At 33.3% G+C, this 70,321-nt stretch overlaps 6 protein-coding genes across 7 annotated transcripts; 3 read left to right on the top strand and 3 right to left on the bottom strand.

Annotated features, from left to right (window-relative positions):
• Positions 1 to 12,380: 12,380 nt before the first annotated feature.
• Positions 12,381 to 16,524, bottom strand: LOC118042247 (transcription factor UNE10). Its single transcript, XM_035049862.2, has 6 exons — positions 16,184 to 16,524; positions 15,397 to 16,093; positions 15,203 to 15,304; positions 14,784 to 14,849; positions 13,024 to 13,404; positions 12,381 to 12,828 (listed from the first exon to the last, which is right to left on the bottom strand). The coding sequence occupies exons 1-6, from the start codon at positions 16,294 to 16,296 to the stop codon at positions 12,742 to 12,744; spliced, it is 1,446 nt and encodes a 481-aa protein (XP_034905753.1). The 5' UTR covers positions 16,297 to 16,524; the 3' UTR covers positions 12,381 to 12,741.
• Positions 16,525 to 23,541: 7,017 nt separating this feature from the next.
• On the top strand, positions 23,542 to 26,281 carry LOC118042274 (F-box protein At5g51370). The gene is made up of 2 exons (XM_035049899.2): positions 23,542 to 24,961; positions 25,492 to 26,281. Exons 1-2 carry the CDS (start codon positions 23,715 to 23,717, stop codon positions 25,763 to 25,765), a joined length of 1,521 nt encoding a protein of 506 aa, XP_034905790.1. The 5' UTR covers positions 23,542 to 23,714; the 3' UTR covers positions 25,766 to 26,281.
• Positions 26,282 to 31,285: 5,004 nt separating this feature from the next.
• On the top strand, positions 31,286 to 32,248 carry LOC118042312 (protein transport protein Sec61 subunit beta). The gene is made up of 2 exons (XM_035049953.2): positions 31,286 to 31,443; positions 31,874 to 32,248. The coding sequence occupies exon 2, from the start codon at positions 31,876 to 31,878 to the stop codon at positions 32,128 to 32,130; it is 255 nt and encodes an 84-aa protein (XP_034905844.1). The 5' UTR covers positions 31,286 to 31,443; positions 31,874 to 31,875; the 3' UTR covers positions 32,131 to 32,248.
• Positions 32,249 to 32,994: 746 nt separating this feature from the next.
• LOC118042137 (uncharacterized) lies at positions 32,995 to 53,464 on the bottom strand. Of its 2 annotated transcripts, none has more exons than XM_035049714.2 (51): positions 53,193 to 53,464; positions 52,656 to 52,944; positions 52,337 to 52,565; positions 51,906 to 52,245; positions 51,691 to 51,804; positions 50,518 to 50,646; positions 50,239 to 50,430; positions 49,960 to 50,154; positions 49,612 to 49,749; positions 49,320 to 49,442; positions 48,984 to 49,237; positions 48,164 to 48,267; positions 47,379 to 47,473; positions 47,040 to 47,279; positions 46,009 to 46,236; positions 45,850 to 45,919; positions 45,678 to 45,745; positions 44,564 to 44,709; positions 44,309 to 44,417; positions 44,027 to 44,173; positions 43,850 to 43,897; positions 43,647 to 43,775; positions 43,290 to 43,529; positions 43,068 to 43,208; positions 42,900 to 42,985; positions 42,702 to 42,807; positions 42,342 to 42,437; positions 42,064 to 42,216; positions 40,582 to 40,761; positions 40,304 to 40,467; positions 40,086 to 40,218; positions 39,872 to 39,997; positions 39,482 to 39,526; positions 39,196 to 39,273; positions 38,904 to 39,020; positions 38,547 to 38,673; positions 38,365 to 38,465; positions 38,151 to 38,285; positions 37,978 to 38,055; positions 37,386 to 37,532; positions 37,174 to 37,305; positions 37,032 to 37,070; positions 36,746 to 36,892; positions 36,600 to 36,661; positions 35,420 to 35,573; positions 35,147 to 35,338; positions 34,931 to 35,035; positions 34,526 to 34,660; positions 33,832 to 34,068; positions 33,303 to 33,404; positions 32,995 to 33,220 (listed from the first exon to the last, which is right to left on the bottom strand). In XM_035049714.2, the coding sequence occupies exons 1-51, from the start codon at positions 53,289 to 53,291 to the stop codon at positions 33,071 to 33,073; spliced, it is 7,194 nt and encodes a 2,397-aa protein (XP_034905605.1). In that variant the 5' UTR covers positions 53,292 to 53,464; the 3' UTR covers positions 32,995 to 33,070. The 2 variants fall into 2 exon arrangements, with proteins under 2 accessions (XP_034905605.1, XP_073263693.1); XM_073407592.1 differs by having other exon boundaries at positions 40,086 to 40,200.
• Positions 53,465 to 58,568: 5,104 nt separating this feature from the next.
• LOC118042268 (RGS1-HXK1-interacting protein 1) lies at positions 58,569 to 62,895 on the top strand. Its single transcript, XM_035049884.2, has 9 exons — positions 58,569 to 58,933; positions 59,045 to 59,111; positions 59,205 to 59,282; positions 59,588 to 59,640; positions 60,307 to 60,390; positions 61,295 to 61,347; positions 61,459 to 61,523; positions 61,617 to 61,675; positions 62,308 to 62,895. Exons 1-9 carry the CDS (start codon positions 58,670 to 58,672, stop codon positions 62,395 to 62,397), a joined length of 813 nt encoding a protein of 270 aa, XP_034905775.1. The 5' UTR covers positions 58,569 to 58,669; the 3' UTR covers positions 62,398 to 62,895.
• Positions 62,896 to 67,198: 4,303 nt separating this feature from the next.
• Positions 67,199 to 68,747, bottom strand: LOC118042281 (GATA transcription factor 4). The gene is made up of 2 exons (XM_035049907.2): positions 68,015 to 68,747; positions 67,199 to 67,860 (listed from the first exon to the last, which is right to left on the bottom strand). The coding sequence occupies exons 1-2, from the start codon at positions 68,252 to 68,254 to the stop codon at positions 67,351 to 67,353; spliced, it is 750 nt and encodes a 249-aa protein (XP_034905798.1). The 5' UTR covers positions 68,255 to 68,747; the 3' UTR covers positions 67,199 to 67,350.
• Between the last annotated feature and the right edge of the window lie 1,574 nt (positions 68,748 to 70,321).

Raw genomic sequence — 70,321 nt, 5'->3', positions numbered from 1 at the left:
TTAATGAAATCAGGGGCTTAATTGAAGAAACATCAAAGTTTAGAGCAATTAAGGACTGAATTGCATAATTCAGAAAAACAAGAACTGTATTGTAAATGGTGCTAAAATTCAGGGGTCCAATTACAATTTATCCAGGGCCTTGATTACAGAATTGCGAAACTCCAATGACCAAATCGAAAATAACCATTTGAATTGGAAAACGGAGCCGTTTCAGAAAACTATTCATTGCCTTCTTCCTCGGAAACTGTTTCAGCTATAAAGGCAGTGGAAACGTTTCAGCAGTAAAAGCACTAAATTGTTTCAGTTATGGGGCACTTCTCATGGCTACTATCCCTCCCCCCACGATGCATGCCGTCACCACCGCATGTCATTCTCTGGCCTTATAAAAGCCAGAGAAACGCCACGAACCGGGGCAGTGACGAAAAAAAAAGGACAGGAACGAAGAGGAAAAAAAAGAAACAGAGGGGACGACTGGAGAAGCAAACGAGACAGAAACAGGGGAAGAGAACAAAAAGCCAGCGTACCCCAGCTTCGCCTTCGTTTTCAGAACAAACACAGTAGGCAAACGAAAACAGAGAGACTAGAACACAAAAACAAAAGACCAGGGGCAGAGGACGGACGAGCAGAAAAACCAGACGAGAAAACACGAAAAAAAAACCAGTAGAGAGAGAGGAAAACCCAGGAAATACACACACAGAGAGAACAAGAGAACAACACAAGAGGACGAACCAGAATAGCAGGACTGTTATTCCCCTGTTTCTTCTCAAAGAAACAGGGGAACGCGTGAGAACCAGAAGACAGGGACGAAAGAGAAGGAACAAACACGGGGGAGGAGGACTAGGGAGCACAGAACAGAGGAAGCCAGAGGAGAAAGCAAATAGAAAACAGAAAGAAAGAGAAGAGAATCGTCCAAAGCCAGAGTTATTCCCAGTCTTTCGCCTCCAGCAACGCCTGCAGATTAGGTAAGTTGTTCGTCCCCTCCTCTTCCATTTTGTTACATGGTCACCGTACAGCTTAAATTTAACTAACCCTTCACTGTGCACGCACGCGTTGTGCGTGCCTCCTGCTGGCCAGCCGGTCTAGCCCAGGCAATACAGGTTGAACCGCTAGATCTAACCCAGGCAATACGTGCTGAGCTAGACCCAGCATAAAAAAAATAAAAAGAAAAGAAAAGGCTGGGCTGGGTCTCATGCCTAGCTGACTCAATTCCCTTTATTTTACTCTTTTTTGTTTTGATATTTCACCAAATAAACTACTTTTTTATATCAAAAAATTCCAAAATATTTATAGATCCTTTTGAATTTATATGCATCTCTCTTGTGTTTTTTATTTTTATAATGTATTTCACTGTATATTTAATTTGTAGATTTTTATTGTAAAATGCAAATTCGGTATTAAATATATTTTATTTTTTTTCTTTTAAAAAAAAGATAAAAAATATGTATGTTTTGTTTTAAATTTATTTTATTAGTTTATTCACGAGCATTAGAATCAGGAATACCAAATGTTTTTTTAGATACGTAATATTTACCAATACCAAAATTAAAAATATTTGTATATAAATATTTACTATGCCAAGTCAGGAATATTTTAAGCAGACTATTGGTAGCTTAGTATGACAAACACTTAGCAATTTAAAACGAAATTAGCAATGCATCCGATCTCAGGTAGGACGTTTAAGGGGTGATAATATCTTTCATTTTGCATAACTAGTATCATACCATATAATCTATATTGACCAGTTAAGGTTCCTAGTGATCATAATAATAAGTGACGACTTCTTAAACAAGATATTTTCTCATTAAAAAATAAGATGCCAGAAATTTATTCTTTAAAAAAAATTCTATAGCTTTTTAGTAACAAAGGAAGTGTTTTACAATACCTCAACGATCAAAAGAAGGTTAATGCATAAATTGACATAGTGATTTTTTTAAAATAATATTTTAAACAAATAATTGAAAAAGTAAAATAGATCATTTTTAAAAAAATCATATTTAATGAGTTGTATTGTTAAAACAATGCAATAAAGTAAATTGTATTATTAATCATAACAGATTTTAAAAAAAAATTAGCACATTAAAAAAAGAAGGGAAAATAACACATTCTAAAAAAATATTTACATAAAAAAACAAAATTAAACAAGTCCCATGCCTCATTTACGATTGTAAATGGATTAATATATAGCCCCTATTTTCTTCCCTTCCCTTTCCTTATCCCCCTCACCCCCCAAACAACCACCACCCATGACACGTTATTGCCCACACCATTCTCTTTCTCTCCCCACCATGAAACTCTTACACTACCACTGTGACACCACCCCTATTTTCTTCATTGTAACATACAAGTCTCTATATCTCAACTTACGAGTGATCCTTGCAATCTCAACCACCACCACTTAAATTCAACACTTAAAAGGTATTCTACACATTTTTTCTCGATCAATTTAATAGAATTTGTGCTAATTATTGATTTTGAATATTTTAGGGTTTAAAATTAGGGTTTTTTAGGAAACAAATATGGATTTTTATGAATTAGATTTAAATTATATTAATTAGTTATAAAATACATTAATTGGAGCTATTCATTTCATTATTTGTGAAGAAAATTGATGATTTTAGATTGTTTTCGATTGTGAATTAGGGTTAGGGTTAAGGATTTTAGGTTAAATTAAAGATTATGTTAAATTAGCTATAAAATATATTAATTAGAAGTGAAATACATCTATTGAGTTTATAATTAGGTTATTTATTAAGAAAATTGATAAATTTAGATTTTCACCGATTATGTTATCATTATTTATGGTTTAGATGATATATTAGATTTGTTGCAAGAACAACATTGCTCCGAAGTTATTTGAAATAGAGAGGCCAATTGACTTGACTTGTATTAGAAAAAAACTAAAATTTATTCACACTTCTATTGCAAATTGCATGATTTTTAAGGCGGTAATCCTATGACACCTTGTTAGTATGCCGTTATGGATTTGCACAAGCATGTTCGCTTATGTTTTATTTATATTTCTTTTATGAGTTTAGCCAACTACAAGCCATACATCTTGACCAAAAATTAATTGTGGTGTTGGTTAAGCAATGGAGGGCGAGACCCACATATGTCCACCTCCATGTTGGTGAGATTGTACCCATATTGTAGGATGTCACCATATTAACTAGCCTTTGAATAAACAAAACTTTAATAACAAGATGTGAAGGGTTGGTTGATATAGATGATTTATGTGAATGTCTACTAGGATGCGTGCCTTGAACACTACTTGTAAAGGTGATAACATCAAACTAGCGTGGTTGGACACTAATTTGAATTAAAACCCCTCAAGGATGTGATAAAGGATTGGTTGGTTATGTATACTCGAGCATGTATTATTCATGTGTTTAAGGGCCTTATATTCACGAGTACTACAACCGATATAGTGTCGATGCTCTTCCTTACACTACTTGGGGACTTTTAGGTCATTCCTAACTATAAATGGAGGGCTATGCTCATTTATTTCTACCATTAACTATGTATATCATGTATGAAGAAGAGGACACAAATAGATGGGTGTCAACTATTTCTCCATGTATAATTATTTTAAGTATTTTCCAACAAAGAATGTACTTTGTTTGGTAGAATTAGTTCCATTTTGAAACTTAAACCGTAAATGTAAATTAATATAGCTCTAGTCATGGAAGCATCTCCATATCAAACATCTAGAGAGTTGGGGTACTAATATATTTAACGCTAATACCTAGAGATAACTCTTTATAAAATCTAAGTAATAATAACATTTAATAAATTATGAATTACACATAATTTATATAAATTAATCCACCCTTCTAGGTTTTGTTTTAAAGGCTTTGTCTATAGGAAGGGTAACTAGCATGAGAACATTCTGTAGCATGGGTGCCATCTTTCCAACACTTAGCTGGAATGTGCCGGTCTCAGCCTTCATTTCTTCACTAATGCTCTAATTAATCCATAATCAAGATAGATGTCTCAAAGCATGTTGATCTCATAAAAACTAGTCTCTATAATATATGAATAAACATGCTCATTCAAATCCATCATAATATGATAGTAAGGTGTCATTGGATCATTGTTCTAGAAATAAATCAATTTATACATAATTTTTAAAATAATTATGAGTTTAAATATGAGTCAATTATATTTTTATACAAGCTAACTCTTTTATATCTATTTCAAATTTCCATGGAACGATGCTAGTAGTAAAACCAATATATCATCGGAACCTAGATGTATGGTCAAGTGGTCCTGTCGTTGGCCACCAATACCCGATGCATCTTTTCTAGCTTGCACTGTGTATGTCCTATGAATATGTCAAAACAAGTTGTTAATATTGCAACAAAAAGGAACATAAATTTATGTATTAAGTAGAAATAAATGTAAATGTTCACATATGTTGTATAGTTTGACATGTTTTCATGTTATGATCCCTTTCACTGTAAGTACCATATTAATTTTGTTTATCCTTCTTTAGCATCCATCTTATTATATAGATAATAGGTCTTCTTGGACCCTTTTTTCATTATTTATTTAGTTCGACATCTATGTATTATTGACCTAGTATATTCAAGTAATGATAGTGTGTTAAGTGAGGGTAAAAAAATAGGAGTGAATGTATTTTTATATTTTTTGTTAGAAAAGAAAAGATTCATAAATTGTTATTGGTCAACATTTCATGGGGTATAACATGTAATGAGGTGTAAACAAAATCAATGATATAATTATTATTTATCATAATTATAACTTATTTGATTCATTTTAGTTTATAACTTGAATTATAATTTTTTAAAAAAAATATTTTATATTATTAAAAAAAAGAAAAAGAAAAATAGTTTGGTACCGCGTCTTCATATCACGGATCCACAAGCGGTAAATAACTACTAAAGATGAGATTCAAATCTCAACTATCGTACTTGTGCAAGAGTAGCTGCAAGCTATCAGTCACTACACCGATCAATATTTAAAGTTCTTCTGAAACACATATCGGGTTCAAGTAAAACATTCTCAAAGAAATAAATGTACCGAGATGCTATAGCATTTAATCTTAGTTGTCGATAAAATTTAGTTGTTGGGAATTAAAGGGGAAAAAAGAAAGATAAAAAAGGGTCCCACTCCAAGACTAGAAGGTATCTCTCCCTATCCCCTACATGAATTATGACACGGACTCGAACGATCTCTACCTTCTAGTGATCATGTGTATGTGGAGATCAATTGACATGGTTCAACATCTGGTCCAAGAAGTTTTAACCTCTTGTCCATGTATAAAGCTGGCCTTCCATGATAATGGCAAGTTGACATATATCATGCCACTCACTTCAGGTTAATATTTCAGTTCTGGTCACTGTTTCGAATATTTTGCTTTTGACTCGAGACCATCTTAAAGGGGCTGGAAACAGATTCAGAATCATTGCTGACCACATTTTGAAGGAGTGGAGCTGCAGACATTGATCCAGACTCTGGAAATGAGATTTTTTGATGACCTCAAGCAAATCAAGTGTGCCCAGGAGCTTTCTCAGAAGGGAAAAAAAAAAACCAGGAGAATTGAACTAGCATGAGATTGATCTTAATGCACACGTGGCTGCCTGTTTTGATGCTTCCACATGCCTGAAACTGGTTTTGGAAGAGCTAGTATATAGTACTAGGGTTAGCAATAATTTAAAAGGAGAAGCAGGTATATGATCATAAACGTAGCATAGTGTCGTGAAAATGAAATTAGCCTAAAGGACAAGATCTCCTTGGTGCGTAAACCAAAAGGGCTAGATTTTCAACATAAAGCAAGTGGTGATCTCTCAGTCCAAGCGTCCCTTGCACAATCATTTGTTCCTCTCATATCTAATTATTGCTATACAAAATCACACAAGTGGATGGCCATCACATTCACATCCAAACACCGAAATACTTAGAGAGATTAGCCTCTTGCCTACTGGGGACCCATATTACGTTTCTTACAGCTTCATAAAGGAAAAAGGCAAGTCCATTGCATCCACCTAGAAGCATCCATTGGATCGAGGATACTTCATATGGTACTTCATCTGTTAGCTGCTTATAAAGAGAAGCAATTGTGGTGCTTCTTGCACGCAAGTCCTTTCACAACAGACAACGATTTGATGCTAGATCAGACCATCTTTGGTCCCGTTCTATGTTGTTATGTACAGATAGCTGTATTAATCACAATGAAAATTAATGTATTATACATCTCTTGTCATGGTTAATTTGGACAATTACCCAACAAGAATTTGAGCTTTAGAAAATAAGAGCTTTCTTGGTTATACCAAACTCTAGTTTTCTATGGGTTGATGTACTTAAAAGGTTACAAGAGAACTTTTTGACTTACATTTTTTCTCAACATTCAATCATTCATTGATGGGCGTAGCATATTACTAAAATCAAATATGCTATAAGGTTTTAATTGTAACTTGTGATTTATGAATTTTGATATAAAATAAAATACAAAATTATATGTAGTATTAATTTAAAAACATGACATGGCATATGGATCATTTAAAAGAATATCTTTTATATTCTCTCAATTGGACCATATGCCACTACTTGAAAAGTAGTCATTCCTTTATATAGTCCAAAACAACTAGGAAGTGCACTCTTAGATGAAGAATACACCATAACTAATTCTACCATTTTTCCCCGTATTTTTGTATCAATTCGGCAAAGCATTTGAATATATATATATATCATCATCATCATCATCATCATCATCATCATCTGGACTCATTACTATTACTCTACAAACTACTAAAAAAATAAATTATAACTTTAAATTTTTTTTCTTTCAAATATATCATTTAATATTTTATTGATTTTGAATTGGTTATCTTAATTTATTTTTATTTATTTTCTTTAAGATTATTATAATCTTAAACAAGTTTTAAAACTCACTAGAGTACATAATTCGAGTAGTGAGTTTTATGAGTTAAGCTGTGAAATCTGAGTTGATCAAATATGTTACCATAATAATAATAATAAAATTTTATCTTGAATTTTAAAATAAAAAAATCAAACCACTCTGTTATCGGTCATTTTAGTTGTCTTTGAACAAGCCAAGTCACCTGGGTCACCTAAAGTCAGCTTCCATACGATTTAATTTTAAACCTGGATTAGGTAAAAAGTCGGATTGAAAGGTTTCAAGATTAACTTGTTGGCTTAGGTTTAATAAAAATATCAAATAGTTTTCCTTTTTAAAAAGAATTACATCTTCTCCTTTTTTTTATTCAATTGAATCTTTTTTGGCTTTTTTTCATCAATATTATCTTTCAATATTTGATTGATTTTGAATTGGTATTTATAATTTGTTTTGGTTTGCTTTCTATGAGGTTATCAGTGTCTGAAATAAGCATTCCAAACATTGAATTATGATAAAATTTTGCTATAAAATTGTAGAGGTCTTATTTCTTATAGAGTTAAATATTTGTAGCAATAGGATATTGAAAAGGTCTTCCAATATTTTCAGTTCAAGATTTGTTATATTTTTCTAGTTGGTTTAGAATTCTTTTTCTTATTTGGTTTAAAACTCTTTTATTATTTTTCTAGATTTATTCAAGATGGTTTTTCCTAGTTCTTTTAGGACTTTTATTACTTTTCCTTTTTTTTTAGGTTTTTATATTGGTTTAAGTAACTTTTTAAGTTTATTTAATGAATTGTAAACTTCATATAGAGACAGATTACTTGAACAAAAAACATTTAGCAATAAAATTTTGAAAAAGAGTTTTTGTAGGATCTCTTTTTTAGCATAATTTTGTGTTTTTATGATTGTTGTCTTTCTTATATTGCTTGTTGTTTGTATTAGTTCTCCTCAGTAATGTGCAAGTCCTATATTATTCTTATATTTTTTAATGCACCTGTGTCAAAATAATAAAAATGTGGCTTTAAAAAAAAAATATTGAAACTAGGTTTGAAAATTATGATAAGATTTTATCCAAAAAAACAAAGATCCTAGTAAAAAATTCCCAAACAAATATGAGCATGTAATGACATGAAGGTGTTTAATTAGAGATGTACATTTTTTTATACTTATTTTAAATTATCTAAAAGTTTTTGGTATGTTTTCTGAATGCTTTTGATTTTATAGCAAAAGGTTAAGGTTTTTTATTGGGATTTAAAATATTAATAAGAAAAAGAAGAATTGTATTGCAAATTAACAAAATTTAAAGAATTATTTTTCTTATAAAAAAAGTGTTTGTCATGTTATTAAATAACTGAAAGTGAAATGATCACCATATCACGAGATCATATATCTTAATCTACATCAGTTTCTCTATTTCACTACTTAGTGCCCGTTGATATCTTACTAGTAGTTGATTTTTTTTAAAAAAAAAATTTACTTGAAAATATATCAAAATAATATATATTTTTTTAAAAAAAATTATTTTTAACATCAGCATTTTAAAATAATTTAAAAATACAAAAAAATAATTTAAAACAAAAAAAAATATTTTTTTAGAAATGCTTTTAAATCGTAAAAATAAACAATATCTTGATTTTTAATTAGCATTGACAATTTTTTTTACAATTTATCAGTATATATAATTCCGAATCTATTATGTATGCATAGAATTTTGTGTTCTGAGTTAAAAAAAATTTCTTTTTGAAGAACACATTATCATTACAAGCACCTGCATTTTCAAAAAACATTTGTCCCGGCTCGCACCCGACGCATCATCTGGGTATAACACTACAAGAATAAGCCTCAAAGCTGACAGAAGGATACAATTCAAAATTATGTGAAATTAGCCTTTAAACTAGCTTTAAACAAGAATAAGCCTTTAAACTTGTTCGTAAGTTTAAAACTAGCAAGATTTGACCTTTCTTTGTCACTTTAAACCTAGATGACCAGTTTCTCAAGTTAGAAAACAACAAAACTATCAATCTAGCGGAATGACGGAGCCACAATGGAATTAAGGGGGCAATTTACAATTGCCCCCTTAATCTTTATATATATATATATATATATATATATATAATTTTAATATAATAACTTAACAAGTTTAATTTTATTTATTAATTACTAATTGATCTAATTTTTTTTTTTTGAATTATTGTTCCTCCCTCTTTTCCTTTTATAAAATTTTTCTTCCAATCCTAAACTATTAATTAGTTAAGTTATGTTTTAGGTGAGTTTTTTTTTTTTCATTGTATAATTTTAGTTTTATTTCTTAATAATTAGTTATTAAAAATATTAGAGTTTATTATAATTTATAGATTTGTTAAATTAATATGTATATGAATAAATATTATATGTATATGAATATGAATTGAAATGAATTTTGATGAATTAATATATATTTTGTTATGAATTTCACATGAAAAATGATGGTGATCAACTTACTAATAATTAAAAATGAAGTACTCAACAACTCAAAAAATTAGAGATACAATAAAAAAATTAAAAAAATATATTAATATTTATATTTAATCCACTTGTATAAAACAACAAGTCAACAAAGAATTGTTGCCAATAATTTTACTAGTCCCTGGAAGATTTATAAATAGATAAATGAAAGTTTAATTGTATATATTTATAAAGAATATCTTTAATAAAATTAAGAATAAAGTCATTATGAAACAGTTTTAAAATATAAAAACTCGAAAAAATAATTATAATATAAGTTTTTTTTTTAAAAAAATATTCTTAACATGAGTTAGTACATGTATTTCAAATTAATTTCTCTATATATAACACATGTTTATATAATATATAATATTAAGTATTTATTAGTAATTCATTCCCTCATTTAAAATTTTCTAGCTATGCCACTGTTCTAGCGATGAGTACAGGTTAAGATCTTACAATAAATATTAAAAATGCATAGAAGAGAAATACAGAGGTAATTTTAATCAAGATCGAACAGCACGGTGACCTGGAAATTGCCTTGATTCCATGCATGGGTGATCTGGAAGAGCAAGAAGGATTCATAAATATCGTTAAACATGATTGCTTGTGTTCTAGACAAACGAGTGGTGAGATCTTAATATGAGGTTGACAAACGAGCATCCAATCATTTATGTGTTCGTCTTTTAGCAGACAATTCATGTTATGTGTCTCTCTGTAGCAATTTCCCCTCCCTTACACCGTCAAATATCCCCCGATAATCATAATGAACAATCCTTCGCCAATAAACTGAGAGGATATGACCCCTGAGCCCACGTCAATACCTCAAGAAAGAGGTCAAATGGTAAAGGTTGGAGCTTGGATTCTTGAAGTTGTTAATTCAATCCTTAAATGTATTTTAAAATTAAGTTAGAAATCAAGTACTTTATGAAATTTTAATTAATAATGTCTTCTTGGAATTAAATTTCAAATTATTAAAACAAAATCATGTTTAGTTTTGAATCAGTTTCTTATTATATATTTAAAAATACATTTTAAATAAAAAAAATTAACACTGGTATTTTTTTTTTTAATTACGTCTCATTGCTCAATTACTTGAGAAATATTTTTAGAATAGAAACTCTTAACAAAATCTTCAAATAATTATGTAGCTAAAAAACTCACATGCTTTATAAACCACATGTTATAAAACTTATTAAAAGAGCATATAACAAAACTTTTTATAAAAGTCTTGTGAACAACTTGATGTGGGTTTATACTACACCACGAGGTTGAATTATATATTTTTTATAAAAAAAATAATATTTGAGTACAACAAGAGTGTTTTAAAGAAGGAAGAAAATTTTGCGATTCAAGTTATAAACAATTAAATATGGAAGGATGAAATTAGATAAAAAATAACAAAAATTTATTCCAAGTCAATCTAAGTTAGTATGACAAACTTGTAATCTGAGTAATAAGAGATGATCCAACTCGGGGTTAATTCACAAACCTCACGGCCCAAGTTATCAAATTAGAATAACCTGATAGAAAAGAAAACGAAAGAAACCACAAAGCCCTTTGATTTTATTTTTTAATAAGAAAAACATATTTTAAGAGATGAATTGTAAAAAATAAGTCTTTTTTTTTAACAAAAATATGTCAACCATGTCAACTTTTCAAACACATGATCTACATCATTAAACTGGATGTATCATATCTGAAAAAATTCAACCAATCAAATGTTAAAGGATGAAATGAAATGAAAAAAAAAAACATATATATATATATAAGGATAAAAAACCAAAAATAAAAATTAAAAGAAGATTATAATTTTTTTATATTAAAAGTTGAAATTAAAAAAATTCAATTTAACAAAAGGACAATAAAAAAAGGTGAGGATCAAATTGGGAACATAATAAATCACTAATTGGGATTGAAGTATGAAATTAAAAACAAAATAAAAAAATAGGAAAAAATTACAAATTTAAAGAATAAAAATCAAATTTTTAAAAAAATATAAATCACAAATTGAGATTGAAGATTGAAATTTAAAACAAAAAAAAATCTTACAAAAGAGCCAAGAACAATTAAAAACCAAAAGAATAAAAATCAAAGTTGAAATATAAATAATTAAAAAGACCAATCTGAATTGGAATGGTCAAAGTAAATTTCAAGTGGATGGAAAAGAAAAAAAAAAAAAGGTGTTATCAACAACAAACCATGTCACCTTTGCAACCATATGCTGCCTTAACACAAGGATGTCAAGTGCGCCTCCCTTCTGCAATGACTTTTTCATTAAAATATTATTTTATATTAATTAAAAGACTAATTTTTCATCAATCAAGTTCATAATAACAAAAAAAACATAAAAAAAGATTAAAAAAAAAAACCCTTAAGCACAAACTTTAAAAATTTTAAGTTTAAAGATAATTGAATGATTTTATTGTGCATAAAAAAGTGCAATAATTAAAAAGCTTGACAGTTCTAAAATTTTTTTCTTAAGAAAAAAGGGGTCATTCCACTATATTTTAAAAAAATTAAAAAGTCTATACCCTTACTCAATTTAATAATAACCAATAAACCTCTTACAAATATCACAATACTCGTGACACTGAGGCCATTGATTTTTTTAAAAAGGACAAAATAGCAATCACATTGTCATGACAAATAGTAATGTGTACATCGATTTTCCCTTCCTCTTCAGTTTTTTTTTTTTTCTTATGTCAAACCTATCAAGATCATGTGTCAAGCAACCATAACTCTAAACGTACTACTCTATAATGACACTTCTCAATCATATAAACCCCACTCAACCATTTTCAATGTATATAATAAATTATTTTCCCTCCTCCATATCAAAATATAGCTTAAATTGTATTCCACAAATCATGATAATCTTTCTTTTTTGGTGATGAGAAAAACTCTGATTTGTTTTACGGCCTGGAGTAGCCTGCACCAATGGAATTTGGAAATATATGATCCACGCACGATGGTTTCTAACATATATAAATCCCCGCGCGCATAAGACTGATCAAAGTAAAACAAATCCCCAAAATAATATGCCCGGAGTTGTAAATCATTACACCTTGTCCTTGTAAGGGAGCTCAAAAATATAAACGTATTACAAAATTTAAGATGGAAATTGATAAATGAAAACTTTAGAAAAAAGGGAAATAATTAACTGAAGTGATCCTAGACTGCGTCAAGAGCATCAGCCTTGCTTCCTTATTGATCTGTGCAGCTTGAATAAATCAAACAAAATAGTGTATGTTTCAGACATATATAACCATTGCAAGCAAACATATAATCACATTCATTATAAGTGCAGCTTTTTGCCTTTTGTCTGTGGCCTGCCAAGATTTTGTCTTAAAAGGACACCTGCATGCATAGCATAAAACTTAGCTCTTGGAATTAGAAGCTGGAGATTGTTGATGTAGCTGCTGGTACATTGAGGCCATCCTGCTGTAAGCATCCATGGTCATTGGCTGCAACAAAAATGTGTGGTTAATACATTAATATCGCAATTGTGATATTATGCAGGCAATCTATCAGAAGATTTTATTTGCTACGTCCTAATTCCACACAGATGAAAGAATGCCATATTATTTTCTAGAACCCTTCAACATGAGATTGAAAAACCACCATAACTTAAGATTTTAAAGCAGATTGAACGTGATTACCTGTGATTGGCACGCAAGGAATGCAGACAGTGGGTCTGGCATTACCGTTGCTGAAGGAGCTGCAGATGGTAAGCGTTCATGGCCATTAGAACCATCCCATGTGGTCATGGGCATGAAAGCAGTGGGGTGAAGAACTGGAGAAACCCCTGCAATGTTGGAACGAGCTGCAAGCGTGTTCATGTCCACAACACCCATCCCCATCCCCATTCCCATACCAGCCATCCCCATGCTGATTGGGGCCATCATTGACATCTGAAGTTGCTGTTGCAAAGCCATTGGTAACATCATTGGCTGCATATTCATTCTGCTCACCATTTGTACTTGTGCTTGCAGTTGTTTCAAATATTCAATCACTTCATCAAGCATCGAGGCTTTGTCCGTCTAATACAAACCAAGAAAACATGTGTCAATAAATCATACATGGTTAATAATACAAATTAATAATGTTTTAAGCGCTCAGGTAAATAAATCATCATGTGTCAGAATTTGATTAATTGCCAAGATAAATGAGGCAATGACAACGAAAGTAAATTGAAATAATGCATCAACACCAGGGCATTAGGGCCTACATAAGTAGAAGGATTTATGCGGTAGCTGGCAGTTGTCTTCATACCAAACAACCTTCTGTCATGTTGTCCCCACAATTTGGGTTTGTGGACTAGGATCACTTGATCAGTCCCAAGATATTCCAAGCCATTTGAAAGCAAAAGGATGTGTTGGACTGCATTTATACCATCGTGGTCTGTTTTGTCCATTTTGAGTATTTATAATTGAAGCTATCTCTGCAGCCGCCTCATACGACATGAATCTAAGCGTAGAAAGACCATATGTATATATTGATCAGTGATTCAGTACTTTTTTTTTTTTTTGAAGAAAAAAAATATATATTACTCCCCAGATGTATATATTGACAAAGGCGAGACCCTAATCTTAGAACTTCCTACCAGCATATTTTTTATACGGTTGAACCTAAGGTTCTCAGTTTACAAAAAAACCTCAGAAACAAGCTCGCTTTACTGAGCAGCAAGTTGGGCATACTTTTGTGACCATGGCGTCCCCTAGTGGGAATAAAAGAGAGCCAAAAAGTTTGGAAATGCGATGCAGATGCTGACGCTCTAGCTATGTGACTATGATTCTTATAAATGATGATGATATTTTCACACTAAAACCAGGATTAGAAAGGTAGGTGTGGCTATGCTTAGGACAAGGCAGGTATGCTCATGCTTTAGAATAAATAACAGCTAGCGATGTGGGAACGGCTTTTGTGATAGTAGTTATTTTTATGTCGGTTTTCTCTTCTTTCCCTTCTGCTCATCACACTTGGAACTAGTTGGAACTAGTTGGGTCGGTCATTTTCACCGACTACCTTGAGATGAGCCTTTTTTTCTTGTTGATATATTCTCATGGAATAAACATTCTTCACATGGAAATACCTAGCATGATCACGATGAAAAAGAAAAAACAATTTGGAAAGAATAAACTCACCAAAAATAAGGCGCAGATCACTAGTTTGCTTAGTTAAATGATGAGAAATACTGTATGTTAATGATTGGTTTATTTTTGCAATATAAAGATGAAGACCATGCTCCAATTTTCAAGGAGGATCGAGTTCACAATTCCAAGAAAAGAAAGCACAGCAAAAGAACAGCAATATCTAATATTACCAAAAATATTGTGGAACTCATCAGTCAAATTTAAGAGCTTCTTTGTAATACAAACAGATTGATATGCTGAGAAGCTACTGAAGAAACTTTTCTTACCTTGCTGGAATTGGGGACCAGTTTCTGCAGTGTCTTCATCCTCTGGTTTATCTTATCTCTCCTTTTCTGCCAATAAAATCGAAGGCAACAATATTAAAAGAAAAAGGATTCTGTACCAGCAATCATGATACGAAGATACGTGAAATTATATATATACATATGTAGAGAGTTAAAAACCTTAGATGTAATTAAACAATTAGTTAAAAAGAATTTGTTGCAAGTGAATATAGAACATGAGATCACCCATGTTAATCCAGTCTGTATTTGCTCAATCAAATCTTATAATACCATGTAATTTCGCTAATTATGAAACCAATCATTATTATTATGAAATTAAAGCGAACAGGTCATCTTTTATTAACTATCCTTTTGATTTTACTTCGAGCTGTAAAAACATTTTTCCATGAGAGAGGACATACACGTTCAGATTGGTTATGAACAGCTGCAGCCCTGCTTCGTCTATTAGAAACTGAGGATTTCCCATTTCCTTTCTTCTTGTCATCTTCGTCACCTGCCTCCCTCTTTAAAAAACCAAAACAAACCCCAAGAAACAATCAATAAATTAAAAAATAAAAAATAAACCAACTTTATATCCAAAACAAAATTAACTTGCCTGTGGTCTACTGTGACAAACAGAGTCATTCTCATCTGCTGTGATGGTTTTAGTACATGGCTTGGTGCCAGAACTGGTGTTTTCTTGCGACCCGAAAGAAGTGGAAGTAAACCCAACACCTAACTCTCTCTCGCAACTGTCCACCGTCACTTGCTGGCTGTCCTTCTTGCTAAACGTGGCACTACGATTGACGCTTTGGTCTCTGCTCCACTCAGCCGGGACTGGGACACGCGCCACCTTCTCACGTTTCCTGGTGAGGAGACCCACCTCGTTTTGCGTGGCAGTTGGGGCACTGCAAGACCCCACGCGAGTGGAGCATCCCACCACGCAATCAGTGCCTAGTCCGGCGGGGCTGGAGTCTATCACTCGTGTGGTCCGTTCTTGATCAGACCGCTTCGAGCAAGGGACCAAAGCGTCCATAGTCATTGTGGCGGAGGCTGAAGCTCTATGGTGGTTAAACCATGGCACAAGGTCATGGTCTGAACCACTATTGTCAAAAGTTTGCTTATTGCACTGAGGGATACATGTGGCTAGATTGACTATGGATTCAAGGGTGCCGCTGGCGCGTGGCTTGTCCCATGTGTACTTGGAGGGTGAAGTGGAGGCTATTGGTTTGGCTGGCAAGCGCGGTTGTCCTAGGCCGTGCATGGCTAGCTGGCCGTTCTCCCATGTTAGCTCTGCTACTTCGTAGTTTAACCTGCACCAAAAAGCATCCTCCATCACTATGCATCCATCAACAAATGAAAACAATCTAATATATCAGCGCGCATGGATTTTGAGAGACTACATGGGCATGTATGGTGCGCCTGAATTGGAGTGGGAGCGAAGTGAGACCTTCGGATCAGCTGCGGTGGGATTATGATCATCAAGTTCCCAGCTGGGAACACACTGGTGACTCATTTTGACAGAGTTTTCCTGGTAGTACCAACAAGGATGAAATTGAAAAGGAGTGGTATCTTCTTCTTTGGATAAATTCTGCAAATAACTTTCGTGCGTTCGAAGAGTGATTCTACTTTTTCAATATTTCTTATTATGAGAGAATGGAGTTGTTGTCATGGCTTATGTGGAAATCTTCACCCTTTAATTGTTGTGATGGATGAGAAGATTTTGGAGGAGAGAGAGGGAGTTATTCTCGTCCATATGCATTAAAATTGAGGGGAAAAAAACAAATTAAAGAAAAATATGTGAGAATTTTTTTCTTTTCTATTTTTTCAATTAGAAATCATAAATCAAGTATTAAATAATTGATAGCGCCATGTCTATCGAAACCACTACCAAGAGAATTTCTCCGATGTTAAAGTTTACAGTGGTGATTGGTTGACAACACGTTGTCAAACAGTAGATTTGATAACATCTCATGTGGCGCATGGCATAGCAATTTAATATTTGAATTTGATGAATATCTGTTCAATCCAACCTGAATAGATAGATAATTTTCTAGTTAATAAATGATGAATAGAGTATTAATATTTTTAAATATAGCTCAAAACTCGCTTAATCTAACCCCGAAATATATATATTATTTTTTTATTTTTTTATTTTATATTAAATAATAAATATTTATATAAATACGGAAACTTAATAAATAATTCATAAATATCTAAATCTTTAAACAAATAAGTATTCTATAAGGTATAAATATTAAAAAATCTGACCGGCCGGCGAGTATTAATTGCGATTCCTATATGACATCCTAAGGGTACAAGTTAGTTAAAACTATTAAATTGTGCACGTGAAGAAGATAGATGTAAACGGTAAAGAATTAGAAAAAATAAAAGAAATATGTAAGAGAGAGAAAAGAGTACGGAGGACTTGGTAAATTTCCGCAGTTCAAGCACCGCACGAAAGATTTATTAGAGTATGACTAGTGTTGCTTTTTGTATTTTTTATTTAATAATATTTTTTATTTTTTTAAAAAATTATTTTTTATATTAATGTATAAAAATAATTTACAAATAATAAAAATATATATTAATTTGAAAAAAATAAAAATTTAAATTTAAATTTTATCAAAAATAAAATATAAAAACAAACATGATATTAGTTGCCAGGAGATGATGATACTGAATTTAGAGCCGAGCATAGTTGTATTTTAATTATTTTTTCAACGACAAGATTTTACATCTTAAATTTTATTTAAATTTAAATTTCAAAATACTTTTTTAATGTCCTATATATTATCATGTGGAGGGTTAAAATCATAGTTTGGAAATCCGGTCTAGTTCGGGAGTCGACCTGGTCAATCCGAGACTGGAACGGGACCGGGTTGAAGAAAAAACAAAGAAAAAAAAAACTCGGCATGACCCGGCAAGACTCAGCTGCAAACTCATTGATTTTTAATTTTTTGTTTTTTGTTTTTACTAAAACAACAACGTTTTGATTTTAAAAAAAAAATTGACCCGTCGACTTGGTAACCCAATCAAAACCTGAAACCCAGATCTAGAACCGGCCGGTTTTTAAAACTATTATTAAAATGATTGTTTGATGATCATTGGAGATGATTGGTTAGCAAGAGAGGTACTGTCCTGGCGTTAAATGGAGGGGAGGAGGTTAGCAAAAGTTATGTTACGGTCCTTGTAGTTTTAATATAGTTCAACTCGTAAGTTTTAGTTTCACTAATTTCATTTGTATCCCTTTCATAAATCTTATAAATCATTTTCCTTGTCACAAAATTAAAACAAAACAAAATAAAAATAATTTAAAATATCAAAGAATAAAAATAATTCCTCGTAACTTGTTTTTAATCACAATAAACTTATTGGATAGATAACTAGAAATATTCTTACAAGTAGGGACTGCTTTGATACAACTCAATGGTTTAAAGGTGTTTTTGAAGTTTTCACGTTCAACTTTAACACATTATACAAACTCGCTCACCTTTCTTTCCTTGTCAACGTGTTAAAAGCACGTGTGTTCATATAGAATCAAGTATTGAGTATAACTCTAAAAAGCTTGGTTTTTTCACTATACAATGTTTTATTATTCATCCTTTCATGTGTTAGTATAGATTGTGCAATTTTTTTTAATTTGATCCTTAAATTTTATTTTATTTTGTGATTTAGTCCTAATTAAAAACTAATTGATTTTGATTTATTATAAAAGAGTAAAATTGAAAAAAAAAAAGACTGAAATGAAAAGGACTACTGGATTATATGCCTTAACCCTAGTAATTTTGTCAAGCCTTTCTTATAAATTGAAGTATGCTTCTTCTATTCCAATAAGAGCTTCAAATTGTTATGATCAGATTTAATATTAAACTGGTCATTCAAGGTAGTGTCTTCATCTCTTAATTGCCATCAAAATGGTCATTTACTACTACTTTATAAATGAATAAACCAAGATGCCTTGAGCTAGAGCTTTGTTGAAATAAGCTAGAGGCTATTTTTCTTGGCTAAGTACAACTATTAATAAGTTTAATATCTAAAACATCATTTCTTACTAATATACAACTATTCTCACAGTGCAATTATGAGAGATTAATAATAATAAAAACTTCATCTTAATATTTAAAAAATTGAAACTTTATTATTTTGGGTAAAAAGTCAAACGCTTTGAAATGTCTCTCCTTTAACTTTATTTCTTGCTTGATCTCCAAGGTACAGGGACAAGGCTTATATACAAGAATTAATCAAATATTGACTTTTCTAACTGCTCAACTAACTTCTATCACATGTTTACAGTGAATTAATCTCAGACTTCACTTTTTACTTATAATAGAAACTTGTTTTTCTCCATGTCTTATATTGTATTTCTATCTTCTTTATATATATATATATAATGTCTTTAAATCATATTAAAAATCTTATATATTATTCTCCATTGATATAAAGTTTTAGTTTACATGGATTTCAATCGATCATGGTGTAAGAAGTTTTTTTCAATTTTTTTTTTACTTTTTCAAAAATAAAACCAAAGGATATGCTAGCTGAATTGGGATTTTTTTATATAGCTAATTTGGGAGTTGAGTTATATGAATAACCAAAGAAACTATACAGGCCTGAATACGCTAGCAAAAAAGGAGGAGGATGCTATTAATTATTAGGGAGAATCGATAGCAAATAAATGATGCTTGGGCTATCCAAAACAGTTGCGGTGCTAAGGATAAGAAGGAACACTGTTGCTCGTGGAATTAAGAGCGGAAATTTATTTTTTTTGTGGCAGCCAGCTGATGAAAAAACAAAGCCAGATACAGTGCCACTGGCATGAGGAACCAAGCAATCTCTAGCAACAAAACTGCGGGACAGATGTTATCGTTAAATAATTACCGACACGTGTGTTTTTGGACACATTTTTAATATTATAATTTGATCAAAAGCCCATGTATGCTAGCTCATGGCATTAACCAAGCAACTAAATGATAAAGGTAGGTTTAACTATTCATGTTAATAAGTTATTTTTTTTTAATTATTTTATAACATCTTTGTATGTGTTTTATTAAAAGTTGTGGGAATAATATTGTGTTTCATATCATAGATTATATATTCTCTACGTATTTATTTTTTCTTAAAAAGGAAGAAGAAAGGGACGGATTAAAAACATATTGGCCTAGATATGCAGGCCTTCCTCATCGCCACAAGCTTGAGCTTTGTTGTAACAAGTCTGGTCATAATGGTCACTAAGACTTGGGTGTCTAAGTTTTTCTTTTATTGGTTTTTTTGAGTGTTTTATTTTTTAATTTTATTATTTAATATACTATTTTTTTTATTAAATTTTATCTCTTGATAATCAATTTATAGTAAATTAGATTTTATATTTTTTATCATATAATAAAATTTTTAAAAAATAATTTAACCCGTTAAAATTTATAACCTAGATCACGAGATTAGCGGGTTAATCAAGGTTAACTTGGCTTTTTTTTTTTTTATTTGATTCCTTTTTTAATCTATTCAGGTAAGTGGGTTACTGCGGACCCACATGCTTGGGATTTTTTTATTTTTTTTATTTGTATTTATTTTTCTTATTAATTTTTTTAATTTTATCATTTAATATTTTTATTTATTTTGAATTGGATTGTATAATTTATTTTAGTTTTGTATTTATGATTTTATCACAATTTAAAATAAGTCGGTACTCAAATTTGTAAATTTTTTTTTTTTTATTATATAATCAATACAAAAAGTTTCAAGAAGAACTTAGAATTTAGGGTTTTTTTTTTTAGTTCAGAGAAAATTTAATACAGGTAGAATTTTTTTTCTATTAGTTTTTTTTAAGAGTTAAATCATAAAATTCAAGTGGGACTTTTTTTAATTCAAAAAAAAATTTTATACGGACCGGAACCTATTTAGTAGTTTACTATACATGAAACATTAATCAATTAATATTAACATTAAATTTAAGAAAACTAAAACAAGACGGTGTTTTACTATATTCGTCTTGTTCATCATCTCTCAATTTTTTATTTATAAGCATTGTGCTCTCGGTGAACTTCTATGAAGTTTTTTCTTTTTCCTTTCGAACTTCAAGTTGCAGTTTTCTTTAATTTGATGTTCAAAAGTTTTCTTTTTTTCATTCTCTTTCAATTTCATTTTTACAACAACTTGTTGTCTTCTCTCTCAATATCCAATGATTGAAATATAAAACAATTTAAATTTAGAAATAAAATAAAAATATATATAAAATAAAAGGGGCCAAATGAAAAAGAAAGTGAAGAATTGAGGGATTAAAGTGTAAATTTACGTGTCAAATGAACAGTGAGAATGGAAAAACAATGCCAATTATTGTCTATATTAAATTTGATTTTTATTTTTTTAATAATATTCTTTACAAAATTTTAAATCTTCCCTTGCAAAATCAAGATGTTATTAAATCTCGAAATAATTTTCAACACCTTAAATATTCCCTAAGATGAAATTTAAAGAGAATGAAAAAAAGGCAATACTAGCAAAACCCTTCAAGGATTGAATTAAAAAAAACTACAGCTTGAAGTTCAAAATGAAAAAATAAAAACTTAATGGACTAGGAAGGAAATTCACCGAGAGCATAATGCTTATAAATAAAAAAAAAACTTAGACATGATGAACAAAATGATTATAGTAAAACATTGTCTTCTTTTAGTTTTTTTTAGTTAAATGATAAATGTTAATATTAATTAATTAATGTTTCGTGTATATAGAAAACTGTTAAATAAGTGTCTGCGATATACCATGGGCCTCATAAAAAATATTTTGAACTAAAAAAAAAATTCACCTGAGTTTCGTAGTCTGACTCGTAAAAACAAATCTGAACAAAAATAAAAAGGACTACCTTGCATTAAATTTTCCTTAAACTGAAAAAAGAAATCAAAATTCTAAGTTTTTATTGAAACTACTCGAGCCGTCAAAAATTGTTTTAGGATTTAATGATATGTTGATTTTGCAAGGAAGAATTTAAAATTGTTGTAAAGAACATTATTAAAAAAACAAAGGTTAAATTCAACACTGGCAATAATTGGAATCCTTTAATTTTTCCTGTCTATTATGTTTTTAAACTCTATTTGTTTTATATTTCAATATTTAGATCTTTCGCTACAAAAATTTGATGGAAAAGAAAACTCTGAAGTGAATGGATTTTGATCAAATACTTTATTGTGGTGTCACTTAATATAGGTTGTTTTTACCTTTATAATGCTTTTCAATTTTTTTTTTTGAGTATTTGGAGTTGGAATGTTAGAAACATAACAAAAAAGGTTATGGGTTTCTTAAAAGTTTTTTTTCGGTGAAAAATGGTTTGTAATATGGGATTTTAGAATTCAAAAATCTGAATCTTAATTTTTTTATCATCAAAACCACCTCTAATGACAAAAAATAAAAATAAAAAATGATACATGGATGGCTCATTGTTTGCCAATATAGGTGACATGTAATCCTTAAAAATTAAAAAATATATATATAAATAAGATAAAACAAATCACTTCAGATAAATGACAAGTCATCCTCTCTTTAAGAAAAGAAAAAGACGTGCAGACTTGGGTTTACATGTGGGCCAAACATACCTATTCAACCCATATTTGTAAGGCTTGTTAATTCTTTTATATATTTATTTTCAATTTAGCATTTTATAATTGGATTATTTTTAAATAAATTTAGTTAAATGATGTTTTAATGATTGCTTAATTATGTTATTGTTTTTAAATAGTATCATCTTTTTTCATGGTAATACTATCTTAATTATGTTCTAGATATGAATAAAATATCTATTTTAAAGATTTTTATTATAAGTTCTTTATATAATTTCCTCAAGAAATATTTTTTGAATACATTCCTATTAAAATTATCAAAAAAATTTTTTTTTATCAAAACTTGTTTTTAAAGATTATGATAAGTTAAGTTTTTGTTTAAAAAACAAAACTTTTGATAAAAAAATAATATGATAAAAGAATGAATTAATAAGGAAAAGAGGTTTTGATAGATAGATATTCTTTATACTTATTTCAAATCATTTGAATTCTCATAGACACTGTTTTTAATTATTTACAATTTATATTCAATTAACAACATGGCTAGAGAAATATATAAATCCAGCTTAAAAATTACATCAAGAAAAAAAAAAGAAGTTATAATAACAATTATTTTTTATATATAATTTAAATTATTACATTTATGATGATCTTTATTTTCATATAATTAAATAAATTAAAAATTCTAAATAGTACCATGCCTTACATTATCAAATATCTCTGCTTCCTGCTTTAATATTCTATCAACGTTAACAACTACTTTTTGTGACTTATATAATTTTTATTTTATTTCATTAAACGCACATCGATTTATATTAAAATCTTTCATGGTTAAAGAAATTCCATGCATTCTTCCCTCATGGTAAAAATCAAATTGAAATTCGCACTGTTCATCTTTTCATACATTCATGTTCTATGGAGGTGGGGAGGGTTTTCTATCTTCCGTGAGGGCCTTTCAAGCAGAAGCCAGATACTTTATACTTATTTACATAAACATTTATTACTCATCTCAAATGGGACAGATTTTAAATGCTCGCAATTATTATACTGCAAGAAAAAAAATTCAAAGCACTTATTATTCATCTGCATCAATCCAATAATATTACAGCATAGCATCAACAGGGCCCATTACACAAACATGATCCAACCAAAAGGGTACAGCGAGCGAGACATGGACATCTGCCTGCTGAATCACAACTAACCTTGTGAAATCATGACCAAATGAATGGAGGGAAAAAAAGAAGAAGACACCCCCACACAATCCAACAAATCCAAACAAGATTAATGTTCTCTCTTTAAAGAATCGAAGGGAGAGTGAAGAATTTAAAGCAAAAGACCCTCTAATTACAGAGAGAGAAGAAAATTTTTTACCCCAGAAGAAAAAATGTCACAATCACCGGAGGAAAAAACAAGAAGCCCTAACCCTAAGAGCAATCAAAAGCCACCACCAATACCAATCCCAACACCAACATCCTTAAACAGCAAAACAAGAACCTTAAGCTTGCCAGAGTTGTGGTTCAAAGAACAAGCGCTAAAGCATGTAACTTTGAAAATGAAATCTCTCTCAAATAGCCCACTAGCATCACCTCCATCTGACCCAGATAAAATCTTTGGCCTCCCATCGAATGACCCGACCCGACCTGATTACACTTCCCTTCTCTCTGATGAGCTCCTCCTCCAAGTCTTCAATAACGTCCCGATTTCACAGTATGTTTCTAACTCTCTTGTTTGCAAAAGATGGTTATTCCTTCATGGACGTTTGGTGCATTCAATAAAGGTTATAGATTTTGGTTTTGTTAATTCGGGTCGGGTTTTTACCCGGTTCCCAAATTTGGAAAACATTGATATTGTTCATGCTTGTATTAAAATGCCTAGGAATTCCGGGATTTTGATCACCAGGAATAATTTGTCTGTTTATGTTGGTACTAAGCTGTTGTCTGGTGGGTTTATTGAGGAGAATGATATATTGTCGTCGGATTTGATTGATAATGGGCTTCAATTGATTAGTAAATCGTATCCCAATTTGAGGAGAATTGTTGTATTTGGCACGAGCGAAAACGGGTTGTTGAGTGTCTCGAGCAAGTGTGAAATGTTGCAAGAATTGGAGTTGCATTGTTGCGGGGATATGTCTTTGAAGGGGATTTCCGGGTGTAGGAATTTGCAAGTTTTGAAATTGATTGGTTGCGTTGATGGTTTTTATAATTCGGTGGTTAGTGATATTGGATTGACGATTTTAGCCCAAGGTTGTAGGAGGTTAGTGAAGCTTGAGTTATGTGGATGCGAAGGGAGCTATGATGGGATTAAGGCAATTGGGCAGTGTTGTCAAATGCTTGAAGAATTGACTATTTGTGATCATAGAATGGATGGTGGCTGGCTGGCTGCATTATCATTTTGTGAAAATCTGAAGACTTTGAGGTTGCAATCATGTAAGAGTGTTGATTCAAGTCCTGGTCTGCTTGAGCATTTGGGGTCTTGTCCTACACTTGAAGAGTTGCATGTCCAGCGGTGTCAGATGAGGGATAAGCAAGCGGTGAAGGCTTTATTTTTAGTATGCAAGAATGTTAGGGAAATCGTTTTGCAGAACTGTTGGCGATTGGAAGATGAAGTGTTTGCAGCTGCAAGCATTTGTAGGTATGAGTTTTTGTCGTTCTGGTTTTTGCTATTATCTCCTCGATTGTTTATTAGTTTCGAACTATACCTATGATTTTAATAAGAGTTGGCAGATGACTTAAATTCGGCCTCCAAAAGGTGAACTTAAACCACGGAATTTCAATGTATATGTCATGCATGATATCCACGAATAGCTTTATTTATTTCATCATGTACGATCATGGTTATCCTTTCCAATCTCGTAACTCGCTACCTTTCTTCATTTGGAACTGTGGATTAAAGCCTATTTAAATTTGCAGGAAAATTGACTGTTGTATATTATAATCGCCTGGATTTTTGGGTAGTTATCCTTTGTTTGCCAAATTTAGTGTAAGAATGAGCAAGCAAGCTCGCACGTTTCGATACCATGGTTCTGTACCTATTCCCAATTTCCCATAACAATTATTTTTATAAAATGTCAAGGATGGAAACAATTTGAAATTTGGCATGTTACTTAATGCGGTGCTTTCAACCAATCTTTTGATGGGTCATTTTGTTTCCTTTCTTTATAGGAGGGTAAGGCTTTTGTCTCTGGAGGGATGCTCTCTGCTGACGACAGGAGGTTTGGAGTCTGTTATTCTGAATTGGAAGGAACTTCAAAGATTAACCGTAATTTCCAGTAACAATATAAAGGACAGTGAAATAACTCCTGATCTTGCAACTCTGTTTTCTGTTCTGAAAGAGTTGAAATGGAGACCAGATTCCAGATCTCTCCTGTCATCAGGTCTTGCAGGAACTGGAGTGGGAAATAAGGGTGGCAGATTTTTCAAGGGATTGAAAGGTTGAGCAGACCATTTGATGCTCTGGGAATCGTGGCTTCAATATGGAGAACAAAATGATTTTCTTGGCAGCTGCAAACTATTTTGGCACTAAGCATACACTCCATAGACAGTAATCACTATCATATCTAATTTAGATGATTTAGCATAGAGGTAACAGAGGAGGAATCGCTGGTGAACTTCATAAAGAGCCTGCTAAAGGGAGCTTATGTCAATGTCCTATCACCTTCTTTGATTTATGGGGGTGAAATGTATGTCAAGTTGAATTTCTTTATTAGCTTTACTGGGGAAGTTTTCTCCAACATTCAAATAGGTTAGATATTCTAATCCAGCTAGTGAATAGTTAGCTGAGTTGCTAGAATTAGAATAAGCGCAATAGTGGTTTCAGATTGTGGATACTTCACCTTCCTCAGGAAGTTGATCACCACATGTAATATCACATTTTAATTTGTTGAACTTGCAGGTTAATGGTGCCCTGATACACGCTAATACAACAACAATCACTAGATTGATTCATCCTTTATTTTTGTGGATCACGTATGTTTTGAGAACTATGCATGATTCACGACTTTGCTGAGGATTTCTTTGCCTTCTTAATCTTGCAAAAATGACCCACATAATTAAAAGCAATGATAAGAGGTATCCGTTGGATGTCTTCCCTATCCTCAGGAAAACTTGCAGAAGTCTCAGGCCTGCAGCGACGAGCAAATCATTTTCGCTTGCCTGCAGAGGACAAGGATGCAGTGAGAAGTAAAATTACAGGCTGAATGAAGGAAGTGATGTTGTTCAGGCAGCAATATGGAAGAAAAAAGAGATCAAATGGCAATGTATACCGTATGAAACATGGATGATGAAACATTGAAGAAAGTGATTAGGTAGAGGGCAAAAGCTGAGAAGTCTTGATTACTGGGATGGGATTATCCTCCTCCTCTCCTCCCCCCTCCTCCTCTTTTTAGTAATGGAATTGCTGTTTGGTTCAATGCTCATAATTTCTTTTCAAAGTAAAATAATTATCCACACGCAAAATTACTCAACTACCTAGCAATAATTTAGACTCAAATCAATGGCTTGAATTGGTATATGTTCACAAGTCCAAAAAATTCGAGTAACATAAGAAGTTAGATAATTAGTTAATTAATTGTTTCTAAAAATCTTGTGTATTTCCCCTATTATATATGGTTGATAGTTTCTATTTGGTAAGTTAAAACAATTTATAGTTAATACCTATAAAAAATTTATTTTGATGAATATTAGAAACTTAGATTCTTAGTTAATCAATTAGTTCTAAAAACCTTGTCTATTCTTTTCTTTTTCTTTTTTTTATTTACGTGGGTGTCCGGGCTAGCTTTCACGCTCCATGACTAATCTCATGCTCACTAAACATCCTGCAAACCCAGTGAACATGTAAGGCACCGCAGGAGTGACAGGCGTGCATAATGAGATTTGAACCCAGGATGCAGAGGAAGGGAACAAGTCCCTTCAACCGTTGGGCCAAGACCTCAAGTGCAACCTTGTCTATTCTTCTTATTATAGGTGGTTGATAGCTTGTACTTGGTAAACTAAGGTAGCTTGTGACTAACACCTGTAAAAGATTTATTTTGATGAATATATGGATTTTCATATGTTTAAATAAGTATATTGTTTAGAGAGGTAAATTATAATAATATTTTAAAAAGAGATGCTTTTAAATTTGTATGTTATAAAGAATAAAGATTGTGAATTTTTATTTTGAAAGATTCATAGTGTATTTATAACTCATGAGTTTTGTCTTTTATAGAGAGAAAGGGCAAGAGCGTAACTTTACCTTTATGATATCTTAAGTTGAATTGTGAAGTGTATTTTACTCATTTTATATGGCTAAAAAAATGAAGACATAACGGGCTATGATAGACTTTAATACATCTATTGATGTTGGTGGAATATAAATTTGTTTAATTAAGCTTATTATTGACAAATAATTCCTCTATAATTTTATGTAAAAATCTATAGAATTAATAGTGTTAGAATCAATTATCTCTTGAGATTGGCCAGTGTTAAACCTACGTGTTTGGGTCTAGTGCACTACCAAGCCCTATTTTGGAGGGGTCTGGCGTTGGCCAAACCCAATCATCTCCTGGGTTTGGCTAGCGTCGACCTAACACATCTGGGTCTGGCACAATGCCAAGCCCAGTCGTGACTAGGTTTGGCGAGCGCTAGATCCAATCATCTTTTAGGTTTGATTTTGGCTACAATCAACACGTCTCTACCGGATTATGAATGTTTCAATTGGATCGTGTTTGGTGCTAGCTCGTGCCAATCAATTGCACCCATAAATTCAAGAAAATTATATCTATATATTTTTTTATTCAACATTTTTTTAATAAAAATATATAAATATACTAATAAAATATTGGCTCATCAACCAAAACATTGAGGATAATTAAATTGTGTGTGCGATTTACGACTGTGATTGTTGAATTCACAGTTGGTCTTTTGTATTTTGGGACTTGTGGCCGGCGCTTATCTTGCAACCTAAAGCAGAAGAGAGATAAAAGGAAAAGAACATATATATATATATATATATATATATAGCAGACCTCGGTATTAGACCGCCAACTATCTAATCCTTCTCAATTTGTAACCTAAACTATCAATTTTTTCTATTAGATTCCAAGCTAGGAGACATTCCTCTACAAGTCCATTAACAACCCTATCAATAATATTTTACAAAAATAAATGCATATATGTTTGAAATACATCATTCTCAATTTTTGTCAATGTTATTAAAAACAACTAATCGATATTTCCAAAACACACTTTAGTTGCCGAGGCATTTATATTATTCACTGAACAATGAAATATTATTTTTTTTAATTTTTCTATCCAAAAAACCATTATCACTTGTTTTCAAGAGCATTTTTTTCATGGTTTATTTTTTATTTTAAAATTAATTAGAAACAAATAAGTCTTTTACATATTGAGTAAATAGTAGAATGAGCAAAACTACCATTGAAAGTAAAAGATTTAAACCTAGCATAAATGAGTATTTTTGTATTTTTATAATGGTTTTTTTTTTTTATTATTATAATTTAAGTTGAGGGGGAATTTGGTATTTTTTTCAAATATAACAATAATAAACAATTAAAATGCACACTAAAATAATGAAAATACCCTTAAATTAAAAACAAAATTGGTGTCAAGGAGCGTTTTTAGTTTTTCACCATGGTTTTTTTTTTTTTTAATTATAAGGTTATATCAAATGCAATTTTGTATTTAACTAAAAAAAGGTGGCCATGCATATAAAGCACTTGGGGGTTTATGGGAGGTGCCCACACCATTCAAGTAATGCGTGCAATGCCTCCTGACATTCAAAAATACTCTTCATGCGTGTTATTAAAAGTGTCACCGTGTTCTCTTTTTATTAGTGCAGATAACATCACCGATGATGGTCTGGTTTGATGCCGATGGACTTTTGTTTTTCCTTCTTCTCTTTCTCCTCCCCTAAAAATAATAGCTTGACCCTCTTGGTTATTGTTATTTCAATTTCATTCCTTATTAATTTGATTTTTAATTTTTAGTTTTGGTCATTTTATAGAAGTTTTATTTGTTTTCAATTTCATCATTCAATCCTAATGTATCAAATATTATACTCTCTAATGTGGTCCTCATTCTTTGAATTTCTAATCTTTTTTCCTTGACTTTTTTGTAAAAGTTTTAGTGGTTTTCAATTACATCTTTCAAATTGATAGTTTTATGTTTTTCATTTTGGTTCTTATTGTTTTAATTTTTATTTTTTTCTGGACTCTCTTATAAAAGTTATTATTCTTTTCAATCTCACCATTTAATTACAATATTTTTTTTTATTTTTATGTCAGTTTTGATCCTTATTATTATTTTTTTAAAAATTGTCATTTACTAAATTAAATTTTTTTTTCAATTACACCCTTCAATTAAATATAAAATTTATTTTTTTATTTTAATTTTAATCCTCATTCTTTTAATTACTTTTTTTTAAAATCCTTTTATATTCCCTTTTCAATTATATCCTTTAATATTTCACTTCATGGTTTTTCCAAGTTGAATGTTTCGGGTCTAATGACTTAATTCACAAGTTTGAAAAGTTAGCATGATTTTTTTTTTTACAAAAAAGACTTTATAATTCCTTGTATTTTCTTATCGGGTTGTTCCAATTACATAATCTAGACCACAAGTTTGACTTGATATCTCGGGTTTTCTTAACCCTAATTAGCATGGTTAAAAGTATGTCATGATTGGTTTATCATATCTTTTTTTTTACCCCATTTGACATTAAAACATTATTTTTTACAAAAAAAAAAATAAATTGACCCGCGATAAAGCACAGGACCAAGGCTAGTTTAGACTATATCATTGTGCTTCTTTTTTTTTTTTTCAATACAAAGAACATTTGTAAAAAAATATGGAGTGCAAATGTTTTCATTGAAATTGAATCGAATCCGTTTAAATATTTTCTGTCTAAATTTCTTATATTTTAGTCTAAATATCAAAATCACGGGAAGATTCTAAACATATGATCCGATTCCTGTTTGGGAATGCTTTTCAAAAATGCTTCCGAAAAAAATTTGAAATTTTTTTTTTGCTTTAAATTAATATGTTTTTGATGTTTTCAAATCATTTTGATGTGCTGATTTCAAAAATAATTTTTAAAAAATTAAAAAAAAAAATTATTGATAATTTTTGTGAGTAAAAAACACTTTAGGTAACAATAACCACACTCCCAAACACCCTGGGAAAATGCATGGCTGTGAAAAAAAAATTGTTTTTTTTTTTTCCTGTGTCAGGGCCACTTATACACAATTAGAAGCAAGGCTGGGTGGAATTACTGTTGTAATTGGAAAGTGAGTTATCATCATAGTTGTGTCTGTTTGTTAATTTCACTAAATTAAATTCTCTTATAGAGCTTATTCCTTTCGAATTTCTCATCACTGGTTGATAGGCAAGGTGAGTCCTGTGATTCAGTTTGCAAGTCAAATGGACAGTCATGCGTCTTAAATAAGCTCCTGGTGCTTAATCAATGTGACGTGTAAGTAACATTCTTTTTAAACATATTTGTTTAAGTATAGTTTGATATTGTTATAGAATATCTGAAAAATTTTCTCCAATGAAGAAAAATCTTTGGTAATATTGTTTACAATGTTGAACTACATAAGGTATTCCAGCTTAGGGTGAGGCTTAAACATGCAAGTGAAATCGTCGGGATTTATTGTTGACATTTGGTGATTTCAGTCATATTTCCTTCAGTGTAAATGCTTCCGTAACCAATGTTATGATCACTCTTCTTCAAATTCTCTCTTTTGGACAAAAGAGAAATGGAATTTTTACTTGGTTCCCTGATGCAGGAGTTTTGTTCATAATTTATTTTATTATATTCCTGTTTGGTATTAGAAATTTGAAGTTTACCCAAGCTAGTTTCTTAGGTCCAACCAGGGAACCAAAACAAGCCCAAGTAAAAAACGCAGGCAGGCAGGCGTATTTGACGTCTAATTGGTTTGAAAAATGACGTGGCTAAACACTATGGGCTATAAAAGCGTGGAAAGTATATAAGCGCGCATACGAACAACCCCGTTTATAAGAGTGTGGATTTTGACACCGGAAAAACGAAAGAGAAGAGAAGAAATCGAAATTCCAGCCCATCAAAATCTCTATTTCTTCTTCGAATCAATTAAGGTGAATGCTTCATCTCAATTTCCATTTGATTTCTTTTTATTAATGAATTTCTGGATCGATTTTATTTTTGAAAATCCTTAGATCTGTTTTTTTTGTTTTGTTTTTCTTTTTTGCATCATATTGCTGAGATTTGCCCCTGAATTCTCTTTAAGAAAAAAAAAACTAGGTATTATGCTAATTATTAGTATCTTCATATAGATCTGCCTCATGATTGGATCTATTTTTTATTTTGATTATTAAGATTTAAACATCTTTTATTTCGTAAGCAATTTCGCAATCACAAGGGTTTTGTTTGTTTGTTGAAACCGATAGGTTTTTAAGTGCAAAAAAAGGGGGGATTTGTTCTATTTTTTTGTGGGCTCTACATTTGAAGATATGGCCAATTAACATGTAATGGGGACTGAACTAGCTGATTTGTTTTTATTTACAGAAATGGCTGTAGGCGGAACTGCTCCCCCAAGAGGAAGTGCAGCAGCAGCTGCAAGCATGCGTAGGAGGAGGACAGTCAGTGGTGGAGCTTCAGGAGGAGCAGGAGCAGCGGGGACTATGCTTCAGTTTTATACTGATGATGCTCCTGGACTTAAGATCTCTCCAAATGTTGTTCTTGTTATGAGCATTGGTTTCATTGCCTTTGTTGCTATTCTCCATGTTGTGGGAAAGCTTTACCTTGTTCGCAGGGAGGCTTAAAATGATAGGAAGCTCCGTTTGGTGCCTTGCCCTTGAACTTTCGATTTTGAATCAAGAGACTAATGTTTTAAGCAAATGGATGTTGGTTTTGAATCTCATTGACTAATTGTTGTTGCAATTCTCAAATTCTCTGCTTACAACACCCTGAGAATCGAAAGAGTTTCAGTCATCTTGCCCATGCATGATGATTCTATCATTTGAGGTATTATCAACAAGGGTTTTCTTTTCCATCTTTTTGCAAGTTGTATGGTGGTAACAGGCATTAACCATCCCTCTCTTCTGTGCAAGTATTAACCAGAAACTCTTATGAGTTAATGTGTTGCAGTTTTATGTTCACAAATGTAGTTTTTAATTGAATCGGTTGAAATTTGGCAGTTTTATGTTAATTACAAAGATGTCTAACACGTGGTTTTATGTTAATAAATATAATTTTGAATTGAATGGATTGAAATTTTGCTAGAAAGAATTTCACCTAGAAAGTTTATTGTATTTTTTTAGTTGATTTTTTATTTTCTTTTACTGAGCTTAAAACTTTTTTATTATCTTTTTAACTTTGTTAAACAGCTTAGAAGAGCGGTAATATTAGTTTTAATTATAAAAAATATTAGGTTATAAAATTCTGAATTTGAGTTTGGTGCTGCGATTCTCCTTGGTGAAATTTTGTGGTGGTTGTTTTTGCTGTCTTTCTCGTGGTAGCACACTCTAATATGATAGCAAAGTTCAAGCAAATCTACATTAAAAAAAAAATAGCAATAGCTACGAAAGAATCCAAGCTCATCCAGGTACAGATGATTCAACTCGGTAAAATCAGGTACGAATTAGGGTTTTCGAAATGTGGCCAAAATAATCCAGTCGCGCAACTTCAAGTGGTGCCCTTACATGATTTGTAGACTTCAAGGGGCGCCGGCGCCCAAATCGGACAGGGATGTCAAGCAAATCTTCAATGTGCGCTCTCAGAAACCCAACCAGAGACCATGCTGTCATCCATGGGCTTCAAGCCCCCGCATGATCTAGCAACTGACTCAAATAGTTTCTCTATCTCCGGTGCGCACCTTATGAATGATCGATTCCAAAAGTTGTATCTAGGGTTCTGCAAAATACACAAAGAAATCTACATGATAAACCTGCAGTTAATTCAGATCACGCAATGCAATATTCTAAAGAGTGATCACCTTGATGAGCTCGATGAAAGTAATCAGAAGGCCCCACGGATGCGGTCGATTAACAATTAGACGTTCCAAAAGAACTCTTGTAATCTGCTCTTGGATAATTTCCTGATGACGGCAAAAACCGAAGTAATGAACACAGGCATTTGATGCCACCAAAGTAACTAAATAAATCATTTAATTCATCAAAACTGAAAAAGCCTATTTCATAGATTCCTGAAATCTGGAAAAGAGGCCTTTCAAGTGCCCTCATCAGATATCCACCAAAATACCTCTCATGAAAGCACTCTCCTTGATTTTAGATTACAAGGGGTTATTATCAAGAGGGTGCCAGAGATATCTCACAACTACGAGTACATCTTTGGAATTAAAAATCCATAATAGACCCTGATTCAAATTTTAAGTGCCACTTACCAAGTTATACAACTAGATTCCGTGATTTGGAGGTGTACTTTTCAGAAACTAGATAGATGTGACAGGACAAGATAGAAGACACATTTGCAGCAGCAAAAACCAAACAAAAACCATATTTTACCTGGTTTGATTCAGCAAATAAGTAAAGCAAAACAAAGGAGAAGTAATGTGTGTGGTTATTTGGATAGCGCAGTTGATTAGCAACAGCATTTAGAAAGAGGTATCGGCCTTCTGTGTCTAGGTCCAGTATAAGCATCTGGTAGATATCTAAAGCAGCATCCACCAAAAATACAGCTAAAGGAACAGTATTTCCTGCCGATTGTCCATGAGATGTTCTTGCCTGCAGCTGCTGGATGGCCTATATAACAATAGAACTTCAGTGAAGCCAGTTTTTTTTTAAAAAAAAAAAGAAAAAAAGAAAATGAAGAGATAAAGATAAGAATCCATTGTTTTGCCGCCTATCCCTTTGCGTATGGAATTCCACCTGACTAAACTAAAAATCAACCAAACTTCAGAATCTAAACAGAACAAAAATGTCAATAAAGGGCATCAGCAGGGAAAGAAATGCAAGCATTCTCTCAAGGTATTTAGATCATTTTCTTAGTATGCTATCATCTTGTGCATTAGGAAAATTCTCTCACGGTAAGAGAAACTAACATTAACAATCCATATGGTAAAAACAAAAACGAGGCTACAATTCCAGACGTACAAACACAGAAAAACACCATACTGTACAAACATAGGTAACAGCAGATAGTCCGCGAGACAACAAGAGGACAACGCATGAAGAAAATGGCTAACAGAATACATGTTACCTGCATTCCAGCATAAAGGACAAGGGAGTTGATCAACGGTACATTATAACGGGTTCCGGCAGATGCAGCTTCACTAGGTGAAAGGAGCAATCTCTGCTTCAATTCAGTCAGGAATGAAGAACCCTGTTGCCTAGTCTGCGGACAGATTCAAATTAAATAACTAAGAAGTTCTATTCAAATTAAAAACTAACAAGGATGATATCAAAACAATATGCGGCAGGTCAGGATGTGAATGCTTATAATGGTGTGTAGTGTGGGAAATAGAACAAAAATTGTCAAGCACAAATGATTACAGCAAGTGATAAAGCTAATGGATGTATATGAAGAAACACGAGTGTTTTTATGTAGTTCAAGAACCAAGAGAAAACATCAAACTGTAGCATAGAGAGGGCAAACAGAAAATACCTTGAGATACTCATCTACATCAGCTTTCATCTGCTTTACTTTAAGAGCTGCATCAACCTCGGAGAGAATGTGAGGAGGTTCCCTAATTTCCGGAAGCAAATCAATCTGAAAAATTTAAACAAAGAACCATACCCTCCGAGATCAAATTACACAACCATGAAAGTCACGACAGGATTTGTTAGATAAGTAATTGATTATTGAATAAAAATAACAGACCTTTAAGTTGGGAGTCGATGGATCTGGAAGCCTCATATTGAGGGGGAAAGCACTAAGAATAATATTACGCATTTGTATGCAGCTTGGAGGAATCACATCACAGAAAGTGAAATGGTAATCACAAAGGAACTCAGGGAAATCATGTAGCAGCACCAAAAGCACCCTAAGTGTACCTTTATATAGCAAGTGAACCTACAAAAAGGAACTAGATCAGACACATCATATTAAGTTAACGATGAGCTGCAAGAAATGGGTTGAATGCAAGTGACATACTGGCACTGCCAGCTCAGCATTCCTCAAATAGGGCTCCAGGAACTGAAACAAGTCTACCAGCAACCGCTGAACATAGGGCCAGCCCTTCTGTGCATTTCCTATGAGCAATCTTGGCATGAAACTCCTATGACTCACCAATGAGAGCCATACATAGCTGCAGAATCATTTTGACCAAATAAGTGATGCATGAAAGGCAAGGGAAAAGGTACATTCTGAATGTAAATTGCCAACTCTGAATAGATAAAATCTATGGCACAACAAGCATGACAGATGAAGAACTCGATCTCTTTGCTCGTAAGTTAAAAGAATCCTAGCTGTGAATGGAGTGGGGAACAATGCACATCACAAAAATTTGGTTCTTCCCATGTATTGCATAACATTGGAAGCTTGTAAAAACGTGGTATGAGCATTTATTATCTACCATCAACATTGTACCTCAAACATTGTTGACACTTGTTCTTTATCACCAGGGAAAAAACCTGACAGAACTTTCTACACCAGTTAAGAAAACCACAGCATTTATCGACAGGACTTTGAAAATCCAATTTATCGACAGTATTGAAACTGCATTCCTCATATCAGTGAAACATTATACAAGATCGCTCACCATGATATGCTGGATTCACTACCATCAATATTAGAAATTCAGAAAGAAACTTCCTTGCATGTAATTATAGGTGGCTACTGTCTTTCTTGAAAACATCACTTCCCAACTCATGATTTTAGTAATGGAATTTTTCCCTAGGGTCAACTTTGAGATCTGTTTCCTCCCTTTGTTTCTGTTTCGAAGGAGGAAGGAAAGGTATACTCTTGTTAAATCAAGAACTGAAAGGATCATTGAAGATGGTCAAAAACTGAGAATGGTCTAGATGCAAATAAAGAAGTCTGTTATCACGGAACAAGCCTAAACATAAGGACCAGAAAAGAACAATTTTACACAACCTTCCCAGTATGTTAAGAGGGTGTAACTGAACAAGGCATCTAGCAAGTTAGCAAAATTGTATTCTTGTATCCTACTTTAAACCATGGTCTCCAACCTATATACTTCTGTTATGGATGCCTTCTTTTATGCCAGCTACTTTACAAAAAGGAGCTCAATGTACCTTTCAGGATATTGTTATATTGTCTACGATCTTATCAAATAGTATTAGCTAGTAGTTGCACAGTTCATGATACAGACCTGAAACCAGGAACTTTAAGGGGCTGCAGATTGTGGAATGCACCAGCAAAGGCTGTCAAGATCTGTAGCATGTGCAATTAACATCAGTGAGCATATGCTTCTTTGATTAGGCACAATGATGTCTGAGGAGTCCACATAAGCAATACCTGAAAGTTTACACCATCGACAACAGGCTCTGGGGAAAGGAGATCTTGAAGCCAACTTATAAACAATCTGAAATATGGTCTTGCATTAAAAGAATTTTTCTTGTCCTCTGAATCCTTTTGTATGAATTTCACAGTGATGGACAAGATCTGTTGAAATACCATAAATATCAGGAACAATATAAAAGTCTACGAAGAAACAGAGCAATGGTAGTGATTTTGCTCCAAGATAAAATTCTAATGATCTTGATGTAACTGAAAAATGCAAGCCCCTATGGATAAGATTTACCTTTGACAAAGGAAAGAGTTTACTTGATCCCTGCTCCACCTGATGAGACGAAGTATAAAACGAAAGATGTTACAGCATCATAAACTAAATACAAGATCAAAGAAACAGCAGTACAATGCTGTTAATTAGCATAAAAGCTTACCTTTAGGATTGCAATGACCAATTTTGCATAGATATCAATAACAAGGAAGGAGAGATTCTGCATTTGATGAGGTGATTGCAGTACACTGGAATTGATCACCTCAGAGGACAAGCAGTGTGCAACAGAGAGCTCCTGAAATATTTTGTAGAAATTATAAAATTGCATCTTGAACATTATCCCTGAAATATAAGTTAAAAGGAAAGGAAAAGTACCATGAGTACGCGAAAAAAGCGATCTGTCATCTCGTCCCCCTTCAGCAATCCATTTCGATGCAGCTGCAAGATGTACTGGGCAGAAGCTGCATCATTTGCACCAGGAAGTTCACATATCCGATACCATTCCGCAAAAAGAATGGAAACCTACATTTCACAAGAACATTATAAACATCTGAAAAATACCAGAAAAAGCATTAAGAATTTCCACACACACTTGCCAACTATTAAAGCAAAACAAAGACAACACAATGGAGATACATGTCATCATTAAGTGATGTTTGTGTTGCATAAGAGTGGTTCAGAGAGATCAATGTATTCTAAAAATCCTTTTACCAATAAGAAGATCACATGGTCCCGTAAAATCTCAATGTATCTTCCAAGAAATGACCTTAGAGAAGCTCAAAACACTTTGATCAATCTCAGACAGCAAGTGGCATCGCTGTCAGGTTTCAGCAATTACAGCAAGCTAACAAAGCAATAGACTTCCCCAGGTAAAGTAAGGAAAAAAAAAAAAACTGCTTGCAGATGCCAATTAGAGAAAAATCTAAGAGCCCTAAACTCCTCATTAAAGTATTTGAGCTCCCGATACCTGCTCATGAAAACCATCCGGTTCCACAGGTTCAGTGTTGCTATAATCTTCCCTGCTAGCTATCAACTGATTGGAAGGCTGTTTCCAAAAAAAAAAAAAAACAGAGTATGAAGTTCAAGAATCAGACCAAGCACAAAGGGGAGTGATGTATAAACCATGCAATCCCCACTGACTTTGTCTCTAGACTGTCTTGTCTTGTCCTCCTTTCCAAGAGCTGGACTAGTTAGAGTAGCTGCATTGACACCAGGATTCCTAGCAATCTCAATAAGCTGTTGTAATGACTCGGAAGATCCAGGTTTTGCGGCTAGCTGCAAGTCAGAACCACCAAGAAAAGTCAAACAAAACAGTGTATAATGAACTCCTAACATAAAGATCTAAGAATACAACCTTGGCCAGAGCATCGACAAGATTGTGGAGTTCAGAGATGACACTGGATTCTTCAACAATCAAAGCTTGGATGAGGGAAACAGCGAAGTCCGTTGCAGCCTCTGTTCATTTTATGGAATTAGTTAATCAAATCAAGTGCGATACTGTCTACCCATTATACAATAAGAATTCCCTAGACGTACTATTCCTTCCCCCATCAATGAGTTTCGCCATATGAACATTGTACTCTGCAAGGTTGAGCAATTCACTACGCATAAGGCCAAGGGTAATATCTTTATTGAACTTTCGCTCCTCGTCTGAGTAAATCACCTGTAAAAGTTAGAAAACTGGTGTAATTAACATCCATAAATGCAAATAGAAGAACAATTAAACAAGATCAAGACAAGAAAAACTTGTTATCGTTTGAATTAAAGATGAAGAATATAAGTTACTGCATCTGGACACTGAACTCGCTCTGCTACCAAAATTCATGACTATGATACAACAGAGCTAGAGAATGTCATGCATAACTTAATATGTAAAAAGTCAGTAAGGCATACCCAGCTAGTGAGTTCTTTAACCACAAGCTTGCACACATCACGAATAGCAGCCAGAATAGCAAGGCAGGCATTAACGTGAAAACTGTTTGATGCATTCTCATATAAACCCTTGAAAACCTGTATGACAATTAGAAAAACTCAACTCATGAAAAACATAGAAAAAAACTATGAGCAATTGTTTAGTTCAATGGATATTAGAACAGCCAGAAGAAATCATTAGTGAACAAGAAGCAGCAAGCCAGCAACCACTATAGCCAGACAATAGAAAATATCATAAGTAGTCAATGAAAACCTTTTGTGCTACAGCCAAGGCAGCCTCATCTCGACTGACACATCTACTTATGATTTCAGGAACCTCTGCAACTAACCCCTGACACCAAAAGGACAGTTATATTTTAGATGACCAAACTCAAATTCACATAAAAACAATAAGAGATGTAAGAAAACTAGGTGTGGTCAGAAGAATATAATTCAGAACCATATCAACAGATAGTGTAAAAGGATACAAAATTAGATGGCAGTCAAGAATGTGTGATTTGGTAGCAACACATACCAAAAGGAATGGAAAAAAGCAGTACCTGGATTTCAGCTTCTCTAGAATCACTAGTCACCAAAGTCTCCAACTGCAACCATATAAGATGGGATATCAGCAGAAGAATATAACCTTTTTCAGTGCAACAACTAAAACAAGTACATGCAAGATCAAACATCTTTGCAACAATGACATCACAGAGGCCTCTGGTTACAAATGCATTCCCTATCCCTCTTAGCCTAATTGGGAAGATAAAACATTTGACCTGGGTGCATATATATATTCTTCTCCCAAAACCATGTCCGAAAGAAAGGATGGGTGCATCTTACATAAAAACAAACATGCCTAGGCATACAACTAACCACTTGCTCTGAAACATAACAATCAATAAAATGGATGTGGCAATTTAGACACAAGCAAAAGGATTCAAACAAACCTTCTGCGCAATAATCTGGTACTTGTCCAACGCATCCCTAGTGTTCAATGAAGCATCTGCAATGCTACTCCCAACACGCTCAGAAGCAACTGAAGAAGATGATGGTTGAGAAGAAACTCCCGCTTCCTTCAGACAAAAAGGTACCACAAATTTGAAAAAAAAAAAAAAAAGGCCCCAACCATGTTGAAACAGAAGTAGCAAAATTTCTTCCAACCTTTACAACATCTGAGGATTCCACTGAAATAAGTTCAGAGGAAGTGGTAGCTGAAATTGAAGCACTGGTGGAATTGTTTTCAAAACTTTGTTGGATAACACCATCAGCCGTCGCACTATGAATTGAAGCAGCACTGAAACATAAAATGCAGAATTTTGAAACTTCAGCATTCAAAATTTTGAAAAACCAGAAATATCAAGTAAATAACCATAGAACACCTAAGAAGTGCAGCTGAATTAGATTCAATAGCTTCTGAAGCCACATCCAATGAAACTGAACCGTATGCACTAGCAGGACCAGTAGCACCAGAAGAAGCAGAACCCGTAGGAATGACATTTGAGCTCTGGCTAGATTGGTTTTGCCATGGAAGCCGAACAAAATCCTGCATACAATAGGGGAAAGGAAGGAGGGAGTTCAGGGAGGGAATTATTAACTTTTAAGTGCTTTCTTTCTGAGAACCACACATACCATACGGAAGAGATCAACAGGCATTTACCTCATAAACTCGCTGTTGAGAGACAGTCAAGTGACCAGGCTTCGGGCGAAGGGCCTCAGGTACAACACCCATAGAACTTTGGGTGTACATGTTTGCATCAAAAAATGCTGGACCAACACCATCTCTATGCTTCCTTCTTTGAAGTTGTTGAGCTATTTCCGTGTCAATGGTTTGTATGGCCTGCATGAAACACCCGTTACAAGAGGACTACATTAATCTACCACATCTTTGATCAGATAGTGTAGAGCTATTTCGTGATGGTTTTTTCATATTATTTACGAGAACAAGCCCAAACTAATATTGATTTCCTGCATACCATGTTTGGTTCTTTCTCAACACAAGAAAACACATAACTAGAATGAAAATAATGACTGGACGAGGATAAGCAACCAGCCAAGAATAGAGAACATTAGCCAACAACAAACAATACCAAAGCAAAAACCTTACAAACTAGAACTTAAATTCTACTGAAAATTAGCTAAAAACACTCCTGAAAGTGTCATAGAAGCAAAGTTCCATATGGAAACCAAAAGGACCACCCGATACCACAATTTCCTCAAATGTGAATAATTTTTAAGATTCAGGATTTTAATTCCATCCAATTAACTGTTTAGTGCCCCTAAAAAAAGGTCTAATATATCCTACTCTCCCAGAGTAACTTCATATACAGCCATGATATGTTGCAAGGACTCCACTTTGTCCAGTCACATCTGTGTTGACATGATGCAAGTAAATTGGGAGACACCAACAACAAGCAGCTTATAAATCTTGATGGCAGAGACAAAAGAGAATGCTGTAGGCATTGAGAGAGAGGGGGGGGGGCAAGATACTAAATAACAAAGAGGGTTTTTCAGACAGCAGTAAAGAGTGAGCAAAACAGTAGCATTTAAACCAAGGATGACAAAGCCAACCATTTTGTGTATTCAAATTGCCCAATCTTTAAAGCATGATTTTATAATGAAGGAGTTGCAACAGTTTTGAACTAACCTGAATAAATACAGCCCTAGTGTAAACAATGCCCAATTCAAAATGAGTCTATTGCTGGTAAGCAGAAAATCCAATATTCTAAAACTTGATCAATATGTGGATATTCATGGTTAACACATTCCCTTGTTCATTTCCAAATTTTGGACAATGCCGAGTCATCATTTCCTAAAATTTAAAATTTACCGGTTTTTACACTTGGATCACACCTGTTGCACATGCCCAAGTCCAAGCAACATAGTCAATGATACATGTCAGGCTCTTCATCCAACACCAACAAACAGGTGCTTCCAAGGAACACCTTAACTAACCCTTGCCTACTCTAAATTACTACTGGGATCTTGACATGAGCACCACAAATGGGGGAGAGCCAAAATCATTAACTAGTATAGACATGATATATAAATTATATGCACGCCACATTACTCAAGAATAAAAACACCCCCAAACTAAGAAGAGGTTAATGACGTAGGTGTATATCAAAGCTAAAACCAGAACCTTATCAGTAGCAGCTTGTTCAATCACTGCACACCCAAGATCAAGGTTATCATTAGTAACAAGTTGCACAGCATGCTCCAGAATTTCACTTGTTAAGGAGAAACCCTGAACTGAATTCCTTAGCTGACTTGATATTGAACTACGTAATGGCTCCTGGCAAACAGAGAACACCAATTTATTGTACTGAGAAAAAAGAATATCAAATAAAATGATCTCGCTTCAAGTTCCAAATAAACAAAGGAGAAAGAAGAGCTACGAAGTTCTGTGACAGAAAAAACCTTGCATGTGACATGAGCTAAGCTTCCAGCCAAACTGGCAACCATTAAGTGCGCTGCATTATATATTCGTGTTTCATCGGATTCCATGGCATAATCCTATAATTGAGTAAGACATGATTGGAAGGCATTAGAACATGTCTGAGAAATAACAATGTTAAAAGTTTCTAAAACACGTGGATATATTTGATTCCAGATAAAATGCTATGGTTAAGAGACAAAATATAAATGTGTTAGCAACCGAAGAAAAGAGAATTTTGATCAAGATGAGATGACAGCGCCTGTGGAGCTTGCTGCCAAGATAGATACAGCACACCCCGTTATATATGGCACTAAATTCTTTGTTTAAGTCAACGTCCAAACCTTCAAAACAAGCTCTTTTGTTGTCTGTGTTGCAATAGAAACACTTCTCTGAACAATACCAGACACAATATCTTTGATGGCTCTGTCCATTACAGCAGGAACCAGTCTGTAAATTGTTAATGAGATAAAGACTATCAGACAAACACGAAACAAAGTAACTATAAAGCATGATGAGAATAATGTAGAAACAGTTTGAACCTTTGAAAATGCACATTTAAGCCCCAAGAATTTAACTTCTGATTGATAATAACATGAGTTCCAATGTTAGGTATTGCTGTGGGAAGCTGCAAACACCAGAGAACTTGTAAATTAGAGACAAATAAGTCAGTCCATTGTCAGAGTAACAGCATATGAACTTCAATGCACCTGACTAGCCGGAAAGGTTGACTGGGATGGAGTAGCTTGGAATAGTCCTTGTGCAGAAGGGAGCTGATCAGACAAGCCTAATGCAGCTAGTTTTTCATCCTCCATCAATGTACCAGAAGAAAGATGGACAGGAGAGGTGTACTTAAGACACCAAGCAGATTAAACCTCAGAAACATATCAACAGCTGCTTAGAAAAAAATAGAAAACCAAATGCACACAAACCTGAGATAGCATATGAGTATGAACGCCAGAATTAGGTGGGCCTGCAACCTCAAGTGGTAGCTCAACATGATTTAGGGGAGATATAATTCCAGATTTAACTTCTGGAAGCATCTGTGGTTGGGATGCTCCTACATCTTTATTGGAAAAATCAGGATTCCCTTCGATTTCCCTTTTCCGGTCCTTAAGAAGAGAAGTTGGTGCTATGTCCTTCATATCAACACCAAGGTTCTTGAACAAGACCTGAAGTGCCAAAAGAATATTATTGACAAACAACCAAAAACAGCATCATCATAGTAGGGCTTCTATAACAAAACAAAATGTACATGCAGTTGGCAAGTACTGATTGTATTCCAATACCTCTATGTCAAATTTGAGGTTCATTTTCAAGTTCGGCATTGAGTAGATCTCAGCCAGCAATCCAAGAATGCCCATAGTCCAAGGATTAGGGGGTTGGTATGCTAGACTGTTTTGGCAAGGCTCTAGAACCTGCAGCAAGTAACAGACTGTGAGAATTATACAGCAACCAAATTCAGAGACATTCAAATTGTCAACATGTGTACCTTGGATGTAAATGGTATAACTGCAATCATCAATCCCTTCTCATATGCCTGCCCAACGACAAGATTAACTCAAGTGAATATATGATTCTTAATTGATAAAAAATAAAGATGAAAAAGAAAAATCTAATGAGACTTGTTATTATTGAAGAACACCACTTCTCCATCTAAAAGAATCACCTCCATGATCAAAGACTTGGGATCTATCTCACGTGCCCTCAGAACTTGGTTCCTTCCAATAGTTAATTTCCCAAGCCAGCTTCCCAAATTTTTAAGCAATGAACGCTCTTCTGAACTAGATTTTATAAGCTCTGATCCCAAAAGAACCTGAAAACAGAACAAAAGGTAATACTTATCTATTCTACTTTTAAACTGAAAAGGACTTATTCATGCTACTTGATTTTCAGAAAATGAAGTTGCTTAACAATGTCCAGAGCACAAAGTACACATCATGACACAAACCTTGCAGTTTTCATACGAGGCTTGGACAATCTCCTTATTTAAAGCCTTTGAATTAACTTTATCAAGGAACTTCAAGTACAAATCATGAAAATTGGGCTCAATGCTTGCTCTGAATGAAAACATTAACCAAGACCAATAAGGAAGAGGAAACAACACAAATAATTAACATATTACTTAAAAATAGAGATAAAAATGCATAGAAACGTTTACACGAACTAAAGAATTGGGAAAGGAAAATGGGGAGAGGGCTCTGACCTTTTCATGACCATGTACTGTGCAAACCAGGGATAGTACTGCTCCTTTAGTAATTCAGTAAATTCTTTTGCTTTAGCTTCAACATTTGCAACTGAAATATTATTAATCATGAATGATACTTTGTCATGAATCTCTGATCCTGGAGCCTGTAAACAAAAATTAAAACCAAATAACTACAGCGCAAAAGAAAATATGAAATTATTTATTTTTATTAATATATTATTTGAAAGAGAAGTAGAAGAAATTACAAATAAAGGCTTAGGACTCCTTCATATAAGGAATGAATATGAAAACAAAATAAGTCAGAGAAATTAATAAGAAATTAACTTTGCAATGTTAAAGGCCATCAGAAAAAATTCCTGCAAGCAGAACACCATGAGAAGACCAAAATTAAATTATATCCCACAACAGCTTCTTTAAGAGTAATTTTTTTAGAATTCTCTAGTTTTAAACGTAGAAATATTCCAGATTCAAGGACCATTCTCTTTCCAAGCCACAAATGCAAGGGTAAAAGCTCCTCTACCCACTTGGAAACACCCACCTATTTATCCAACAAAGGCTAAGGGCTTGCTACGCAGCAACCTTATTAGCAAAACCATACAAAGAAAGCTTCCCAAATGCTAAATAAAGATGACACTCATCATTACATGGTGTGCTGTGCCCCCCATAGCATACAAGAAAAGGAAGATTTCGGGAAATATTACATGGTAAAAGTTAGAATAGATGGCTCAGCTCAACCCCTTGTGAAACAAATTGCCACTGTAGAATTTGAAGACTTCAAAATGAATACCAATTTTTTGAAACTTCCTAACTTCAAAAGAATAGAAAGGGTAGCTCCATTCAAAGTTTAATACTTCAATGACCAAGAAACTTTTTCTTTCCCAAATAAGTTATCAGCATAAATAAGGTGTGAGGATAGTAGTTGCAAGTAAAAAAAAATCCCTTGATGGATAAAATTAATAGGGGAAATAAGGGCAGTAGCTCGTATTCAATTTCATACTTAAAGGGGCCTCTACACATCTCTAGAGAAAAAAATTGAATGCTACCATAGGCCTCCATGCATTCTCTGTAGAAAATACTACTACTTATGTGAGAATACAACAAAACATAGTACCTCTATTGGTGTTTCTCTTCTCTCAGCAGCAGCCATAAGTGTTTCGATGTTCAATGCAGAGCCAAACCCTGTATTGAATATTGATTTGTATATAATGCTGACCAAAGCATATTTAAAACAGTTGAAGGTATGGTAGCTTAATGTAAATATCATGATCATTTAATGAGCTTACTGGTGGAGGTAACTCGGGAAGGACGTACAAAACCAGGAGAAGACAACAAAGCCGAAGAAGTAACTGTACCCTGCAATCACAACTTGAGAATACTATGAAGAACTATAGGAATGAAATTCAAATATTAACCCCATCACATTAATTGATAGCGGAGGCTACCTTCTGAATGCTAGAAACATCACTTGAAGGGGCAACTGAAGATTGCACACTGGAAGATAGAAATTGTTTACTCTCATTAAATGGAGCCACAGATGCAAATTGTTTAGTCTCATTAAATGGAGCAGCAGATGCTTTCAAACGGTCATCAAGAGAACTTTCATGTCTCTGTTGAAGATGGAGTGTAGAGGAAAGCTGCTGCCCAGCCTGTTGAATGTTAATGCTATTTGACTGCAATGATGACACAAGGTTAGAGAACAAAACTAAAAATGTCTGTTTCAATAGACAAACAAATTTGAAACAGAGGCAGTAATGTATTGATAAGACAATGCAATAGGATCAGGGAGCTAGAGGTACAATGGTCCCAGTGAGAAGCAGTTGCAGAGATGGTGGTGCCAAGAGTGTAGTGCTAACATGCAAATTTAAAGTTTAACCTGAACATGGAACACCAGCTCAAAATGTCCTCGATCACCTTAATTTTATTTCTTTAGGAGGGTAGTCAAAATACAGACTATTAATTGGAGCACTAAACATCCTTGAAAAAAGTTATGAGATATCTGATGCATTGAGACATCCAGAGAATGTTAGTTGCAATCCATGGTTGAAAATAAAATGAAAGAAGAATCAGATGTGCTATGATTTATATATTTTGCAATAAAGAGATGGGCATGTATGTGTGCCCAAAACTCCAGCTCCCTGACACTATTGCACGGACTTATCACCAATTGCTACTTCTACTGCAAATATGTTTCTGGATTGAAAACAAAGGTTAATAACAAAATTTAAAAAATTCCACCACATCAAAGAAACTACTTTTGATGTGAATTTTAATCTAAATATCTTAGATGGAACCCTTGCCAAATCTTCATGTATCAAGTTTCCATCATTTTAAACAAAATTATGTCAAATATCTTCGGAACATCTCAGGTGATATGCTTGTCAAACATTCATGAATCCAGTTAAAGTTATTAATGCATAAGACAAAAGAAGGAGCACAAATTCTAAGCATCAAAAAAATAAACACAGTTCCTAACCTCTCCATTTACTGAGGCAGCCTGAGACAAGCCATGGTGATGAGCAGCAGAAGCATTGTTAATTCCATCTGATTCCAAATGCCCTGACGAAATCCTGGCAAGTGCTCGTTCAATGAAAGCAACAAGCTCAGCATGAGTGCCACGCAGATGCGATATTTGTAAGATGTGATTGCAATACTGTGGCCATTCAATCAAACGATCCACGAACTTCTCCAAAGCCTTGGTCCCAAACACAAACATCTGCAAACAGAGGTCATACATGACATTATATATATGCATATATAGATAGATGGATGGATGGATGGATTGGTCGAATGTCGCTTAGGGATGATGACAGACTTTGGAATCTGGAGGTTTCCGAAGCGCATCTAAAACACCACGCAAGGCAATCCCAAGAGTGAGATGAGTAACAAGCTGGTGCTTGATAACAGAACCTGAAATGCAATTCAAAAACACGACCACATAAATCTGCTGAATACATTCCAAATCACATTTATTTGCTTAAGTATGTATCTCAAGATTACTTAAAGCAGGTACAGAAACTTCAAGCCAAAGTCATGCAGATATTCACAGCTTCATGCCTCGTGCTACAAAAATGCAAATACCAGTAGCAATCACAGGCAAATAGATATCTGGTTTTATAAATGGATTTCCATTCAAGCAGTAAGCAATCAACTTCTTCAATCAAGTTGTATGCAATCAAATAAAAAACATATGCTGCAATGCAAACTTATATCAGCTAAACTACATAGAATTCATCACAATATTTTTTTTGAAAGAATGATACAAAAATACCAAAAAAAAAAAATAGGTGTGCATTTGTGAGTTACACGTATCAAAAATCAAATACCATAACATTTTTCTACAAAGGGGCCATATTTTGGACAAGCAAATACATGTTGAAACTCCAAACTCATGGACAGGCAAAAGGAGGTTCAATATGATTAAAAACAATTAAGTATATGATAGCAGAGTTAAAATAGTCCAAGCAGCACCACGAACTTGAGCTCTTAAGCATTATTATTAAGACACGGCCAATCAAGGTGACTTGATACCAGGAATTGGACTAGAAGGCTAGAAAGATGAGCTATGCTATTAACTTTAACCTCTAAAATGAAGCTCACCAAAAAGAAGAGCAGCAATTTTTAGTTGCCTTTCTGGATATTTTGGGAAGAATCTATATTCTTCAAATAGATTGCCAATCATGCACTCAAAAATCAATTGTTCCCTGTAAGTGATTTCAACAAGTGATTAGTCGTACCACTGAAACCAAAAGTCTTTAATAGGACCCACAAACAAAATAAAAAAAAATAAACATCAAAATAAAATATCAAACACCAAAACCCTCAAATGAGCACCACAAAAATCATCTAAAACTTAGATGATACAGGTCCAAAAAGGTATCGTCAGCTTTCACACTAACACCGGATTGAAACTATTTTTCATACTTGTCTATCAAAAAAAACACTAATAAAAATAACTACAATCATTTCAAATGCTTGGCGGGGACAGACGTGTGCAGGGTATGCAAAAAAAACAATTCAGGATGCATGAACAAAAACATGGAGTAAGAATCAAACATAATTCTACACCAAAAATTATTGTGGTTAGTATAATTTTACGGCTAACTTCCAACACTCTATAAAGGCACATTTATTATAATTAGATTACTAATAAAGTTTAAGGACATGGGATGTAGATTGCACCACGTTCCCTTAAATTTTTTATTTTTTATTTTTTTTGCTAAAAAATATTATTTTTTTTTTATGTTTTCATATCATTTTAATGTGCTGATATCAAAAATAATTTTTAAAAAATAAAAAAACATTATCTTTATGCATTTCTAAATGAAAAACACTTTGAACCACAACCGCTACCACAATCTCAAACACACGTAGTAAAATTCCAAAAGAAGCAAATGCTTTATAAAGATTAACATTATACCTTTTCACAGAAGATTCCTTGAATCGAGCAAGCATTTGAACCATGGAATCTATTGTCAGATGACCAGAAAACATTTGATGGAAATAAGAGTTTGCCTCTGCCTCAACATCATCCGAAAACCCATCAGGGGTAGATGAATCTGCCGAGCTACCATTCTGCAGCCTTGGATTAGAGTCCATAACTGTTACATGCAACCTTTCCATTTCCTCAGAAAGTTGGGTAGATATAACTAAGCTGGTATGGGCTTTAAGGACCTGAAAAGTATACAGAGATTTAGAATATCACCATGCAATTGTATGGGGAAGACCAGAATAAATTAAGTGTTGAGGTTAGAACCTTCAGGAAGGATGAACTAGTCTCTGAATAAAGATTCACAATGGTACTTTGAGGATGAATAGGTTTGGCAGAAAAATCCTGTGATCCACCAGGCTGAATCTCCTTGAGAAACTTGAGACATTCCTGCACAGTTGGAAAATACACACCATGTCATGTATAGCTATTTCCATCGCTAAACCGTAACTTAACTTAGCCATAGTAAAATGCATTTAAAATCCCAGAGATAAGATTTGGCAAAACCAAAAATTATTGGCACCTTCATGAGGAGTTTAGAAGGACAGCTGAACATTACCTCGAAGAATGAATCCTTGTATGTAATTAAATTATTACCCAGCCACTTTTCAAGGTCTATAAGCTCTTTTCTTGAAGCGAGGGCTGCTAATCTGATACCAGAAGGAAAGGGAATCGTGTCTAACACCGATGACAAAATCTGCACAAGGAACAAGAAATATGAGCTCAGAATTAATCATGCACAAAACTAGCAACAAAGAAGCATAACTAAAAGATGAATCCAGAAATGATTAGATCAGTAAGAATAATGCATGGTTATGGAAAAAGTTCCCACAAAATGGCAGCTTCAAAATTTTGCACAAGGTGATGGAATAGAACAGAAAACAAGTCATGAATTCTCTCCATTTACCTTTAGCTCTTGGCAAGCATCCAATATCTCAGTCATGATGTTTGGTTCAACATTGTGAGCATCTACAAATCCCCGCAACACAAGATTAGGGTTCAGATGCCAGAGGTAAAGCATCATACCACTACCAGCAGCACTTTTGATTATAAGAGGGAAAACCATAAAAGACACTTCATATTGGAGGAGGCTGTAGGCAGTCTGCAATAAGAGAGGTAAAATTGATCAGCCAAATAAATATGTAGGATATAATTTGAAGAATCATGAAAAAAACAAGAGAAGTACATTGATATGTGACATCCCAAGAAGCAACAGTTCTGGACAGTGTTTGAGAGGATACTCAAGCATTGATCGGACAGAACTAGCATGACCCCTCTCAGCCAATTGACAAAGCATATCCAAAAGGTCAAGGCACACCCACGCATGATTAGAATGCCCAACTTGAAGCTTATGGCCATGCAAAGAATCAATATAGTTCTGCAAGAATAGCAAATAACTTTTAATTATCAGAACAGGGATTACCTCAGAATGGAAGCAAAAAAAAAGAGTAGAAAGGCACCATACCAGCTGCCTTCCAGAATGGGCAAAGGTGAACACTTCTGGTGGTGCCAGTACTGCATGTTTCAGAAAAGATAGCTGACCTTCAGTATTCTTCCAAAGAGACCCATAGATGGCATGGAGAGGGAACGGATCCTGCAAATATCAAAGATACAGATTCATAACCAGAAAACAAAAATCCCTGTTTAAGCAATAATTGGCACCCACATGGGCCATTAGTTAAAAATATTGCTTGAGAATCATATATGTTAATGATGATCATGTATGTTGCAGCTGTAATTAGCAACGGGGAATGGAGGTGGCCACATCCATGAACAGATGATATGGTGAAAATTCAGAGTGCTATATGTGGCATTATATCTCCTTCCAATGGTGAAGATGACAGGGTCTTATGGAAACCCACTCCTGGAGGTAACTTTACATGCAAAAGTTTGTGGGGATCAATAAGAGCAGAGAACTGTAGAGTTGAGTTGTTTAAGCTGACTTGGGGTCCTCTATATGTACCTAGACAAAGTTTCAATGTTTGGCTGGCTATCCTAAACTGGCTTTATACTAAAGTTCAACAAGTGAGAGTGGGGATAAATATTGAGCCCCTATGTGTTCTGTGCAGTCAAGAGAGGGAAGATGGGATCATTTGTTTTTTACTTGCTAGTTTGCTAAAGATGCTTGGAGTTCTATTTTCCAATTGTGTGGAATTCAAAGAGCTGTAGGAGATTGGCAATATGAGTTTGATTATGCCGAAAGAATTTTGAAGAAGTGCTTTTCTTCTGTTATCCTCGGGCTTGCTTCGTGTGGGGTCATTTATTCTGTACGGAAGGAGAGGGATGTCTGGATCTTCAATGGAAAAGACTCCCAAGTCACTGTTGTAGATGCTCGGATTGTTCAATTGATTCAGTTTAGATTGTGCAATACGAGTTTTCTACATGAGGCTTGAAACAATCCTAAAATTTGCTGATCTCGGTAATTTGATCATTATCTGCTTCACTGTTTAGTCTTCATTCTAGGATTGTCTTTCTAGTGGTTTCTGGGCTTTGTAGCAGGTTCTAGTCCCCTGCTTGGTTGTTTCTTGATGAGATAAATATCATTCACAAAAAACAAAACAAAAAACCTTGTATATCCAGAAACAGATCTTGACTCGACTCTACCAGTGCAAGTATTTCACATATTACGAGGATGTACCTGGCATGTCTGTCTATATATAGACATCAGAAAGGAGAATGCCTCCTCATTAGGTATGTAAAATCCTTCATGATCCAGGTTTTCAATAACTTGAATCCAGTTAGTACCAGGAGCCTGTAAAAAAGCATAAATATGCAATGATTTAGGGAACTCCTCTTAGAAAATGTCACATTTAAAGCAAAAGGAAAAGATAATAAAAACAGAACTGAACTCACAAGTTGCTTGATAGTCTTTACAAGGACATCAATGTCCCATGAGCTTAACTGTGGAAGATCAGTTGTAATGTTACAACCAAGAGCCAAGCCAAACGTTGAAAATGTGCTCTGGTTGTCCTCAAGACCGGTAAGGTTGCGGGCAATTGTTCCAAGTATCTTAGAGATGGTAACTTCTGTCAGTGGTAGAAAAGGGGATAATATTTCTTTGCAGTGCAACACATCAAATGTGCATCCATAGCCTAACTCTTTCACAATATCTCCCAGGCTCATCTCCTCCTCCATTTCAGCTAAAATAGCATCAAATTCAGTATCTGTACTCCCATGGAAGAGATCCATATTCCTACAGAAACAAAAAAAAGCGCATTGCAGGTATTATAGACCACTGAGTTTTACAGTTATAGTCAATTTGGCCAGGTAAGAACAGAGACTACCTCAAAAAATTGGCCTCACGCCATTCATCAGAAATCAACGGAGTTAAAACAAAAGGGACAACATCTTTGGACTGCATTAACGACAACATCTGCATAAAGCTATCGACATGCTTGGAAAGCCCCTCAGACCGCTGGAGGAACATAACAATATTCTGAATTTGCTCAACAGAGTTCATTGGAACAGGATTTGCACACAATTCCTCAATTTTAGCCAAACAGAACTTCTTAGCTGAAAAACCAACAAACCCATCAATAACATGTACAATAAAACTCCAACCCAAAAAAGTGCAAGAAAAAAAACATTAAAACAACAACTCACCGAACATCCTGGTATCAGCATTCTCTGATTCAGAGAGCGCGAGACCGGTGCCAATTTTCTCAGCCACAGATAACTTCAATAAATTGGACAGCGTCTCTAAGAAATCTTCAGTGATCTCCGTACTTTTTAAAGACTGACAAAACACGGTAGCGAAATTGGGTTTGTCCAAAACAAACTTGAAAACCGATGCAAGTACAGGTTCCAAATGCATGTTTTTCAAGTCAGTCTTCAAATAATCCAAACATGTTTGGAGCGTCAAAATACTTCCTTCAAGTTCATACTCCATAAACTGCATTAATCCACGACACCCAAAAAAATAATTAAATTTAAAAACAAAAAAAAAATCGATTGTGACCTAATAATAACTAAATTACCTTGCATACTTAAAATAATTTATTATTTTGTTCCAAAGATAGCCGGTCAAGAAAAGCGTGAAATTTTAGGGTTTTTAGAAAAAAAATATTAAAAGAGAGAGAGAGAGAGAGATAAACGACCGATAGCAAAATTAGGGATAATAAAGCAATGTAAAGAAAGTACCTGGCAGAGGTCATGAAAGACGGAATCGACGTTAGCTTCGTTCAAGGAGTGAAGGAGGAACCGAATCTGACTCGGTACTGTTGAAGATAGCTCAATCATGGCGAGTGACTCGGTGAGTGAAAGATAAATTAGGATTTTTTAAGCTTTTTGGTTTTACAGTGAGAGAAAGCAGGCAGGTGGTGGTTCTGAAGATGTTTACACGAAAAGCAAACTGAGAAATGATGAAAGAGAGGTTCTCTTATGTTGAGTGTAATATTTTAGAGCAAATGACAAGTGTGGTATTTGTCTGGGTTTCGCGACGGTCACCATAGGGTGTAGGTAGGGATGAATATGTCGAGTTATTTACGTGCCACGTAGCGAACAAAAATGATTACCGCTTCTCTCCATGTTAAACTAGCAGGACTAACCGGTATTCGGCTAGCTTGGTGCTAAAACCAAGCCGAATTTATAAAAAAATAGAGGTGATTAAAAACTTACTAACCATGTGGATTGATACGGTGACTCGGTTCCCTCAACAAGATCAGATTAAAAATTTAATTGTTAATTATTAATTATTTTTTATTAAAATAATATTATCTTAATTTTATAAAAAATAAAATTAACTTAAATAATCCGATCAAAACTCTAACTTGAGTTTTGAGCATGTTTTATCATGGGATGAGGTTTAAAACTCTGCTTGTCTCCATTTTGTATTTGCAATTGCATGATCAAGAAAAATCATAATCATTGTCACTAAATTAATTTTTAATTCTAAAACAGTCCTCGTACTAAACAAAATTCTTTATAATCTTTAAATTGGTGACTTGATTAAGAGATTTTTATTAATTATTTTTATTTAATTATATAATAATAAAAATAATCACATGTAAGATTAATTATCAACCTAATACTTAAGGTGTGTTTGTTTTTAAAACGTGGTTTTTTTCCAAACTTTTCTGTGTTTGTTTGTCATTAGAAAAGTGCATTTTTTTTTTTAAAGTAAATTTTAAGAAAGTGAATTATTTTTCGATGTTTGATAATGTCTTGAAAAGTAAGTTGGAAAATATTTTTTAAGTGTTTGGTTATGTTATAAAAATTAAGCTGGAAAATAGCTTATTAATATTTTAATTTTTTTCAAATTTATTAAAATAATAAGGAACAAATCTTACAGATTAAAAAGTTGAATGAAAATGGAATTGAAAAAAATATAATTTCAAAAATAATCTCAAATAAAATAAATAATAATCAAAATAATAGAGATCAAATCTAACAAACAAAAAAATTAAAAGATGATAAAATTAAAATAATAATAATTACAATTTCATAAATTATTTTAAATAAAATAAGTATCAATCAAAAAGAATGAGGAACAAATTTGATAGATTAAAAATTTCAATTTAAAAAATGATAAGAAAAAAGTAAATAACAATCATAAAAATAAAGACCAAAGTTAATATAAAAATCAAATTAAATCAAATTTTAAGGGATGAATTTGAAGAAAAAACTATTCAAACAAAATATATAGCAATTAAAAGTTTGAGTATCAAATTTGACATGATCAGCAAATAATATGATATTCTAAAATTTTTCACAACTTCTGGAAAGTGTTCTCCATTTAAAATAAAAGGAAAACACTTTCCTGGAAATCAAGTCAAATTTTCCTTTAACAAGAAAGTGTTTTTCGTTGACCAACTTTCCTAACAGCAAATAAAAACAGGAAAATTTTGAAAAATAATTTTTTTAAAAACCACTTTCAAAAAACAAACACGCCCCTAATGTTAGTTTGTTTTCAAGAGCATCGTGAACTTGATGAGCTTTGCCCGATCGTCTTTTATTGTTGCATTTATTGGACTTGTGATTGTCGTGACCTGCCTATTAATATGACATAGAGCTTATAAAAAGGCTTTGAATATAAAAATATGAATCACCATCAATACTTATTTAGTGTGGTCGGACACTTTATTATGATGATTTTAATAGTAACCAAAGATTTATTAAAATTGATAGGTTTTAATCTACATGTCCTAATTTAGGACGAGAGTTTTCCCATGCATGCTAGAGGTATTAATACCTCTAAAAGCATTCATTTTGAAAAATGGTTATTCATTATCAAAATTTTGTTAATTTGACTAAATAGACCTATTTAGTGAGAGTCTCTTTCACTTAATAACAATAATTTTGATTTACATTCCATAAAATCAACTATCACTAACTATAATATTGACCTAATTATAGAAATCTATTTATGCCATACTTACACAAATATTTTCAATTATTTTCTTAACTTAAATAGCTAATATTTATATGAAAAATATTGATTCTAATGAGATGGTCCACCATGCTAACAAACTTAGAGCGTGTTTGGCAATGTGGTAGCGGTTACTTTTCAAATAACTTTTCGTGCCAAAATGCATGTCAATGATGTTTTTTCATTTTTTAAAAATCATTTTTGACATCAGTACATCAAAACGATCCAAAAAATACAAACCGCATTAAATTTTAGCAAAAAAAAAATTCAAATTTGTTGGGAACGCGGTTTGCACCGCGTTCCCAAACGCTTCATTAATCTTTATTGGATCTTTCATCCTTCAGTTTCTATTTTGTATTCAAGGATGTTAAGAATTTCTCTAAGAATCCACCACACCTATTATGGATTTTAAAATTACTTGTACTTCAAACCTTTTTTTTTTAAAAGAAAATAAACATGTCCATAATATCCTTTCTTTTCATTTTTATCCTTGTCATATAAGGTTATATTTATTATCTCATCATTGAGAATTTTTATGAGATCCCTCTGCATGACTACAACCAATAGACTTTTCATAATCGTTATCCAAGCTCATGTAGCTATATTTTGTATATGGAAAATTTTTAAAATTCTTTAGCTTATTTGACGAGACCTAGAATTATTGTTTGATCATAAAAATGTATATTTTTAAAGGTCATCATGTGAACCTCTTAAATTTAATTGTCGTATTAGTTCCAACCAATACAATTAAAATAGATTCATTTGTGTGACTACTATAACTAGATTTTTCATAATCATTATCCAAGTATATCTAACTATATTTTATATATGGGAAAATTTAAAAATTATTTAGCTCGTTTGATGAGACCGTGGAAACCAGGTTATTTTTTATTGTTTTCCCATGGATAAGGTTTATAGTTCAAACCTAAATAGATGCAAGTTTCATTAATTCATTTTGTTTTTTTTTTTACTTTGTAGTTTTTACATGCACTTAAACCCTCCCTCACAAGGGCTTTTATGATTCATTCCAAACCCAAAGGTAAAACACCATTCTCACAAGCTTAGAAACACCTTCATCTATTTTGAAAGGGGTTACAAACCCCCAGCCCACAACATGGTTAGAATTACAAAATATCTAATAAAATAAAACAAGGGTTTAACATTTAAACTCTTTCTATTCTACAATCTCATGCCATTTGTTTTGTCAGCTTCTTCTCATATGCTGTCAACCATGTCAAAACCTTGCAACCCTACTTTTCTTATACTTGTTTAATTCTATGTGTTATATTGTGAGATGGAGCAATTTTTTTCCTTAAAAAAGTGGTTGTTATTTTTAATTACAAACTAAAAAGCTGATTCGTTCGTTAAATGAATTAATTGATAATTTTATGTGCTAAAAAACGATAACAAATTTGTTAGTTCTCACCAAATATTGAGTTTGGAAGTAGAGACAAAGATGTTATTTCTTTGAAAAAAAAAAAGGAATTGAATATTTGTTTCAATTTAAAAACATGTCTCTAAAGCTGTAGTTGATTTGAATCATAAAACTATATTTTATTTTTTCAGACCAAACATTATCAAAGTAATTAATTTTGGTACTATTTTTATAAAGTCTTCATCCTTTTAGGTGAAACAAGCTCCATATTTTAATTTACCACCACATTTAGTTTAAGCTTCTTGTTACGACTAAGCCATAAAATTCATCTTTTTCACTGTTTGCTAACAATTTCAATCATAGTTATTAAATATGGTATGAGGTTGGCCCAGGTCAACCTGTGTGACATGGAACTTGACCCCTTGGTCGATGTTAACCTGGAAAAAATAAAAAAATGCTTGAGATTTTAATATTTCATATGGAAAAATTAAGAAACAATTCATATGAATCTAGGGTATATATATAGCTATCCCACGTGTAAAAATTAAGAAACATTTTATATGAACGTGGGCTATGTATAATTATACTTATCCCATGTTAAAAAGTTAATAAACATTCCACGTGGATGTAGGCTATACAAAAAATATGTGAGGTTAAGTATTCATAAATTAATTTAATATTTTTTGAGTTTATTAAAAAATATAAAAAAAAGTCGGATATCATCCGGGTTACACCGAGTCACCAAGGTTTCGAGTTAATTCGGCATGTCGCTTGGGTTTGAATGAGCCAATTGCAAGCCTAGGGTTTGCCTATTTGAAACCTGGCCTAGACTCCAGGTTACCACATTCCAAATCAACTCGTCAGGTAAGGCTAAGTTTCATAACTATTATTTCAATGACCTATATACCCTTTTGTGTTTGTTGGAATCCATAAAGAGACCATAAATAAATATCCATAAAAGGTATTTATTACATAACATGAAGATTTAATAGAGGCACTAGTTCATTGGCTCGTGTTCTGTAGTGGGTCAATATCATTTTTTTTAAAAAATATAAAAAATATTAATAGTATGGAGAATATTTTAATAATATTATTAAACCTAACCAAGTGAGTTAATTTTTTAAACTGCATTCAACTCTTTGCCAGACATCTGGTATGGCTGCCAGACCCAAGAGCCCGAGTTTAGCCACCATGCCAAACCCATGCATATTTTTTGAAAATATAGGAATTCATTTATAATTGTTCTAAAAATATATTTGTTTTGTATTTTAACCAAATATATTTTTATCTCTTCTATATTTTTTTCTTCTATTTTGGGACATTAACAACACGAATCCCTAAATTCATTTCAATTTTTTTCATTAATCTCTAATTTTAGTGAGATATCATTTATAAATTTGCACAAATTAAAATAGTTAAAAGGACAATAAATCTCTTACATGTACAATATTTTCTTTTCATACAACATAATGTATTAGTTTAAAAGTTTTCTTTTATAATCATATATTTCAAATTGTTGTATCTACTAATAGTTATAATATAGAATAAACTCTCCTTGTAACAAACTTTGACAATTAGATTATGCAACAATACATATATAAATAAATTGCTATGAAATTATAAAATTTAGAGAATAAACCATAATTTTTAAAATAATATAAACAAAATGTAAAATGAAATTAACCTAGAATAATTTTTCTTTCTTGAATGATCGTCTACGGGCTCAGGGGCTAATGTTCTGCCTCAAAATATATTTTCAACCCGAATAAATGCGAGGGTTGAGTCATCCAGGCCCAAACCACCACAAACGCAAGCGAACTCAAAACAGAAACTCAGAACCTCGTGGTTTGATCGAAGCTAACCATCGCTCTCAAAATGCCGACGGACGCGGAATCACCATCACCGGAGGAGAAGCCAAGCACCCATCTGCCACCGCGACCAACAACAGAAACGGATTTGACTTCGATACTAAAATCGAAAGCTCTAGAAGAAACCGCGCCATGGATCGACAACGCATTGCAACAAGCTCTTATTTACCAAAAAACCATCCAAGATTCACTCGACATCGCCATTGAATCTTCAAAATCTCGCTTCTCTGAAATCATCACAACTTCCCAGGCTCATTTTAGCCAAACAATTGTGAGCTCATTACTCTATTAAAAAAATTGGCACTAAATGTACCTATTTTTTTATATATAAATTTATACGCATTGTTTTTTTTTTTTAATTATTATTGTGAATTAATTGTAGGATTCTTTGCAAGATGTTAAGTCAGAGATTGGTGTTTACGAGGATAAATTATTTGGCAAGGCTAAAGGTATTAAGAATTTATTGTTCACATTGTAATTGGAGTTGAGGTTTTTTATTTGTTTTTTTGAGGCTTTAATGCTTGGTGATTTTTTTTTTTTAGAGGGGATTAATGTTGCAGCTTCCCATCCGTTGATTACCAGTGCGGTTGCCGTTGGCTTGGGATTCGTAGTTCTTAAAAGTATGGTCCTCAAATTATTTTTATGAATAATTATTGTTTCTACGAGTTAAAGCTTACCTTTTTATGTTATTTAATGAAATGTTTGTCATACGATGCAATGGGTCATTAATTTGTTCTACAAGGAGTTGGAATAAAACTGAATAAGATTGCATGTGAATTCTATTGAAATTTTGAATTTAGTCTCAATGCATGGTGAAGTTTGTAACATATAAGAAGCATTTTTTTTCTTTTTCCGTCTCCAATTGTCTCTGAGGCTTGTTGCTTCTTTCAAACTGATGGTCATTGCTGCCATTTATGTCATGCAGGACCAAGACGCATTTTGTACTACAAGACCTTGCGCCTTTTTACAAGTGAAGAGGTGAGCATAAGGCTCCCCACCTTTTCTTTCCTTTTCTTGCCCAGTAATTAGGTCTGTAACGAAAAAATGCAACCAATTAGGTTTTAAATATGCCCCTTCAATCAGAACTTCTATGTTAGTAACCCGTTGTAATGAGGTTTTACTATGCCCCTTCACTGGCTGAAGGTAAATGTGCTTACAAAAGGAATTACATTCCAAAGGTTACTAAGATGGCCACAAGTCACCTGGATGTCAGTTCCTCCTTTCTGCACTTGTAACTCTTGAACAAATAAATTCACACATGTATATTATGTGTTAGTAAAAATATGAAAGGACACTTGGCTTCAGCAAACACTTTCCCTGGAAACAACTAAAACTACATGTTTGCATAATGTGAGCCATGATCGCTATGCTACAAAATGGAGTTTCACTGCATCTTGCTCAGTGTTTTTCAAATTCCCTTTTGATGATGGGAAATGTTTTTTGGGCGACATTATCACTTCAGTCAAGGATTTCTTTGTTGTTTATAAGGCTGATATAGTTTTGATTCAATAAGTCGATCTGCTATCCATTTGTACAACTCCATGAGTGCAGAAGCATCATGCTAATGCTAAGCATTTGTGGTGAGCACATTAAACATGTATGCGCTGATCAGAACTTTAGTTTCAACCCTATTGCTTGTCACAGGCCTTGCTTTCCCAAGCTGATGCTAAAGTTAAGGAATTGCGACAGTCGATTAGCCTCTTGAAGGCTGAAAGTGAGAAGTTGGAGGTAACCTCTCACTCGTATCATTTATTTCATGACGAGTTATTGATAATGTGTTATTTTTATCTTCGGTTTCTACGTATCTAAACTCTAAACGGAGAAAAGCTGTTTCTTGGTTCAAAATCTCAGTGTTTATTGCTATTCATGGAATGGAAGACCCCACTCTTGAACTATAGTTTACATTTAACATAAAGCCTGCAAGGTAATCTAGGGCAAGGATGAGATTGATTGGAGAAAGTGGAGTTTATATTTTGCATTGCATTGCATCATGAACATGTGATGCACTGTGTGCATCTGGAAAACTTGACAGGAGCCAAATGTACTGATTTTTCTCCATTCCAACCTCCGCTCCCCAACAACAAAAGTCAATGAAGAATACATGTTGACAGAGAAAAAAAAAGTGCTGAAGGAAATATAAATATCAGCAGGAACTCTCTGCCCTGAAAGGTTATTAGTCTGTAGGGAAGATACTCCCTCTCAACCATACTCCTGCAAATCCTACTTCATCTGGAACATATTTGAGGGAGATTCATTGCCTTACCAGGCTGGGATGCAGGGCAAGATTGATTCTGGGAGGGTTTGGTGTTGGGGATGGGTGTTATGACCCCCAGACTGATTGCATATACATGGGGCATAACTAATTTACTCTCTTTGGGTGTGTTAGTGTGTTATTTGACCATTGAACTTCTAAGAATTAATTAGTTGTCAGGTTTATGTTTTGTGAGGAATCCCATTCTCCACCCTGTATGTACTGGGGGGACAGTACAGGATGAGGATGGAATATATTTTAGAAATAGGAGTAGGTACAGAGAATGCATTCCTCAGGTCAAACTGCAGGCTGTTATTCTTAGTTATCTTTTTCCATGTATTCCTTGGGGTGCACCCTGTGACATAAAATACTGTTTTTCAGAGGAGAGCATCATTAGCAGAAGAAGAATTGATCCGGGGAAGGACAAAGCTCAGGTCTGTGAATTTAGAGAAAGGGCTTCTGATGCTCACTTTTGAAAAGCATGGAAGGAGATATTTCCATTTGGCTAATTATTCCAGCTGAAACTGTGTTCTCTATGGTTACAGGCAAGCAGGGAAGCAGATCCAAGGTGTAATTCGCTCAGCTTATAAGATCGAACGACAAGCTACGGGTATGTAATACCACAGCCTCCTTATTGTTGACATTAAGCAAACTAGTTGTATGGATAAAACACATGCTCATCAAATTTGCTTTGTTGCTTCAGGGTTGAGGGATATCCTTCGTGAATTGCCTAGAGCAGAAGCATCTAAATTCCGGTCTCAAGTAAGCATTTTAGATATTAACCATAGACGTGGTGTCCACATGTTTGTATAATCTATTATTAAGATGTGAAAAGAGTATACAAAACTTGCACTTTGTGTTGTATTATATGTTTGTGATTTATCATGGTTTATATTTTAGTTTTGTTAAAAGAAAACAATTTTTCCAAGTTCATTTTCTATTGCTTAGCAGTGACATTAAAATGGAAGAAAAATCTGTACAGATGTAAACTTAGGGTGGGATTGCTCTAGCACACAGATGAAACCAGTCACTTATAGCACCATGTTCCGGGTATGTATGCATGGGCTAGCAAGCAACATTTTAGAATTTCAGGCAAAACTCATTAGGGTCTTAAGGGATAGATTTAGTTTAAGTATTATATATAAAGTAAATGCTCTCTTGAAAACAAATCACTATGATGCCATTATAAGGCTAGAACTTTTGCAGATACAAGCTTTCTTGTGAACACAACTGCTGTGGCCTAGACAATTTTTTTTGCCTACACTTGCTATAATGAATTATGGACTGAGTGCAGGCATAATCATATCTTGTTAAACTTTTTTTTTTTGTTTTATCTTGCTTTGTTTTGTTATCAAAGCATTAAACTTGCATATATTGGATGATTTGGGTTGCAGGTTTCCAGCCTTGCATCTGAGGCAAAGCAAGAAAGGAATGCTTTGTCCAAGGAGGTCGCGAAAATCAGTAACCATGGAATCTCAGTCTGAAATGCTCGTTGCTTCTATCTATTTTTTCCCTTGTAATGGAGGCGTAAGATCTTAATTTACAATCACATATCTTCCATGCAAGAGATGGCTTCTCTTCTTGAAGTTTGAGTTTTGATTTTGCACTTTTAGAAACAAAAGCACTGCCAATGATACTTCCTCAGCAAGGGAATATTTGTCCGTGTGTACATGAATAAAGATGTGAAAGAATTCCATTGCAAATGGATAGACAACGGTAGGAGTACTGCGTTGTCTCAAGCTTTCCCAAATTGCATTGGTCTTTATACCTGGACATTCTGGTGGATGTTTCAACTTGGTAGTTGCTACTGGTCCAATAATATCAGGCACGATGCTTGTGTAGGCTCTCTTATCGGGCTTCAAAATTATGTTAAAGTGTATTTTGTAACCTGATTTGCCTCGCATGTAGGAGAACCCGAGAGTGATTTTAGTCGAAGTGATTTCTTAACCCAGTCCTTGACTACAGAGAAATTATTAGCTGTATCTGGAGTCCTCTTTTCACGTGAACATGTGAATTGTCAGAAATTATCCATACGTCCCATTTTTATATGGGATAGAAGAGTATATAGTATCTTATCGTTACCTCGTCATAGAGCAGTTAGTGAGGCAATGGTACACGATAAAAGTACAAAAACATCTTTTCCATTTTTCTCAACTCTACCAAAATTACAGTTATCTTCGTCATTACTAAGCTTTTTTTTTTTTTTTTACTAAGCTTTTATATGTACTAGTTATTGTGCGGATGGGTTCCTTTAATTATCATCTAAACCAATTAGACCAGCTGTCTGATGCATGCATGGTTTTTTTAAGTTTAATTAGATACTCGGGTGAATTTTTTTTATCATCTAAGTTTACTTTTCAATTAGAGCTTTAGAATATGCAACTCATTGTTGTTGGTAAACCAAACATGGAATTCACGTTTTCATCATTATAAGTAAGCACACCAACATAATAAGCTGGACTAATATCAACTTGCATCATCGCAGTAATTTTAACTTCAATTTTAAATAGATTCCAGCCAAATTGATCATATACCATTCTAGATAGTTTGGTAAGATATATATATATATATATATATATATATATATATATATATATATAATGTAGTAGTTACGAACATGTTACTTTCTTCATTGTAAGTAATTTATCAATATTATTGGGTTAATCAAGGTACATAATTTTGATAAAAGTTTATTCAAATGAAACCCTAACAATAACTTAATCGACAAAAACTGAAATTCATTATTTTCTTTATAAATAAAAAAATTATCAACTTAACAATATTTCATAGCTAATTAACATAATTTATACCTAATTCCATAAAATTCATAATTTAACCTAAAAACCCTAACCCTAATTCACAATCAGTAAAAACTCAAACTCATTAATTTTCTCTATAAATAACAAGATTATCAACTCAATTGATATATTTCATAATTAATTAACATATTTTATACTTAATTCTATATAATCCCTAATTTAACCTAAAAAACCATAACCCTAATTCATAATCAGCAACAGCCCAAAATCATTGATTTTCTTAACAAATAATTAATTAACAATGCAAATTAATGTATTTTATATCTAATTAACATAATTCACAAAACTCTAATTTTTCCTAAAAAACCCTAAATATATACCCTAAAATAACCAAAATAAACAATTAACATAAATTAGCACAAATTCTATTAAATTGATGTATGAGTCGTGTGTAACATACCTCTAAGTGTTGAATTTGGGTGTTGGTGGTGACAAGTGGTGGAAATGGCGGTGGAGGTCGAAAATTCAAAAGGAACCTGCTGGTGGAGAAAGAAAGAGAATAGGTTGTCTCATTGTGGTAGTATGGGTATTTCACAATGGGGAGAGAGGAAAAAGGCTGTAGGTAGTGTCGCATCGCATCGCATTGCGAGTGGTTGTTAAAGGGGAAATAAGAAAAGAAAAAAAAGAAAGTTAGGTATAAGGTTTTAATTTGCTTGGAATAATATGTAACTTGCAAGTCGTTGATGAGGCATTCAATTATCCAAACTATGTTATTTTTCTAAATATTTTTTTGAATATGTTATTTTCTGATCAATTCTCTTTTATTACTATGCTACATAAAAAATAAAAACCTCTTATGGAAAGATCTTTTTATGAAATTAGCATAGTTTGATAAAAGATTTCAAGATATATCATATGATAAAATAGTATTGGGGAAATAACACACTTTTACTTAACTGCGAGAATCACAGTTTTATTAATAAATCGCTAATAGAAATAGCGATCATCTTAAACAGCTGCTATTGTCATTAGCAACTATATTTTCATTATAAAATAACTATTATTTTTAATAGGCTACCCTGTAATTTAAAGGTGTTGAATAATTGATAAATAAGATTAACTTAATTATTTTACATGAATTGCATGAATAATGCGATAATCTTTTGTTACTCTCCTCCAATAGTAGTAGTAACAGTGATATCAACATCAACCCCATATCTTCTCTCCTTGTCTTAACAAACAAAACAACCATAAAAATCCTTTTTTATTTTAAGGTTGTTTCTTATAAAGCCAAGGACTTCTCCTCCAACTTGACTCCATTAAGGTATATCATTAATAGGTCTCTTTTAAATTTTGTTGTAATATTCTTTATGACATTATGATTCGTGGGTTTTTTTTTTGTAGGGTGACACAATTCTATGATCAAAGATGAAAAAACATCAATTACTAGAGATTTGTCAAGGTTTTTGGAGTTTATTAATGAATTTGTAATAAAAAGGCATGGAAAATAGAGAAACGAAGTAAGTTGTTTCAAAGAGAATGGAGAAGAATGTAGATGTACTTCACAATAAGGAAGGTGTAAAATTTTAAGAAGAAAAATGCAGAGTTGATTGGGATGCTGATGAAAGACAAGGCACCAAATGATAACTATTTTTTGTCATTTTTCAACAAAAGACACCAAATATATCATCGACAATAAATTTTAATCAAATTATCAAACATGTGATTCTGAATCATGATTTTTATTATAATTATGATTTTAAATCATGGTTTTAATAAAAACACAAATTAAGAAAGAGGTTCTTTTCAAACTTTGTTTTTTTCCCATAACTTTTTCAAACTATATCATTTCTCTAAAATCTTATTCTAACCATGCCATTTTTTTTAAAAATTCCTTATGCAAGCATATTTCCAATCATGAATGATCAAAGTTTTCAAATTTAAATTTATAAATCATTGCCTTCAAAATACCTAAAAAGAAATAACAAATAATATTATCATAAAACACACCATGCTAAGAAGCATATTAAGAATAATGCTCTATGATTCCTTAATACTATTTGCATCAAAGTTTTCCCTGCAATAAAACACACCATGCAATAAAAATAAATCTTTGATTAGTATTACACATAAAAAAATTCAAAGATTTTACAAACTTTGCTTAAAACATTAACAACTAGAAAGTGAAGAACTATCATTTTTGTTTTCTAAATTTAATAAACCATCTAGTATATTAAAATTGAGAACCTGTAACTCAACTTATATTTATATTTTCTTTACATAATAAATCTTGCGAGGCTAAAATTAAAGGAAAAAAAATGAAGATAACATAAGCACAAGATAAAAAAAAAAAACCCACCCTCTTGTATCTCACTCTTGGAATCAAAGCATCATACTCAAAAACTTTCCCACTCTCTTTGACTTCAAGGAGAGCTAGTAAGTATCGATGGACCGTCACACACCACATCACCTGTTATCACTAATCAGTAAATACAAATTAAACAATTAGAATTATCTGTTATCACAAGCCTGATTACATCAATGACACTAAAAAATAAAAGACAACTATTTTTGAGTTTACAAGTTGAATAAAGATGTATATTTTGAGTCATAAAACATATTTGGAATAAAAAGTTCATAAAATTATGATTTTTATATGAAACAAGCGATCAATTAACATAGCTAGCCAGTTAGTTGAGTCAGATAATTGGACTTTTATGTTGTCCCGCTTTAGAGGCGTGACATTTATTAAATATAGGTATTCTGAAACACAACAAAATAGTTATCACACTTAAAAATAATAATATTTAATAAATATAGTACTTTTAGCATGCTATTTTAACAAATCTTTTTAAACATAATATTCCACTAATTTTTTACATTAACTGTGCTATGTTTTTTCAAAAAAGAAAACATCCGAGTCGTCCCTCTCCGAAGCAGTTCTCTACTCTGCCCTAAAAACACAAATCAGTCTGATTGAGACTAGTCATCCAGTTCTCCACAATCACAATCACGTCCATAAAAAAATGGGCCACATCGTCACCGGTAACTGTCCCCCTCTGAACTTAGCAGCCAGTCACTTAACTGCAATAAAGACTGCAAGTTCAATCCATTTTACCCCCAATCTTCAAATTTCAAACTCTCTCTCTGTCTCACACAAAAACATACCCTCCCCCTTCCTTCTCCCCCTCTGAGTAACAAAATTTCATAAAGTGAGAGCAAAAATAGGAAAAAGAATATTCCCTCCGTCTCATCTGGCAGTGAATCACGTGTAAAGTCACTCTCGTTTCATGTATGTAATCTCCTCTCACAAGAGGCACGCAAATTCAAGATGGTAGTTGAAACATTTAAATCCATGGGACCGAAAAAACAAAATTCAAATTTAATTACTAAGATTAGCGGCGTTTACTTCTACAGATTGATATTTAAAATAACTAAATATAAGCATCTAAACTGTTGTTCTTATACGTCGGAGTCAAGCAGCCTTGATAAGTGATCGTTAAAACTTTAAACCCGGAATAATGTCTTCGAAAGAAATTAAAGCCAAGATTCAATTACTCACAGGCTGCACTACTAATCTCCTTTTTCAGGGTTTTTTAACAATAAAAAAAGGGAATTTGATAAAATAACCACCAGTTACTATACTACTGACTCCTTAACCGCTAAGATCATTACACGTTAGCAAACTTCATAACCTTGATAACCGTGCTGTTGCTGCTGCCTCAACATCATCTCTTTCTGTCTCCGGAGCTCCAAAACTTTACGGTGCGAGTTCGAATGCTGAGTCAGCACAAAAGTCGGGCTCGCTGCGGGTCGGTATTCGGGTACGAGCCGACCCGACTTGTACCTTACTCCACAAGCATTACATAGCGTTTTCGGCCCCAGCGGACCCGTCCTCCACTGCGGCGTCTTCTCCGACGCGCAGTGAGTGCACCTCCGAGATCCTCCTTCCGTCTCCGCCGAAGAATGTGGCGCTCGGTTATTTTCCTTCTTCAGTCTCGATTCCCCGGTCACCGCAGTCTCGATATCTGCCGAGGAGGATGTCGCGGTGGTGGTGGTTCGTGAACGTTTGCTACAAGATTTGATGCGAGACGACGTGTCGGTTGGGATATTAATGGTGCTTGGAAAGTCAGTGAACGAGTCCTCCATGAATTGCGATAGCCACTCTAGCTCTGCCACGTCATCACTCTGCAAAAAAGAAGAAGAAGAAGATAAGTATAAAAACATTTTAGTGAAGTTATTTTTTTTACATATAATTTAATTAAGAAATGATTCAGAATTAAAAAAGAAGAATAGAAATAGAGAGCGAGAGATGGAGAGGGAGTGTTGAAGAGTGGCCTACTGGGACTGAGAGATGGTCTGTGAAGTCAGTGGAGAGAGAAGAAGTGTTATTAATATAGGTGGTGGGAGAAGGGAAGAAGTGGTGGTGGTGGTGGTGGATGGAGGAGGTTTCAGGTGGAGGAAGGTGGTGGTGGTGGTGGTCGGTGGAGGAGGTGAGAAGGTCATCATTAGAGAAGTCTAAAAGGTCATCAATGAGAAAATAATCAGGTGCGCTGGTAGAGACTCCTCCATAGACATTCATTTTTTTTTGTGTTTTTATTATTTGATGTGGGCTTTAATTATTTCCCTCTCCAGCTCTTACTCTTGGAGAGGAAGGATGCATAGGATAAAGAAACCCAAGAGAGAGCCTAGCTACAGAAAACTAGAGGATTGAGTTGCTCCCCATCTCTCTCTCTCTCTATCTCTCTCTCTGAAGGGAGCAAAATGGAGGAGAGAGTAGGAATTTTAAAGGGTCAAGTAAGAGTGGAGGTTTTCATGCACTGATGGACACATGGATACACATGCTTGACTAGTTGTGAAGATATGGGGGCTAATGGATTTATGCTGCCCATAGGCAGGCTGTAGTTTAGCTTATCAGCTGGCTTATTAATTATGGGGTGTTGCCAGTTACGGGTGGCATTAGTTTGTGTGATTAGATAGTTTAATTAGTTATAATTAATTATAAGCACTGAAAACGATGGTCCCTAATTGGTTATGAAGCAGTGTTGCCATTAAGGAAGAGAGGGTTAGGCTCAGCTTTTATATTCAAAGCTATAGTTTTTGTTTTTTATCAAAAAATGGAGGCATGGACATTTTTAATTTCAATGTGGATTCATTATTAGAACCCCCCTCTCCTGAATTAAAAAAAAATCACGGGAATTTCACATCTTTATAGTTGATGTTTAAATCTGCAATGGATAAAATACTTGTAAACTTGGACGGCAAGTGCCCTCCAGCTAAAAGATATTGACTAATTGAGACGAGAGAATTGGAGATAAATGCCCTCCTCCTTCCTGATTGCTTATGCATCTCATCATTGAAGTTACCTTCTTATTAATCACACATCACCGCTATTCACGTACTTTTCTGTGTCGGCAATGCTGACTAAAGTTTACTTGAAAGATTGCTTGTGCAGCAACACATAATTTGTATTTTTACTTCATACTCACTCCTAATATTAATAATTAATCACGTTTAGAACAATCTTAATAACTTGAACACCGGTCATGCCTTAAGATTCTACCTCTTCACTTGATCTAGCTACCAATTTCTATTTCTTGATCTTTTAAGTTACCAAATTTCCTTTTATAAACATGAAATATCTAGAAGTAGATATCTTATTTGCTTGGTATCTACCCAATCGATGCCTGTATATCATTTGATGTTAAAATTACATTTTTAAAGCAAACTTCAAGTATGTTAAGATTTGAAAAATTGCATTCATATGTTCTTCACTCAATTGTGTACATAAACTAGCTTATACACTTATATTATAGGCTATGTATCTAAAAGTGCTACCATCCACGTTGAATTTTATTATTATGAATCATGTTATTGTTCTTCCTTCTTAGGTTCATGGAACAAGTTCCCATTTGGAATTTCTTTGCGAGGCCTCCATTTTTTCATTCATTGCTTTTGTCCTCTTTGGGTTAGCTAGCACGTACATCATGCACACTACTAAGAATAAATATAGAGGATAATTGATTAATAATAAACGCACACAATTCTGACAGACACATACATATTGATGTGATGCCTAGTCTTGGCTATATAGTCTGCATCATTTTATTATTTAGTAATTTTTTTGTTTAACTTGTTTAGGTATCTCGATTCTAACACTTTGAGATGGCATCGTTTGTATTGAGTTTATAAGGTATAGGTGTTGGAATTAAGAATATCTCATTCTAATTCTATAAGTAATGATGTTGGCGTTTATCCTGATGATGGCTTGAAGATATCTTCTATTAACCACCTTGTTGATCAAGCAGTGAAATCATTTCTTGTAAAATCCCTTTACAAGTTCATCGATAACTTTCTTAATGGTTGGAATATATAGCTTACAAATCATTCCACTATTAATCTTTTCTTTGATAAAGTGTTTATTAACTACCATGTGTTATATTCTATTATGAAAAATTGGATTTGAGCAATTGAGATAGCAACTTTATTGTCATTATATACCTTAATAGGCAAGGATTTAAGAACCTTCAAGTTTTTTAAAGCCTTTTAATCCACATAACTTTATAAATCCTATAAGCAATTGTTCCAAACTCATCTTATGCACTTATCCTTGCCACAATAACTTTTTTTTGCTTCATGAAGTAATTAA

The sequence above is a fragment of the Populus alba genome, chromosome 2 (assembly GCF_005239225.2).
Source record: "Populus alba chromosome 2, ASM523922v2, whole genome shotgun sequence".
NCBI classification, from domain to species: Eukaryota; Viridiplantae; Streptophyta; class Magnoliopsida; order Malpighiales; family Salicaceae; genus Populus; species Populus alba.
This window is presented reverse-complemented; position numbering and strand designations above follow the sequence as displayed.

What these genes read in the sequence shown, in the direction of transcription:
- LOC118042247 (XM_035049862.2), bottom strand. Translation starts at nt 16,296, where the DNA reads ATGAGTCACCAGTGTGTTCCCAGCTGGGAACTTGATGATCATAATCCC. An exon ending in GGCGCACCATACATGCCCAT is followed by an intron (nt 16,094 to 16,183) that starts GTAGTCTCTCAA and finishes TTTTTGGTGCAG; the next exon opens with GTTAAACTACGAAGTAGCAG. An exon ending in TTCATAACCAATCTGAACGT is followed by an intron (nt 14,850 to 15,202) that starts GTATGTCCTCTC and finishes TTTTATTGGCAG; the next exon opens with AAAAGGAGAGATAAGATAAA.
- LOC118042274 (XM_035049899.2), top strand. Translation starts at nt 23,715, where the DNA reads ATGTCACAATCACCGGAGGAAAAAACAAGAAGCCCTAACCCTAAGAGC. An exon ending in GCAGCTGCAAGCATTTGTAG is followed by an intron (nt 24,962 to 25,491) that starts GTATGAGTTTTT and finishes CTTTCTTTATAG; the next exon opens with GAGGGTAAGGCTTTTGTCTC.
- LOC118042312 (XM_035049953.2), top strand. Translation starts at nt 31,876, where the DNA reads ATGGCTGTAGGCGGAACTGCTCCCCCAAGAGGAAGTGCAGCAGCAGCT.
- LOC118042137 (XM_035049714.2), bottom strand. Translation starts at nt 53,291, where the DNA reads ATGATTGAGCTATCTTCAACAGTACCGAGTCAGATTCGGTTCCTCCTT. An exon ending in AATTCAGCTGCACTTCTTAG is followed by an intron (nt 40,219 to 40,303) that starts GTGTTCTATGGT and finishes TTTATGTTTCAG; the next exon opens with TGCTGCTTCAATTCATAGTG. An exon ending in CTAGAGAAGCTGAAATCCAG is followed by an intron (nt 39,274 to 39,481) that starts GTACTGCTTTTT and finishes TTTTGGTGTCAG; the next exon opens with GGGTTAGTTGCAGAGGTTCC.
- LOC118042268 (XM_035049884.2), top strand. Translation starts at nt 58,670, where the DNA reads ATGCCGACGGACGCGGAATCACCATCACCGGAGGAGAAGCCAAGCACC. An exon ending in CTGAAAGTGAGAAGTTGGAG is followed by an intron (nt 60,391 to 61,294) that starts GTAACCTCTCAC and finishes ACTGTTTTTCAG; the next exon opens with AGGAGAGCATCATTAGCAGA. An exon ending in GATCGAACGACAAGCTACGG is followed by an intron (nt 61,524 to 61,616) that starts GTATGTAATACC and finishes TTGTTGCTTCAG; the next exon opens with GGTTGAGGGATATCCTTCGT.
- LOC118042281 (XM_035049907.2), bottom strand. Translation starts at nt 68,254, where the DNA reads ATGAATGTCTATGGAGGAGTCTCTACCAGCGCACCTGATTATTTTCTC. An exon ending in CAGACCATCTCTCAGTCCCA is followed by an intron (nt 67,861 to 68,014) that starts GTAGGCCACTCT and finishes TCTTTTTTGCAG; the next exon opens with AGTGATGACGTGGCAGAGCT.